At 33.4% G+C, this 72,089-nt stretch overlaps 2 protein-coding genes and 2 long non-coding RNA genes across 4 annotated transcripts in view; 1 reads left to right on the top strand and 3 right to left on the bottom strand.

Moving 5' to 3' along the window:
* LOC127859917 (uncharacterized) overlaps positions 1 to 746 on the bottom strand; it is a 1,764-nt gene extending 1,018 nt beyond the window's left edge. The window contains exons 1-2 of the long non-coding RNA XR_008039527.1: positions 571 to 746; positions 250 to 377 (exon numbers count right to left, since the gene is read on the bottom strand). This is a non-coding gene — a long non-coding RNA (uncharacterized LOC127859917). The remainder of the gene's footprint in view (positions 1 to 249; positions 378 to 570) is intronic.
* Positions 747 to 35,251: 34,505 nt separating this feature from the next.
* LOC127860687 (uncharacterized) lies at positions 35,252 to 36,561 on the top strand. Its single transcript, XR_008039892.1, has 2 exons — positions 35,252 to 35,774; positions 36,171 to 36,561. It is a non-coding gene; the product is annotated as an uncharacterized LOC127860687 (long non-coding RNA).
* A 9,552-nt stretch (positions 36,562 to 46,113) lies between these two features.
* LOC127860685 (uncharacterized) lies at positions 46,114 to 54,759 on the bottom strand. The gene is made up of 9 exons (XM_052398927.1): positions 54,595 to 54,759; positions 54,195 to 54,296; positions 53,883 to 53,939; positions 52,007 to 52,120; positions 51,756 to 51,783; positions 51,570 to 51,604; positions 51,222 to 51,307; positions 50,477 to 50,750; positions 46,114 to 49,725 (listed from the first exon to the last, which is right to left on the bottom strand). The coding sequence occupies exons 1-8, from the start codon at positions 54,719 to 54,721 to the stop codon at positions 50,478 to 50,480; spliced, it is 822 nt and encodes a 273-aa protein (XP_052254887.1). The 5' UTR covers positions 54,722 to 54,759; the 3' UTR covers positions 46,114 to 49,725; position 50,477.
* Positions 54,760 to 55,492: 733 nt separating this feature from the next.
* Positions 55,493 to 57,585, bottom strand: LOC127859658 (uncharacterized). The gene is made up of 4 exons (XM_052397164.1): positions 57,452 to 57,585; positions 56,937 to 57,119; positions 56,587 to 56,714; positions 55,493 to 55,660 (listed from the first exon to the last, which is right to left on the bottom strand). The coding sequence occupies exons 1-4, from the start codon at positions 57,546 to 57,548 to the stop codon at positions 55,493 to 55,495; spliced, it is 576 nt and encodes a 191-aa protein (XP_052253124.1). The 5' UTR covers positions 57,549 to 57,585.
* Positions 57,586 to 72,089: the final 14,504 nt, after the last annotated feature.

Below are 72,089 nucleotides of genomic sequence, written 5' to 3'. Positions count from 1 at the left end.
GCCCGTTGTTTTTCTTTAGACCCTTAACTGTCAAATAATGTATATTGAAATTATATTACTCATACGAGCATCACACAATTCTGTCACTTATTACTACAATGTATTAATGCATTCTTTAAACGTGTTTATCATATAAAAAATGTTCATACGCATCATAACTTTTACATTGAATATTACAATGAGACACACAGACTCAAGAACTATAGGTATATATATACATATTTATATATTATACGTGTAAACACTTACCTCCGGATTAAATATATCATGGCCTTGAGTTGTCTGTATTCCAAATAGTGTTGTATTGACACAAATACTTTTGCAGTACCCGATACGTGTAACTGGGTACGTTTGCTCATTTTGAACCACCGCGCAACCTGTAACGTCTCCATATTATTCAAAACCGTCTCACTCAGGTAACGTAACTGGACAAACCATTTACCTCGTTTGCCATTCAAAGTTTTGTATAATCAATATCATAAATTTAGAGATTTAATTCATATGCATATTCCTGTGCATATACAAATATGACCTTAAAACTAAATATGACAAATAAAAAACAACAATTACCATGGAAGTAAAATGGTACTTTTGCTTTGAAATAGCCTATCCAAACGTCTGAAGTCGCTAGTTTGCCAATGGTTTCGTTTACTGCAAAGACGAAGTTATTGTAAGAAAGTATTGGCTCTGCCTTAGTACAATTTGCATTACGCCATTCGGTTGAGTATCCACTTATGTTGTATATCTCAGCTGAAATGAAAAACAAACCCTTTACAAATCAAACATTTTGCAAGCATTGATGTTTCAAACAATCAACACTAGTATTATATGTGTAAATTAATCATTTCTTATTATTACCTGATGTCTTATATAAATAATAATTAATTATTGTTTGCTATTTCCTCGTCGAAAAAGAAATTTGCAATGTTTAAAACTGTTACCGGTGAATATCGAACTGTTGACCAGTCAACAGTTTGAACTGTTGCCCGCAGGTATAATGACGTCATTTCGTCGAAAGAATGACGTCATTTTACAGTCAAACAGTCAAAATTATTTATTTTATCGATAACTGTAGTGTGTCAATAAAATTAAGTTTGCTGTTATTTCTATGTTGGAATATGTCGGTATCAGGGCAACAGTACCAAAGTCATCCCTGATACCTTGGGAAACAGTTTTGACTGTTCACCGCGCATCCATGAAATAAGTGTTTCCCAATGTATCAGGGATGACTTTGGTACTGTTGTTAACTCACACAAAAACATTGATGTAAATGTATACAGTCCAATTAATTTATATACTATGCACTATGATTAAAACGTACGGATCCTTTTTTATTTAACAAATAAATTAAACTACACTGTATAGCAAATGTATATAAAAACTTAAAATAAATTCTTGTCTGTGTTTCTGAGACTGTAAATATTTTTTCACATAGGAGCTATTTGTAACCGCTTGAGGTTTTATAAATATTGTGTAATGCGACAAATTTAACGATTGATCTATCCGTACTTACCATGTGTTGACTTATACAACACTATAAACATTCCTAATATTCCTAACCAGCACATATTGTCACCGTCACATTGATCTGAAATGAAGTAAAGTTGCATTTGATAATGTACCACTTCATTTGTGTTGTCCAAGTGTTTCCGTTATTGACACTACTCGCCCACTTAAGATAATCATACCAGTACACCATCGTTTGAATATCAATCTCCGACTCAAGTAGAAGTTATAACATGTTTTATATTACTTGAAACACAACATTACATGTTTAAGATATCGCCAAGAGTTTGTATGACATCAGTGAAATGTGTGTGGTCATTTACAAATTACTGATATAGTTAACAATTGCAAATATGAGTGTGAGAAAAAATTGGTTTGGAACTAATTATCAAATGTACTAGTATCAAAATCCTAAACAAATCTACATTTAACTAAGAAGTCAAATCCCTAACACCCACTAGAAACAATAAGTCAAAGCAATTGAGTGTAGATGTATAAATTATAACAATAAGGAGATATTTCTGTGAACACCCTGTGAAACATACACGTTGAACAGTCTGTACAATATAAACGTTTAATAGTTTGTGAAACATATACTTTTAACAGTCTGTGAAAAACATGAAACTAAACGTTTCACACTCTGTATAACCTTTAAGTCTAACATTCTGCCATCATATACGCAAAACCGTCTGTTCAACATATACGCTTAGCAGATTGTGAAATATATATGGAAACACTCGATTAACTGAACTGTTATCATTTTATATATTAAAATTCTGTGAAATACATAATCTTAATAATCTATGCAAAGTATACGCTCATCACTCTGTGCGACAGGCGATCAACGGAACTAGAACATACACAATGAAAATACCATCTAAACATATTGCAACAATTGTAGATACAGTGAAAACCTTCTAAACTGGATCCTCTCGATACCGGAATCCTCTTTAAACCGACAAATAGTCCGGTCCCTGTATGTCCCTATACAACCATGCACAAATAAGTCCTCAACACCGGAATCCCCTCAGTTCACAATACTTGTCATTCTTTGGATCAAAATTGGGACATTCCTTACGTAATTGTACCTCTCTAAACCGGTAAGGACCGGTTTATTTCACCTCCCATTAAAGACGCGTGAATTTAGTCAAGGTAGTTAAAAAATGTGCAAACTGTAAAAATCGCAAACAACTTAAAGAGACTTGGCCTGCGATGTACCTATCGAACATTAGAAGTGATAATATTGATTATATTATTGAAAACAATCATAAGGTTCTAAAGTGTGTTTTGTTTTGATTGGAGGAAGCCGTCCTAAATTTTAATAAGCAAAATACTATTTAATTTTGAATTGTTTATTATAATTGCTAATTTAGTGTCATATAAAATGGCGATTTGCGGAGTTCTTTAAGCAGTTGCATTTAGCTAGTTTGTGTTTAACCACATTAGGCTCTGCAATTGACCTGAAAGTGAACATGTCAATTTTCCCTCTAAACCGGAATCCTCTCTTAACCGGAATTCCCCCTCGGTCCCGGGGATGTCCAGTTTATAGGGGTTCCACTGAAGTACATATTTAAATATGTGTATTTATATTTACCGGATATTATAAATTATAAGTTAATTGTGTTTCCGCCTGATAATCGGACTATTCCGGGCTCGATCCCTACTTAGCGAGCTTTCTTTAAAACTTCGAAACATTCTCGATTTACATTTTGTTTTATTTCCCCTCTTGAGAGTGTAAGCTGTTTGAACCTTTTGATTTATAACAAGTAGGTCTGGGCCGCGATGAGTTTTTGCTGTGTTTTGTTTCTTACACATTTTACAACTCTGTAGATAGGTACTGAATACATTGAAACGGCTTTCGACTTGTATTGGCTATCCCGCGTCTAGGTATAACTTGCTTACTGATTCATTCCGAGTTCATTTCTTAGAGCATATATATGTAGCAGAACAGAACAAGCTTCAAGAAGTTCCATACATGTAAGTTGTCTCATGATATGTGTTAAGACGTGAAGATCCACTCAAAGCCTTTCGGGAAGCAAATTCATTCGGTTGTTGTCACGTCGAAAGATGTGTGCATAGATATTACATCATATGAGATCATATGCATACCAACAAGTAGAACGAATCCTATTCCCAAGTTTGTTTACTTTGTCATATGATGATTGTTGTGCCGTAGGCGTTAAAATATCTTTATCACGCTTCGTTAAACAGGATTATTGGATGAAAACAAGCTATGTCGTAAGAATTTAGAAGATCTTAATGATTTAATTTTTAACATAAACAAAACAAAATGTTGGGCATAAATGCAAATGCATGTGTTTATAGTCTGATTACTATACTAGACTCATATTCAATCGACTTTGACATTTGCCTCCCGGTCACTGGGATATAAGTCACCCGTTAACATGCGGTGCATTTGGCAGCGACGGCACATTGTTTTGTTTCCTTCACATGTACCCATTTATACTCCTGAATGGGCGTATAAACAAAAACATGTGTGCCTTACATTTCTATCAAGTTCATCGCAATTGGCTTGGTAACAAGGACGAATGTTCCGTTTTAGTAGCTACATTGGGTATTTTTGCCACGTCTGAAACGTCTGATGCGAAGACGAGATATAAGAAAATGGCAACGTAAAAGCTACGAAAGAGAAAGTACGATGTAATTAATACATGCATTTAAACAAGTACAACTATACCACAGATTTTAAGATAAACGTGAACGTGCTTGGTTTTTAAATGCCCTTAACATCTAAAATATATTCTAATGATTCAATATATGTGACCAAAGCTGGGAAAATCAGTCTTGTGTTCAAAAAATCACATTTTGACATTTTGGCAATTTTGGATTCTCTAAACATTGTAGTTCGCAATAAATTATATAGATTTTTTATTTATCACATTCAAAACTAATTTTATGACCTTCCAAAGTGACCAACCCTACATTTTACCGTCACTAAAAGTTATCATTTAATACAAAAAAAAACCAACGAAAACATACAAACAACAAGCACATTGTTTTATTTAAACAATAATCTTTCCTTTAGTCAAATACATAATTATAGTGCAATAAACTGACAACAGCATTATGGACATTTAAAATGTACCATTTGTGTTGCTATGGTAACCGATCTACATGTTAATAATCACCAGAGCACACAATCACGCCTTTTATAAATCTATGAATTGTATTTTCAATTAAGTGTTTGTTTAAAGGCAAACACAACATTAATTTCACTGTTTTGTAACTAGTTAAACAATAACAATCAATAATTTGTGTGTTCCATGAACAATTTCCTTTTTTATTCAGTTACATGTGTATTTAAGGATAATGTAACCTCAAACACAACAGAATGGAAAAAAACGGCATTGAAAAGTGTTGGTTGAAAGTACACTTGGATACTTAATGTTTCAGTAAATGAAATAATCATCATTTTTTATTTTATCATTATTTCTGATAGAGTAAAATAGACAAAATAAACAATAACTTAAGCATAACAATTGTTTGTTTTTGTTACTATGGAAACAATGTAGTAAACAAACAAAAATATAGGATTTTCATTGTAAAACATAAATAAATACAATATTCACACTGATTTTTTCCAGTTTTTCGGAAAGGCTGTCTGTGTCCATAAGGTGAAAACAATTGCATGGTTACATGGAAAAAATGATTTTTGTATTGTAAATATGAGATATAAAAAAACTTAAAAAACAAGCTTGTGAATTTTGAACAAAAAAAGTTTGCATAGAACATTTCAAAACCTGTATCAACTGACACATTTAGCACTCGTATACACGTTTTAAGCTTTCCTAGGAATAGAGGATTTTTTGCATTGTTTGGGGGAAAATATATCACCAAATACCTTGGCCAAAATAAACTCTGATACGTGATGTATTTAATTGTTGTGGCATCATCAGAGAAGATCAGATGCGCATCTTAATGCATCTTCTTTTTTGGGGGGCACAGTCTGTTTTTTGTTGCTCTCCAGTAGCGCGTTTCGGACATGTCAAGTTTTTGGTTCATCTATGCTACAGAATTCACGAATGTTTTCAAATAAATACCACTGATGGTCCAGATCAAGCCCTTTCGCAAACATTTCTTATGGCAGGTTGTAACAGCTCACATTAACATTCACTTTCGAGACCTTCCTGAGAGTGATTCTGACTACTGGTGAGTCACTAAATTCCATGCACTCCACAAAACCGTGATGATCCGCTGACACATGGAAATTGATGAAATTTGGTGACATTCTTTATGTGGTGAAACAATGTCGAAAGGTAATCCTTCTGTCATAGATAACAACAGGATTGGAAGAGTCCCCCACAAGCTGGGGGTTGTTGTGGCCCGTCATTGACGATAACCCCACAGACGCAGCGACATCAGACAACATTTCTGCATTGAAGTTTTTGTATCAAGATTACCATTTAATTAAGAAACAATTGCAAAATATAGTTTTCCTATTATCAAATCATTATTTTGTTGTTGTTGGTGTAAAAAAACTACAAAGTTTGAAGGATGATTTTGCATGGGATTTATTTTGCCATATCAAGAATTTCATACTAATAAAACAGCTGTAACTACTAAAATAAATATTTATTTTCCTGTTACAAGACATAAAATACCTACACACTATTTTTAATTGATTTATGTTTTATTATTTGTATATTTTATTACATGGCAGAACTATACAACTGGATAGACCTATGGTAATGCAAACAAGGTTTATCAAGAAAGATCATGCAGGTCATATACACCATACTGTGATAAGGAATTTACCTCCATATTTGACTTCCAGATGCCAAAGTGCCAATCTGGTGTAAACTTTGTATGTCTTATCAACATAAAGCTTAGTGTGATGAGTCTGTGTAAACCTGAAATGTTAAAACATAATTATAAAAAAATGTCAGGCTACAATTTAGAATATGTATTTTGTAGTAATTGACTGACTTAAAAATGGTGACTCATTTCAATATATTATTTTAAGAGATTTTTCCTTTTGTGATTGATACCAGAGTAATTTTTTTTTAACATTTTCACTACATCTCAACACGCTTTATTATTTTGCAATTGCATTAATGCAAACAAATATTTTTAACATGTTTAGCTAAATTACTTTCTCAACATTAAAAAAAGTTATCAGAAACACAATAACTAAGGGCTTGTTATTACCTACAAGAACTCTCCACAGAAGGTACCAGATGACTATGTTGTTTTTATTTTGGCCGCAACAGTTGTCACACTGAAAGTGAGCATGCTGTTCGTCAAGACCGTATGTGTTGAGGTAGTGGTTAACCTGGCTGACCACAGCATTTGCACCTTTAATATGTGACTGGCCTTCGTCTGCGAGGTAAAACACCTGCTTTCCTGTGAAACAGAAGACTAATAAATAAACTGTAATTACTTACTAGAGATACCCAAATAGTTTGTTTTTTTCCACTTCCTCAGGGTCTTGAAAAATAACTTCCCAACCTGTAGAATATCAAATTTTTGGTAATTTATCTACAAACACTTTTTTATAATAATAATTATAAATTAAATTTGTGCTTTAACATTTTTAAAAAAGTCTACCTTAAATTTGTTTTGTTTATCAGCTTCTGCCACATCAAGTTCAGACTTTTCAATAAACGCAGTATCTGATTTTTTTTTGACAGCTTCTACATCAATATCAATATCAGACTCACTATGGTTTGACTCAAGGTCACTTTCATAATCATCTACCACATCAAACAAATCTTGAGTAGCGGGGTGAGAAGTTTCAAAATTAAGTTCATTTACATTCGATAAATCATTTAAATGTAAACACGAAGAGTCCTGGTGTTGTGAAATTTCACATGGAATAGTGTTGGTGTTAATAAATTGAGACATGATATTTTAAAATCAAATTTAAATCTACCACCATTCATGTAAACAATTCAGTTGCTATCGTACAGTTTACTTCCGAGTCAAACTTGCGAGTCGCGAAAATTAATCACAAAGCCAAAATACACATATATCTTTCACTTACCTATTTTAAGCATGTGGAAATATCATTTCCGAACCTTCTTCTATTGTAGACATCCAACAGTACACGATGTCATTTTGATTTACAGCGTTTAATAGCCATTGAAAATGAACACTACGAGACAGGTTGCGATACCTGTGAACTGCTCAATCGAAACAGTGTCATTCAAGGGGAATAATTTGAATTAAATAAACGGATTACAAACCACCAATTGTGTCAGTGTTTAAAGGACATATGTATGCTATATTGTGGAAATTTTCAAAGCATGTCATAAATTATGAGCTGAGAAATTGTATGAAAAAGACGAAATATCCAGCGCATTTTCGAACAAGATTTTTATCTCGCGATTTCCCGACATAAACGTCAGCGTACACAAGACTGATTTTCGCTGACGACGTCACATATAATCCTTCAAATGCATCTCTTATGATAAGGAACTAATTCTACTGCAAAGTCATTCACACTGAAATAGCTATAGTGATATTTTATAAACAAGTATATTCCTTTGCGATTATTGTAATGTGTAGGTATATTCAATGCAGTCACTGTTTCGTGTACACATATCATTACTGCTGCGTACATGTACACATCTCTGCAAACACTACACTTTAATTACTGATGCTTTGAACAGGTTTTCAATTATTGAAAGCACTTTTTAACACGTTAATACAGCAGTCGTGTATTCTCAAAGTATATTTCAGAAAAGCTTGATTGAACATGGTTTGATAAAATAAATATCATTTGAGTACTTCTTATTTCATGAGCATTATTTTAAGAGCGGACCTTTTCTTTTTTAACCGAAGTGTAAAGGTAATTCTTTTGTTGGTGGTCAAATGTATTTGCAACACATTTCAGAAACAATGTGCTTGCTGTTGTAAAACTCGTAAATAAACGTTTCCATTGTAGTGTATAGGTTTTTTTTATAGATTTGTTTTCCTGATTCATGTCCATATGTCATCGCCCCATAACACATACACATATGTACATGGACATAACACGTTAATCAAATACAGCGCTTATACGCTTTATGCTTTCCAAAATGGTTTACACATCACACCACTATGCAACATGTGTTCAATTATTCATTGACGTAACTTCTGGGTCAATTTTGGCGTTACGTTGATCCGATGGGTTGCTTGTTGGAAATTAACTTGTAACCTTAATCTCATTTTCAAATTGACATGAAAGTAACCATATGCGAGGTCGCTGGTTCAAATTCCATGTCTAACGTTTGCTCCAACAGGGAGTGCAATATGATCATAGTCACTGACGTCATCTGTATTTTGTGATCGTGCAGCTGAGATATGTCGTAGTCTCTTCTAGCTTTTGGAAAAATATGCTCGCGATTCCCACGTTTTCATAGTCACCATGTCATTCTATCTTGAGTTTGTTGTAGAAATTGTCTGGTTTCCTAGTGCTGGGTCCTTTTGTCGAAGCTTGTGTTGTGTAGTCATATTCACCATAGGCATCTTTCACATGTTCGACGCCGTTAATTGTATTGTAATTACAGGTCCCAGCATTGACGTCATTTGGTTCGGCTGCTGTGTTATAATGACCGGTTTTGACTTCAATTTATTGAACGCATTTCTCTAATAAAGTTATCATGGTTAACCATGAGATGATTGGTAATCTCAGAGCCTGTCTGGAAACGAAAGTGTGTTGTTTTCGTTCACTTTCAAACTGCATTGCATCGTTCCTTAGTAAATATGTGCATCGGAATATATTATGATAAAATAGCTGACGAGTGTAAATATGAAGAAACAAACACAATTGTGTTGACACAATATGTATATTATTCTTGTTTAAAAGTATATGGACTAACGCATATCTTGTGGCATTGTGTTTGTAAGTAATATATGACGTATTCAACTATAACACTATATGAATTATATACACACAACAAATAAAGATGTAGTATATTATTAAACAAATTAAAATTTAAACTAAACAATATCCACCAACCTTTTTTGATAATGATCATCAAAACTGCTGTTGTTAAATGAATTTATTAAGCATATGCCTTTTGCTGATGAATGTATTAAGGTAGGTCTTTTAATAACTCCTGTCCAGCAGATCTGTTTATCAGTTTCAGTAAATTTTGCATTAAGTATACTGGTAACACACGATGGAAACATTTTTTTCTCCAAGTACTGTGTATAGCCATCCAACCATTCGTTTGAAGATGCACCAACGGCATTTAACAAATGTTAAAGTCACACATTTCACACGTTTTTCTTTTTAAGACAACGTTATTGTTGCGCAAGAAATAATAAACACATTTCAATGACATTATTTAGGCAGGTTTGCTTTTGTGTCTTCCGCATATCTTCTGGTTGTTCTGGTAGGTTATTCCTTCATAATGAAATTAATGCACAGTTTAATTGCCATGTTTTTCAAATTGCTAATGCATTATAAAAACGTATTATCGGGAAGAACCGATTATTTTAATTGATATTTTTGTCACAAATTCAGTAAATAAACAATGACGTCTTAAAATGTGCTTATTTTGCTTTCATAACAACGTTACATGTTGTTTGTTTTTTTACCTGAACTATGCGTTTTGCTGCACATCATTTGTTATTTGAGCAGATGTTTGATTGCATGAACTCCATTGAAATGTTGGATAGCAATTCGTCAGGCAGTCTCCGGTTTCTGAACTCGAGTTGATGAATGGACTGTTAACTGCGTGTAGTAAATATGCTTACTGTGTTATCGCAATGTTCGTACCATGTAACTAGTTGCTTCGCAACTAAATTTCAGAACGCAGAGAATAATTTTCGGAAAAGAAACTGGATAAATTTAGATCAAGGTCAAGATGAATAAAAATGCGTTATGTAAACTTGTTAATTATTCGACTCATTTTTGTCATAGACTCTTGAATTTATTTAAGAACATTCATAGTTTGGAATTGCATTAACGAAAATCTATGGAAGGGCAAAAACATAATACAGGCCTGTATATAACTTAAAATTGCATTTGCCACACAAATAGTATTATAAACATTAAACAAACAGATTAATATGTGATAGGTAGTAATCGGATCGTGATACGAATCGAAATAGTAAACCTCCAATTAATTACCCGAGGTTAAACGTAAACAAACGATATGGATCTTTTGCATAAGTCAACACGTTGCTTCCTAGTATGGAAGACATTATAGCAGATATGCATGTATTTAACTTTTGAGTATCTTCAAATTTGGTGAGACATAACACTGTTGTTAGTTACATTCGTTGTATCAACTCAACAGTTTAAGTTATAAGACGGCGTTTCGCCATAAAACAATTCAGATATATGAACATGCACATTTAAAAATAAGTATTGACCCCGTTTTCTAACCGTAGCCATTATAAAACACTTTCAATGTCACGATCCTGAAGATTCGCGCATACTTAATGAGGAAGTAAACGAAATCACAAGTATCGTAGTACTTGTATATGACGCATGTATCCTAGTTAAGATTCAGATACATATTAACCAACAAGTTAACATAATTTTATGCAAAATATTTCGGTAGTTTATTGTTAGCTTTGTGTAATAGCCGTGTTTTAGCAAGCGAGACCGGTTATTTATTTTGTAATAATTTAATATCAAACTATACACATTAAAGTACGGGAATCCTATACGTTTCAAACAAATGTTCACAATTCGCCAAATTCGTTTACATAAAATTATTGTAATAATCTTGCTAAATAATAATGAATTGCAAATTAATGTTTTTAATATACTATTTCATGACAATTTAATGACTTCAGTACGTTTTTTCGCGCATTTGTACTGAAAACTTTATTTTTCAAGCTGGTGCGTATTGCGCCGGATAGTCAGTCATGGTCGTCAGTTTGGCAAGCAAACCAAACTTAACACAATCCTGTCTAGCTGCATGACCATAGCCGCAGTGATGGTATGTCTTAAAGGGACCTTTTCATGTTTCGGTAAAGTGACAAAATTAAAAATTAAAAGTTTCAGATTCGCAATTTTTTGTTGTAGTTATGATATTTGTGAGGAAACAGTAATACTAAACATTTACAATGCTTTAAAATATCCATTATAGGCATTCAAACACCTGAAAATTATATAGCGTTGCAACGCGAAACGATTGAATAATTTGGAGAGTTCTGTTGTTGTCGTTATATTTGGTGACACTACGAGGATTGCTTATATGAAGTATAGAATAAATCGCTCATTGTATGAGCACGGATGGCCGAGTGGTCTAAGCGTTGGACTTTTACTTCAGGGCTCTGTGGTTTGAGCCCAGATTATGGTTGTTTGTTAAATTTCTTTCACTTTATTCTTGTTTTGTACAAGTCATACAAACCGCGTTTAACTATACGTAGTCTATAATAAACATGTTCATATGTGTCAGCATTTTGAAGAACTGCAAAATAACTGCATTCGGAATCGTAATTATCTGGGGGGGTCCAGAAGTTCCCTTTGCACCATTGTTGTTAAATTATGTGAACCATCAAATGGAATTGTGTTGGTGATTGACACAGTTTGTGGTTGTTTCCAAAAATGTAGTGGAACTGTATGTGGGGTCAACAAATCTAATTAAGGAAAGATTCGTTACAATTTTGCTAAGTGATGCATCGGCAAAGATACCATTGTTTGTTCTTTTGTAATGATTATTTATTTATGAAAATGTTAAAATTAAGAATATATTTTATTTGTTTATATGTCTCTGCATATTTTGTTTAGGTATTGCTTGCAATAATATTTTGAAAAAATTGTAGAAATATACATTGTATTCGAAAATTTAAGCTTCAAACTAATGTGTGTGTGCAAAAGTAAACATTTTTTAACAGAAACATCATATGGTGACGATATTTCTTGTCAAATTTAGAGAAAGAAACGTCTTTTGTGTGCATAACATAACATGCGGTTTATGAATGATATACTTTTTCTTAAAGAATTGGTATATTTGATAGAATATAGAATAGTGTTATTGTTCTTTTCAAATCAATTAGCCATCATTTGCTGACGATTACAAATCAAAAGCAAAAAACATGTATACAGTAATTTCCTAATGGTCATGCACTAATATTATTGCTTTAAATGAAATGAGATGTTAACAACAGCCTACTTAGTGTATTCATTTCGTTCATGTATTGTTCTATAGCATATATTCTTATTTTTTTAAACTGATTGGGTGCGGTTTCTTGACAAAAAAACGACACTTAAAAAGCACCTATTTAGTATGTGTATACAATAGTTTCACGAATCACACCAAATTTTGACATCAAATAACTTACTCGTAATTGTAAGAAAACATGCGACAACTACCAAAATATTCAGCAACTCAATCACCAATAACACATATGAAAAGTATTTATCATCATCAGAATGAAGAGTGTCGAATTGTATTAACGGGTTCGATCGTCTAAACGGAACTAAGATAGTTTATCTATTACATATAATTCAAATATCTTAATGTCCATTGAGCTAAAATAAGTTGTTTGTTTCCAACGACATCTAAACGAAGCAGATGGAAGTAGGTCATAAAAACTTTCTATGATTCACTTCGTAAGTATAATTGTATTCCCTCTTTAATAAATTTGAAAATACTTAAATAAATATTTTCAATACTTATTTAACATGATATTTTAAATTAATTTTATTTAATTTATCATTAATTAAGCGAATGATCAAATGCAGATAAAACGGCTCTTAACTTGAGAGTTAACAGGGCAAATATAATCGAATGTATCAAAATAGATTGATCAGACAATCTGGGATGGAAAATAATGTTTAGGATCGGCGCACACACTTGAGTCGATAGGGTTAGCGGAAACAGACAATTGTTTTAACAACAACACTACATTTATATATGGTGTTGGTACTTAATCGATTAACAACACCATATATGTATGGAGTGTGGTGTTAAAAAGTAATTTGTTTCCGCTAACCCTATCGTTGTTCAAATCCAATATATATATATATTTCACGTGCGCACTTTCGGGCATGATCTCTTCTATAATTATGTAGTTTTACTGTTATGGATGTTCTTATGGTTTCGTGTTAAGACACATGTTGATGGTAGGTAAACTAGATAAATATAAACTGGATTGGTTTCATGTAAACTATAATCACGTTTCCGTTTATATAATGGACCCCCTCATCAATATTAATAATTTCAGATTGAATTTTGTCAATATGTTGGTCCATTTCGACCCTTGATTTTTTACATTTTGTTTTAAGGTGTGAAACGAAGTCGGACGTGCTATCCTTGGAGAGCGTTTTGCGTATTGTCCCTTATTTCAGAGCGTAACATATTGTATATATTAATATCAATGCTTCAAAACAATAGCGTGGTTGCTTATACAAATATTCACAAAACAGTGGGAAATAAAATGCATTACTAATAGTTATGTATTACAAAGAGAAAACAAACACGTTTCCATGCTCTAGATTTATTTAAGAAAACTATTATCAGTTTCTAATATCTAAATCTATGAATTTTATGTCGTATGGTTTCAAGGCATGTAATGTGGTTTTGATTGTTTTTGTCAGTAAATGTGTATAGTGAAAAATATACATAAAAATAACAAAATTACACCTCAAATGAAACAGAAGGAAAGACACCTTATTTATAATGCAGGCCTTAATTTATGACAGAGAACCAATAGCCGAAAAGGGAGACACAAACCATCACACTTGAGAAGACGCCTAAGTACACACACACACACATGACCACTCCTGGATCAACTCCATGTAAATAATTTGATATATTGTCTGGGTAAGTGAGACATTAGTGGTTTTATGGAGCTCAGAAACTCATACATAGCCCAAAGTTATTGATTTAAATGAAAACTTAACACAATAGACAACACGGAAAACATGAATGGCGTGAAATCGAGAAATATTGATAAGACTAAAACATGGTATGATTAATTATAATCACAAAGAATATAAAGTTAACTACACATGATTGTCTTTTTAGTTTGGTTATACAATCTTACGCGCTACCTCTAAACATTTTAGGTGATAGAAATAAACAGCTCATTGTAAACGTAATGTTAGAACGTTCCTTCCTTTGAAGCATGGGTCTAGTCAAACTTTTTCCTGTGTTGTTTTGGGACCCATAAATGGTTTTGATTAAATTACACATTTTAAGACAATTGACTTTTTTTACAAACGGTGAACAAGTCTCATTTATTCCGTTGTTTATACAAAAAAACTATCGTCCTTTTAAAATGCTAGTAAATCGAATATGAACCAAACCACTTGAGGTATGGATTTGTTCTCATTAAAATATGAATCAACATTAGTAAATATAAACAAAAATATTGATTGATGTGCAATGCGTGTCAGTTGAGATTGCAAACCTTAAGTTGACGATGAACCAATGTATACGTGAAATGTCCAATTGCAGTCAGATCGCAAATTGTTATGTGCATGAACAATGACAAGCAACAATTACTGTTCGAATACAGACAACATAAACCAACCCAGATATAATTGACCTTGCGTACAAACTATTCCATTTACCGTTTAACCCTATAATACTGGAAAATGTACAACAATAGTGTGCTTGTCTAAATTGAGATTCAATATAATATAGTGTATGCACAATGTTGTATTACCTTCGTCAAAAATATTATTAACAACCACATAAGGGAATAAACAATTTGCCCATAGAAAGTTGGTGTACTGAGTTGCCTTAGACATGTTTGAACGTCTGCTAAATTCGTCTGAGGGTTTGCATGGTTTTACATCCTGGGAACAGAATTGACTCATTTTTCAATCTTTCACTAATTACAAGCATGCTTAAATATAATGTTTATGATACACATCAAATAAATTGTAAGAGTAATAGGGTACTATCTTACATCACAAATCCGTTAAAATATACGTGGTAATAACTCCTGCAGTAACAGGAAGAACCCGTGTGCATTTATTAATTTGTACGAGGCCAACATATCTCTGTTGTCGTTGACTACTACTTAAACTGTGACGAACGGATTTTGCCCATGACTGTCATCACGCTTGTCCAATTATGCGGCTGAGACTCGTGCATGCGCCGCGCACTTCACTGCTGAGCTATTATCCTCATCGATTGACGAGAGGGCATGAGCATGCCCCATGTCACCCACATGGTCATAGTCGTCGTTTCCATGAGGACTTATCACCTTAAGAGTTGCAGTCGTATCGTAATCGTTGTGTGTCGTGATATTATTAATCGGACATGATCCCTTAACATGTTCATAGTTACCCTGGCGGTCAAGCTTCAGTTTATTGTATACATCGTTATGGGGTATACCACGAGATGTTGCGACTCCGTCAGTGGTGCAATCATAATCACTACAGTCGACTTTGACGTTACCACGCAGTTGCGCCGCCGAATCCTCAATAGAATGGTAAATGTTCTCATCAATAATGTCATTCTCAAGATCCTCTGTTCTGTTGTAATGATCGATTTGTTCGATCACTGTTTCGGTTTGTTTTTCAAGTACAAAGTAGTTAGGGTTAACCACAGTTTTATGGACCCTTGCTACATTTGACGCTGCATTTGGCAACATGTCGTCATGCTTATCATCCGTCCTATTGGGGGCTCTATTCTTCAAACAAGCAGGAATTATTCCTCTGTAAATAGTTTATGATTAGATTAAGTGCACACACGGCTGAACGTACAAGTAATCTGCAAACAAATAGTTTACGTTGGAAATAATTATTATATTAGTTTCAAAGGAGTTTCTTAACTAAAGTAGTAGTATGCATTATGTAGACCTGTAATGTAATAAACAGTAAATACACATCATTTCGAAATTTCAATTGTTTTTAATCGTATTAACTCATACACATACTCTGTTAGACCTTTAACATAAATATAATGTTCTTACATAATGGACTTAATTATTAATAAATTATGTTAGAGTTTATGCCCAACAAAACATATACAGGCAATCATACGTATTCTAGTCTTGCCTAATTTGCAAAAAATATAGTTGTCAAATGTCATTTATGTTTCAAATAAACATTGTATACCGTCTTCGAAGCATGCCTACGGCAAAACCTATCCCTACTACAACCAGTACGACAACCAACACGCCGATGCCTGCCCCTAAAGCTGGTGACTCTTCTGAAGAGAACAAATATAAGAAATATAATAATACGTGTAGGAATTCATTCAACGTAAACGTTATTTAGCAACAAAAAACTTTTTGTTTAAAGATGGGATCGTTTCAACACACCCTTTACAATGTAAATATAGCCTACACTGTATTCATTTTGATGCATTGTTTGGAATGTACTGATTATTGTAAAGTCTTAATCAAGAAGAGCACAATATCCACTTCTAGCTTTTATTTCGTTTTTAGACACAATGTTCTACGAATCTTTAGAAAACATTGTAATATATGGACTTCCACTATACACACGATCCAGTGATGAACATATACCTAATATGTAGTAGATCTAAAAATTGCTAATACAAGTCATTATACAGTTTCTGCTCAAAACGCGTTCTACCAAAAAGTTGTCTGTCATATGTCCACGGTTTGTGCTTATGTGCGCACCCTGTTTACGTTGGCAATATTAAGATAATCTGGAATATGTTACCTTATTATCGTGGTCTAAATTAATTTAAAATAAATTTACCAATAATCATTATAATCAACAAGTAAGAGTACATGTAAAAGAACTATGCATAGCAAACCTTTGGATTTGGTTGTAGTCGCTTCTCCTTCGGTACAACGGGTTTGATTAGGTATTTCGGTTGAAGTAGACATGATAATTAAACATAATTAAACACATACAGTACACATTAAACACAACGAATACAGGCATTTATGGTTGAATGGCTGTTATTTATAAAAATCATTGAGGGTTTCAACAGGAGCTATTTAAAATTCGTGTGTGGTTCATATGTATCATCAGTTATTAAATACATGGGGACATTTGTATTTGGTTTTTTTCAATCGCTTAAATCTTATTGAAAAAGAAAAGTAACCTGCGTTACATAGGGCCTGCTTCTCGCCCGTTTTTACGAATTTGAGCCTCTTTTCACTTCCTTTTACGAAAGCGTATTCCGCATCCGAATATTGTGTCTGTCCTGTAGTGGGATGAGTTCGATTGGAATCTCAATCGTATCGAATACTCGTATTGGAAGTATGAATCATTATCAGTAGTTTTTGTTCTATGTTAAAATGCATACATGTATATTTTGCGATTATATAAAGGTATACGTTTAGGCTTAAGGTCATAGTTATAAGATCATTCTACTGTGAATTCAAACTTGGTAACATTTTGTTTTATATAAAGTTGAATTAATTAACAATGTTATACTATGAGGTCCCTCATTTGAAGTTCATTTGAATTAAAAGACATAAATAAGGTAATGGTATAGGTAACAACATACCCAACAAGCGTATGCCTGCCTTATTAATTAAGGTGGCTTCTCTAATTATCCCTGTCCAGTATTCTTGCTGTTGACCTGCATTTAACCTAGATGCGACAATACTTGAGATGGAAGCTGGAAACGCGTTTTCCTTTAAACATATTACATTTCCCTGGACCCAAGTCTTGCTTTGTTTTGCTCTATCTGACGGATCTGATAAATAAGAATGTACAAGTACATTTAAGTACGCATAAGTGAAACACGCCGTTGATTATTGAGAAGAATTAGCACACATGTGTATAATGATTATCCGTCAAAGAACGTTTTTATTATTATGCAGCGCGTATGTGATCGCTTCATGAAATATTTTGAAAGCTTATTGTTGAATTTAATTAAATATAATTATGTAAAACAATACTTCTTGTGCCACGTCATCGCTATAACATAACATGTGTTAATGTTATAGCGCAAATCAAACATACACAGTAAATAATAATATGTGAGTGTATGCAAACGAGTCAAATATGAATACCTGCTGTTGGCTTGTTGCTACATATTACGTTTAGGTTGTTTGTGCTGACACATGATTTCCATTGGAATCCCGAGTACCTATATGTGAGGCAATCGCCAGTGTTTCCCGTACCACTATTGATGACCCATGAATCGTTTACTGTGTATACAAAGCAGATAAATATGCATGGGTATTAGAGACCTATGGAGCGAAATATACGGACGTCAATCAATTTGTTTCTTTTTATGTTTAACTAGTCATACATATATACTTATGCAAGACATTAGGCGATGAAAACCATTAAAATTGTGTTTTTCTCCAGCATACTTTCCAAGCATAGTATTAAAGTGTACCATATTCGCAAGTTTATTAATTAATGTACCACACATTTAAAATCCTAAAGAACTTTGGCCAGTTTGGGATATATTAGTATGTGTGATATCTGAATACTTACCCATAATTTGAGAAAAGATGGCGAACCAATCTATTTTACAAAGACTATGTTGGTTGTTGTCCCAATGTCCAAGTTTGATCTCATGTACAGATGTATTGAAGCAAAGACACTCCATTACTGACTGAATATATTAATATATTCATTTTTATTCTTTTAAAACATAGAACGAAATATAAATGCACACATAAGATACCTAAATAGGACATATATTTAAAACAGTTTACATTTTTAAGGAATTGCTAAATATATTATTGTATTTGAATGATTAAGGCCAAAAGGAAAAAAAGATTAAAAGCTTTTTACGATTTCGACATTTTATGACAGCATAGCCGATTATATATATTTTCAATCTGGTAAATAACTTCCACGGAACATAACAACGGACATGTGTAGTGTAAGAAAGTACTAGACATTTTAGACATTCTCTTTAAGGTAAGCATTGGCAAAAACGTATATATTCATATGTCGTACACACACAAAATCATTGCACAATACTGAACTAAATATTCAATATGCATGCTACATTGTAAGACAAGCTACTTTATTATTAAACAGTAGTTTGAAAGCTTTCAACCAATAGTGCATGATTCATATTTGAACGGATTGTTTTGCTAAAAATATACCCTTTGCAAAATAAAACGTCGTTTTTTGCTGAGTATACAATTACATAAATTCTTTAACTTGTGAAATGATTAGTGGACTTATACATATACGTGTGCATACGTAAGCGTTTACAAAGATACTAGTACGTGTACATAGATGAGTATACGTGTTTACTTATAAAGATACGTGTACAGAGATGTGTGAACGTGCACGCAAATAAATATACGAATACATCGATAGGTATACGTTTAAATATATAAATATACGTGTAGATAAATGAGTAAAGGTCAAAATAGATGAACAAAATAAGAATCGAACCGATTGTTCAACATTATCACTTAAACAACTCGTTATTATGATCCCTTGCAAAGATCACATGGACTTTTGCTGAGCTTATTGATGTCATATCATCGATATAGAATTATATCTTCCATGATCACGTGTCAATTTATTATCTAAAACCCATAAACTTTTTTTAAACTTAATTTTCAATAATTGCTCGTTGAAGATGGTCAATTATTATAATTATCAAGTGTATTGTGTGCTGATGACCCTTGATTAATATACCAATATGTAACAATGTTTCAATTTAGCAGTGCTCGCTCATTAAGTCTGATGCAAGTAAACACTTACTGTAGGGATTGATATATCTACGCCATTTAACCCCTTTATTCCAAATGGTCTATGATGCCCACACAGGCTCTGGCAATAGCCAATACTTGTCACATTGTACGTGTTTTGCACAGTCTTTTGCTCGTGTGCACAACCTGCGATGGATAATGACGCTGCACATGTTATACTTATATTAGCGTATTTAAAAAATAAAAAACCTCACGGAGGGCACTATGGCAATATAATGACAAGCCAGGTAGCCCCAAATAGTATATGAACCGAAGTCAAAGGCTGAGGTTCATATACTATTTGTGGCTGCCTGGCTAGGCACTATTCTGCCATTGGGCCTGAAGTGAGGTTTTCTATTTCTTATATTATACCGAACATTTTTGTGCAGATAAAGGTCAATAGAAATAAAAATAAATAAAACAATATAAATTCCATCAATATTTATCAGTTACTATTACTAATATGTACCGGTGTAAAACAAGATTACACAATGTGCATTTTTGTAAGCAAAGGAAACAATACTTGAAAAATCTTTGCGTTGTAAAACGTGCACAAATGTTACAAATAAACAAACATTCTAGAGGGCACTATTAGAGGCGCGCGCATCTTTACCGGGCACTTTTCAAAAAACGTAACTGTGTAATTTAAATTCGCAAAGAAAAAAACAAATTTATGTAAGGTATAATATAACATATTATGTATGTTGTTTGTCGGAAACGTGCATGTAACGTTAATTAAATAGCATATATGGAATTTAACAACGTTACTTGATATGACAGTATGCGTTTAGACCCATTATTTACTAATTTTACAGATGAATAAACAAACAATGCAACTTTAATGAATTGTTTTATATTGTATTCATGTTATATACAAATTAAAACAATTACCGTGAAATAAAAATGGAACTTTCACTGAGACGTATCCTATCCAAGCTTCCGATAAAACACCAATTTCTTCAGCAACCTCAAAATGAGTATTCTTGTAAACTAGCCTTGGTTCCGCAAGATCGCAAGATGATAGAAGCCATGGGGTTGAGTCTTTGCTTACAATGTATTGTTCAGCTGAAATCCAAATGAAATCATTCTAATAAGTTAAAGTCATAGTGTTTAACACGTATCCCTTACAATTACCGTAATGAACATGGTTTTAAAACAAGTTATGAGTGAATATGCATGCTTATGTTAAGACTTTCTTTGTTTCGCTTGGTAAAGATTTCGATGTTTCTAGGATTATGCAAGAACTTGGAAACAAACGTTGTATTTGGTTTCTAACAAATCAGTTTAGTTAATATCAAAACATTATAACAGCTGTTGTAACTTCCTTTGTCCGGATATGTACGGATATTGTTTGAACCCCCCATTTGAATATTAAAATATTGTGGTAATACTTATTCATAACGACTGTATGCATTACAACATATAATTTAATAAAATATTACTTATTTACCTTTAGTCGACTGTTTAAACAGTAGGAACAATCCAAGTAGTCCATGCCACCTCATTTTATTTCTCCTTGTTGTGGTGCAGAACCCTAACACGTACATTAATGAAACAAGGGAGAAAATATGCAATGTTTGAAGTGTAAGCGTTTCCGATTTTCTAAGTAGCGTGTTCGTCCACGAAACTATAAACTATTAACTTAACTTTGTTGACGCACTTGACAACCAAAGCCCCCGACAAATTAATGCTTTGGACTGCGCATCAATTATAAATCGTATATAAAACAATTATCATAATACACGCTATAGTCACTAAATTTAATTTCTAGCCTTGCGATTTCAATCAGGGAAACACAAAATCGATAATGGGTCAAACTTGAATATTTATTGACTCTTATTGTGTGATCGAACTTAACGACACGGAAAAGTCTATTTAACTGTTGTGGGCTGAGTGCGGTATATTATGATACTTGAATTTGTACTTGAAATATAATTCATCTACATAATACAGATAACTACCTTTGCGTTATGAAATCAGATATGCATGTTAATAAACGATTATAATAACTCTTCGTGAATTTAACATGTGAAACATCAAGTATAATTCATTAATAAATATGTACCACATATCTATAAATAAAGTATACCATTGACATGTGAATCATAGCTCTTACAATAAGATATTACGTTTTGAAGATATATGTTTAAATGGTTTCGGATATAAAACATGACATTTGTATAAACATGTAATGTAAAAACAATTATCTGATACTTGGAAAGATAATCATACTTAACAGGCACTTTTCCAGTATTTTATAAACTTGTAAACTTCGCCCGTGCATTCACAAATATCATTCCTTTCTCGTGTCTATATCCAAAACAAATACATTAATTGTAAAATGTACACTATAAATGAAACTTGTAATTTCGTTATCACAATGATCACGCAACATATATATTTAACACTATGATATGTAGGTCGACATAAAGCTCTCGAAAAGAAATCAGCACGAAGCCATTACAATCGTTCAATGGATTCAATATATGTGCACATCAAATGCACATTTTGTTTACACTTTACTATTGAAACCATTAACATAACTTTTATTCTGCAGTATGATGCAATATAAAAGAGGTGAAATCTTGGAATAAAAGTGTAACTATATGATTTGATTCAGCAGTTTTATTTTATTGTATTGTTCGAAGTTTCTATACATGATCTACATTCCAATGTATATTTTGTCTTGAAGGTACATGTATATATCTCCCTATTTAACTCTCATTCTAAATAGTCGTAGACATCATCAGTAGCAGCTGAAGCACAACCACCACCATCATCATCACGGTCATAATATTTGGAAGCTTTTTATCATTTTTTCTTTGGCGGCAGAGCAGATTACATGAACACTTACTATTTCAAAGCGGTTCGTCTCCAAATGGTTTCAAGTGCATTACATCCGTTCAGACTGTAATGCGTTAAGTATTTATGTGTTCCGAAATAAAGCAATACAAAGTAAATAAGTCGAGGAAATATATCAAAAGGAAGTGAATACATGTGCTCTTTAAATGTAGATTGACGTTCACTTTTACATTAATGTCGGATTTAGACAATTGAGCATGTTCTCAAAGTCCGTGAAACAAAAACATAGGCCCAGAAGAAATAAGGACACTGTTAACATCAACCATTTCCATGGTTCAGTTTCATGCAAATCCATTAACAGTTTTAGGTTATTCTTTAATCAACACATTAATGATAATGCTGTCCCATGCTGGTTCGAAGACATAGAGACAAATGACTATTGATGTAAGAAAACGCTGCAGCTTATTACCTTATTCCTGATTAAATTTGTTTATACAATTGCACCAGTCTCATTTTATTCTCGTGTTTATGCGCAACACCAAACTTGCACAGACATAACAGACGTACGGACGGGCTGATACTTGTTCGTTTCATAGTTGAACAACTTAATAAAACCATTAACATGTACTCTTAAGTCTAATTAGGTTAATTTTGTTATTACACCTTGGCAATTTAAAATGATCTTTGCTCTAATCCAGTCAAAACTTTGCAAGGATGAACATGCATTAAGTCCGACTATAAAAATGTTATTTACCTACTATGCTATACATATCACAAAATACGTTAAATATATGGGACTTTTGTTAAGTTTTCATACAGGTTTGACAATATTGGTAAACATTTCCTTTTAAGCACTCTTATTGACATGATCGCTTTTGGTAAGGAATACCAAACTAATAACGTCTTTGAAATGTTGTAATTACCTTGTCTTCGTGAGTCAAACTTTATAATAGGGTATGGCAACGATACAAAACAAATGTTTATTCCCTTCTGGTTTTCCACCACAACTAATACTTAAAATAAAAGTATTCAACATCATCATAATCAGCATCATTATCTTTAGCATTACCGTAGTCGTCACCATCATCGTCAACATCATCATTTTTGCACGTTCATAAGCAAAGAACGGACGCTCTTGACTTAACTAAAATTGCAGAGGATTTCATTGCTCGACGAGCAAGGCGCAGCTGTGTATTTGGAAAATAATAAAGGTGTTACAGCACATAAGCAAATTAACAAACTATTCTCAAAATATTTTCCCTAGTTTATTGCATGTGCAAATAATATGGAGCCTGGTGCGGCGCCGTGTAACTTAGTAATATCGTGCACTTGTGCACAAAACCTGAGGCGGCAACCGCAGCAGCGCCACCTGCAAAACGTAAACGCTCTGACGATAACGCCGCAAATGGTGAGGTTGTTGATTTCTGTGATATTTTTCGCACAGCCGAGTTATGCAAACGAAATTTATCTAAGTCAAGTCTGTCTGGAATGGATAATATCCAAAGAATTTATATATTGCCTAGAAAAACTAATAATGATGTATCAATTTACGTGTCTGCGTCGCTTACACAGCGACACGTATTTGTTGTGGCGAATGTGTTAATCTTGCATTGTTGCTTAAAACCGCGCGAGATGATATTTATCACAACAATTCAGTTATCTAAAATTACCAGAATTGATCAGTATTCGTCAGACACATTCTAAAGCTTAACTCTTCCATTAAAACCGGTCCTATTTACTACCGATTATACTGTATTTCTTACTCGGGATCTTTTGGATATATTAGGATATCTTGATGTTTATTTCGTGTGTTGAAGTTATTCGTGAAATGCTATTTCCATTTCCGCGTTAAACATTAATTATTACACACACACACACACACACACACACACACACACACACACACACACACACACACACACACACACACACACACACACACACACACACACACACACACACACACACACACACACACACACACACACACACACACACACACACACACACACACACATATATATATATATATATATATATATATATATATATATATATATATATATATATATATATTCCTTGCCTGATCGTTTGATTATAATAATTCAAAACCAATGATCTTGCCAAGGCAGTTCAATTTTATTTCTGTAAAGCGAGATAGAAAATACGGTTTGCGTGAAGCTTAAATACTGATAATAGGGGTGTGGTTTCGATCGTGATAGGTCGGCTGTCTCCGGACTTACCGTAAGACTGTTTTCCACAGAAGTGCTAACTGGTATTATCGGTTTCTCCTTTTTTTGTAAATTCATAGGTATATTTTTCTTGTGAATCAGTGACAAATTAACTGGTAATAATAGATTTGTATAATTCCTCGGTGCTGAATAAGTGACCTGCGATCAGTTTGCGTACTGTTTTTCCACCCTGATTTATATTCTTGGAACTGGGGATATGTGTTTTTAATTTTAGGTCTTTAACCTCAACCGAAATATATGTTTTGTTTCGTTTTTGTTAATACGAATTTGCTTGCGAAGTATGTTCTTGCTGTAGGTAAAAAAGGTATTAAAACATATCTAATATAAAATAAAATGAAAATTATATTTAATAAAAAAATATTAACAATTAATGTAAATATGTTAATCCATGAAGTCAGTGTTTTGTTTTTAAAGGGATTACACCATACCGATTTTCGCAAAAATTGTGCCCAAAATGCCAAAAGCATTAAAAAAATATGAAACCTTATCATGTACATAACGGAATCCTCCAGACTATTATTAACCTGTGACGTATGCACGCTTTAGGTAACGTGAGCGCCGGTTTCACATGATGTCCGCTTCCGCGCATTTCAAAACCAAGAAGAACTACTAAATAGCACAATCAGTGTGTTTGTGTTTGGGTCTGGATCCATTAATGTTTAAACTTTGTACGTTTAAAAACATATTTTAAGTTTTTCCTTGTACGCTAGCAAGTTATCTACATTTATAATATATACGATATGGGTACGAAACAAACGTGGCTGCGTGTGTGAAAAATGCATTACAACTGGAAATACACGACACACTATACACGTGCAAGTCAATGACATGTACAAATAAAGATGGCTGCGCCCATGAATTAAATGTTAACGGGCATTTTATATTGACAGGGTAAATTAAATCATAGCAGACGATATTTAAAGCTGAAATTTAAACTACGTGAAAACAAGCGGTCGATAGTCAAGTTAACATGGGGCGGGTTATACGAGTATTGAAAATGTGGTCATAAAGCAGACGGAGTGTATTAACGAATTAAATCGGCACTAGGTTTGTTCTTGACATTGATTCTATAGTTCATATTGACCAATCTCACATTAAGTCCCTCAACTGGTTACCAGTTCACATGAGAGTAAATCAAATAATGTTATGTCATGTCTTCAAAATAGGAAATGGCCTTTTCCCAGATTACTTGAGTGAACACTTTGTTTCCCAAGATTCTATGCATAATTACAGCACTAGGCTTAGTAAAAAGGGTGGGTATTGTTTACCCAAGGTCAAATGTCATGGTTCCAAATCCTTTTTTTTTAACAGCATTAAACTCTGGAACTCTTTACCTGAGTCACTCACAGAGGTCAACAGGTTAGAAGGCTTTAAGGTTGCCATTAAAAGTCATTTAATGAATAATATTTAATTTTTTATATATGTGTATCTTTTCACTTTTAATAAGCAGATATTAACTTCGGCTTAGGTTTTTATTTTTAATAATTACTAGTTCATACTTCATAACATACATTTTAGCAATATATTTAATTTAGGTAATTCATGATACCTCATATCATCAAATTACAACTGTCAAAATATCTATGTGTTGCAATAATTGATAATATTATCAATTGATCTTAGTTTCCAGCTCCTGTAATAGTTTCTGAGCACTACTGTGATAATTAGTTTGATCTCTTTTGAACGGTGATACATTTTTTTTTTCATTAAATAATTATTTTACTATGAACATAGTTATGTTTAAGGTCAACATAGTTATGTTTAAGGTCTGCCTCTTTTTGTCATGCCACCAATAATAAAGACCACAATGGAAATAAGGGCTTGCTCTTTTTTGTGTTATCCTTGGTTTGGTGAGCATGTCATAGTTTATTGTACATGATATAGTTTTTAATAATTGCTTATTATTTTATTCTATGTTATGTTGTGAACTGTGTATATGCTTCCTATGCCGAAATAAATCTATCTATCTACCTATGGGACAACATAATGTGAACATGATTTAAACGAAATGCGCATGTGTAAGACAGCGTGTGTTTAGGCTGGTAATGACATTATTATTCATCATTCATGCAAATGGCGTTGTAAGCAATGATGCAATGGTCACGTGGTTAGAGCGTTTTAGGAGACTGGGCCCGTTTGCGAACAGGGCAGCAACTCCAATGCCGGCTTATCTATGGAATGTATGGAATGTATTCAATATAGAGTTAAATAATTGATTATCGCAGGTATTTCTAAAAACACGCAATTAGCATCTATAACTGCGATATGTTCATTTAATAAATTCATGAAGTTGTATACGTTAGCTGTAGTATGGCCAGCTCTCGGGGTTGTCATTTTATCATAGGATTTACGTATAGCACTGCATTTCGGACATATTTTAAGCGAAATACTTCAGGGCGGACACAGGCAAAGGCATGTCGTGGATAAAAGAGTCCCATATATCGATTTATATGTTATGTTCGATGCTGCCTATGGTCGCTCATGATAAACTTGAATCTGTATTGGTCAAGAATATATCTACGTTGGAATTTATTTTCGTTTATTCAGAATCAGCGAATTAGAATATATACAATATATTAAAAGGGCATATCCGGCGAGCATAATAGTATGGAAATATACCAGGTTTTTTTCAGAAATGATGGCGTTCCCTTATCTGACGTTGGACTCGAAATATATATTCAGATTCGTTGCGCGAGAGTTTATTAAAATTAGTTTTAACCATGTCGTAGAATTTGGGGAAAAATAAATAAAATTTATTTTTGTGGCGGAAATTCTATGTCTTGGAGGTGATCGGAACCATTAAAAGTATACATAGGTAACTATATAATGATGTACATACGTCCGGGGGAGGTAAACATAGCATAGCATTTTGTTGTCACCTATCACGTAGTGCTCGTATGTGTGAGGATGGCAGGAATGCTTTCCAAATTATTTTCAGGATAGTATCGGGTGTTCTAGTACTCGCTCGATGACACGGCGTGCTTAGGCGTACCTGGAATAGCTCTTTTTGGCTTGAAAACCTACGGTACGGCGTACCGAGGATTTATTTGGCCGGTTGCGGTGGCCTTAGCGATTGCGCATGTATGTTATGTTGCACGGTACGACGTTCCGAAAATTTAGTGGCCGGTTGCGGTGGCCTTAGCGATTGCGCATGTATAAAATGTTGCACGGTACGGCGTTCCGATAATTTATTTGGCCGGTTGCGGTGGCCTTAGCGATTGCGCTTGTATAATATTTATTTCCGAACCAGCAAGGTGTTCTTTGAGATAAGAATCGCATACATTTGCGAAATAGCATAGAATGATGTGCATTGTCTGTTGGCGATTATTGCATAAACGAGAAGCTAAATCAATAGTGCAACTGGGGTTGGGGCTATCTTTAGGGCAGTACTTCCTGTCGCCTCCTCGACATGGCTCAGTTATAGTGCTAGTTTATAGCTGAAGTTTATTTACTCTAGTGCTAGTCTGGTGTAAATTATATTACGCCATTTGGCCATTTAATTCCATTTATATTATGTATTGTTCCTCTCATATGTTTTCTATTGTTCAAATATAGAATATATAATGTGTTTACGTAAGGTATCATAGTAGAACATTATAATAAATATGTAACTGACAAAGCTGGCTTTTCTTATAATTATTCATCAGCCCTTGCTCATGTTAATAAATTCGCGTAGATCAAGTGGATGTCGCCAAAGAATCAGGGATCAATTTGATAAGTAGGCTACTGTAACTGAACGTTCATGACATAGCCAAAAGGTAAAGGACGGTTACACGTTGTAATCCGAATAACTCTAACCGAATGAATGAATCGAATCTTGTTTAACGAATGGGGGTACTGAGCTGCTTTCTGAAATAATGTAATAAGATGCACTTTATTTGCTCTTAACGCGTTACGTTCAGAGTGGCCCTATTTTAAGTCCCAGTTGATTTGTGTTAAAATTTAAGCGTACATTCCTGTTAAGCTTGCAGACATTTATAATAAATATAGCCGCCTTAAGTGTTTAGGCGAGTTATGGATGATATCTGATTGATGATTGATCATATTAATGGCATTGCTTTTGTATAAAAGCCCGGGGGGTAACATTCTCTGGTCAAACTTGAAACTTAAAAACAAACATCAGCATTATTATTATCTAAATTATTAAGGAATCGTCATTCCCAATATAATCGAAATCTCAAAGGATGCATGTAACGCACTTACACGTCAGTAAAGCTTTCAAACTAATGACTTTTAGAAATACATGTATACACAATTATTGAATAACAAAGCGCTTAGGTTAGGATGTGCCAAATGTACGCTCTCCGTTGCACATAAAGCCCGTAAATGTAAACAAACATGTCAGACATGTCCAATTTATACTATTTTAAGAGTAAGCCAGGCGCGATTCCACCTGCCATCTGCATCGCTTGAAAGGCGTCTCAAATCCAATATTAAACCACTGTGGCAGCCGTACATGCGACATATTCGAGCAATACTTACAATAGGTGGCAGAATAAGACTCTCACCAGGTCTGATAAAAATTGCTGGGTATCCGTGCTTCCTGACAACTCGTTCAAATAAATGGCTAACCTTTTGCAACGTGTTCCTCATAAGAGGGTATTTCGATATGGTAATCTGTATTATGTTTCCGATTTCAAGATCAGGTAAGGTACGATTATCGGATTACGATGTTTCGTGTTTCGTGTTACTTTCCGTGTCTTCTTGTACATTCGCATTGTCACTGCGACTCCGCTCCGTCCCTGATATTTCCTTCTCACTTGTGTTTGAACCATCTTCCATACTAATGTCATCATCACGTTCTCCATACTAATGTCAGCATCGAATCCCATTTCAGTTATTGTGATAGGAACCTCATCGAATTCATTAATTTCAATTTACACCTCTGCGTTTTTATCATGCTCTTTTTCAAAACCATTCTCATGTTCGGACATCAGCTCCTTCAATGCTTTCTTGTTCACTGTCAATGGATGTTTCATTCAGAACGTTGACGTCATTTTCATCTTTATTTTATGTTATGTGTTTGTGACATAATCTGAATACATGTCCATCGTTGGTTGATTTACTATCATCTGATATGGGATGTTCAAAGTTAGTTTCAGCGTCATCGCAGACATCTTCGGCATTGCTTTCTGTCAATTGACTTTGAACATCACCCGAATATTTTGAATATGGATGTTCATGCATGAACCAGGCCCCGATATTGCGTCATCGTATCCTCTGTTTTTTGTCAGTGAGCCATCTTATACGATCTCTCTGTCACCGTTCTTTCTTGTTTCATCAGCACTTTTTACGATATCGCAACTTCTTATTTCTTCCAGAAGCGAATTACTGGTGTGCTGAGAATCTGTTTTAACTAATGCATCAATAGCATTGCAATCAACTGACACTTAGTGTATTTCTGGATAGAATCCAAGTGTCAACATATGCTGATTTTTGTCAAACAATCCAGTATTCGAAACAAGGACATTGTGGTCTGGTTCCTCAGAACTGATGACAATTCAACTCACGTGCTATTGCAATCAGAGTCAGGTTATCCCAACAAGTTGTTTCTTTCTTCATTCGCCTAATGTATGCTCCTATTGGCATTTCAACAATACTTATGTGTAATACTTGATGCGATTTGTCCATATCTAGTTGTATGTTACAGGGCGAACTTTTAACTTCTCCCAACTTGAGCGCCACAACAAAGCAAGTACTAGATGCATGAAAAGTAAATGTATTCCATTAAACATGCTTCTATAGATGAAAGAGGAATACAGCGTTCAAAAGATATTGAGCACATAAAAAACTTATAATTTCTTATCTGAGAGTACCTTATACGAACTATATTCCAAGGGCATTCACTACTTTTAATTGCGTAATTATTTGTGTTATTTATCTTTAAATAGTGTGTGTGTAATTCATTTTGTAAAATTCACGGTATGTCATACACAAGTGTATTGTTTGGTTTAGCTTAACATGTATCTTAACTGGTTTTGCTTAACATGTATCTTGCACGGTTGGGCTGCAAATGTATCTTGCACGGTTTGTCTGAACAAATATCTTAAACAGTTTGGCTGACATGTGTCTTACACGGTTTGTCTTAACATGCATCTTGCACAGTTTGGTTGAACATGTGTCTTACACGGTTTGTCGGAAAATGTATATTGCACAATTTGGCTGAACATTTGTCTGGCACGGTTTGTCGGAACATGTATTTTGCACGGTTTGGCTCAACATGTGTCTTACACGGTTTGGATGTCATGTGTTTTACATGATTTGTCTTAACATGTATCGAGCACAATTTGGCTCAAAACGTGTTTTGCACGTTTTGGCTGAACATTTACCTTGATCGGTTTGGCTAAGCATGTGTCTTGCACGGAAATTATTAAATGGTATGATACAATGCAATTAGCACTGTGCTATACTGTATTGTTTAATATATGTACAACTTGTTGTACATTTTCTTTTCGTTAATGTTCATAAACGTTTTTTTGTGTAGAGATTTCCTTCAACAAACATCTTTCTATATCCTATATACATTATTGTTTTCATATGCATACAAAAGGAATTAAAACTGTACATATTTAATTTGATTCAATTCCGTTACTTACCAGACTAAAGCGGACTTACCAGACGATTACTGGAACACACCAGATATTGTCGAAGACAGAAAATCTGATATGTATGAATATTTTGGAAATTCCTCTGGTATCTACTATTGAGAGGAAGAGCAATTTGTCATTATATCTCCACAGCCATCTGATAACAACTTATCATGGATTTATTTTCGGATTTTGTTTTATTTCCCGTTGCTTGTTTTATAGGCCAATTTACTACAGACGAATCTTCACAAAAAGGGGAAACCGTCAATTGTTTCGAATCGTTTCTTAGCATTAATACTATTATTAATGCGATCATTTGCGTTTAAGTGTTGCTATCGGCAAATAAAGTTATACTATCAATGTAATGCCAACATTTATAATCGCAATAAAAAAACATATGAATAAGATCGAGGACGATTAATCAAGTTTAACTAACACATATTTATATTGCAACATTAACCAAATTATGTTTTTTAAACTTAATTAACAACGAACAAGTTTACGCCGATACCGATACGTTTTTTATTTGTTTCACTGCCATCAATTGTGTCGTATGAACGAATCTGCAGATATTTATATGGTTTTCTCAACAGTGTACATCGCCTGTGTTGATGAACTAGTTACTGCTGTCCAGCAAAACAGTATTCGCAATTCAAAAAAAATCTACTTTCGTTTGTTTTCGGGTACAATGTCTTCAGAACATTAATTCTAGGTTTTATTCATCCGCGTTTTACATGTTTTGTAAAAAAAGTTATAAAAAGTATATGCTCACTTGAACTTGTATGATGTGTACATCTGCACCAAGATGAATGTACCGGGTATCCTAAACCGCTTAAACAGTCACTTGTTTTACATGATTTGTTTTAACAGTGTAACTCAGTTTGGGTTTTTCTTATTTAACATGTGTTTCATACGTGTGTATCGTTTTCGATTTGTTTATTGTGTTGCTTTAAAAGTTGATGTTTGTCTCAGCTGTAAATAGTAATGTGCCCTCGTCTTTGTTTTGTTTGCAAATTAAACTTGAGTTTGATGATATTCATCGTATTATATACTGTCTTCATAAAAATATTAACTTAAATTTTGCATTCAATGTTTGATATCCAGATGTTTTTTTATGTCTTAACTATCACATTCTGATAATTGTTTCTTTGAAGATTATACGATTTTAAGATAATATAATAAATGTATGGTATATCTGAATTTGCAGTGTTGACAATCATGTATTAACAAAACAATACGCGGTTCATATTCATAACCTGTTATATTACCGCACGAAATACGAAACTAAATCACTGTACAACAGTATTTTTCTTTAAACAGTAAATGATGTTACTCGCCGTGGCGAAGTGTAAAATAGTGTTCGCCTAGCGACCGAGAGGTCACGGGTTGAATACCCACTGTGGGAGCGTTCTTTATATCTCCACCAAGTACTGGTTCTAGTCCTAGGAAACGGGCTCGGGAGCGTTTTAAAGCATTAGGCATTTTACACAATCGAGCTAAAATACATAGGTTTAAAGGAAATGATGTTACTGTAATGAGGTTATGGCATTTGTTTGGTGCTAAAAATAAAATAGCATCAACCAGAATAAATATGAACATTGCATTCCTTATCACTTTCTATCAGAGGTAACGGTTATTTTTATACGTGCGTTTTATGTAAGAAATAGTACAAACCAGCAAGAACCTCGTCGGATTAAAGAGACCCAAACAAACGTTGATCACACCGAAGCCTAGGGCTGTTGTCCGTTAACGTTTGCGGTCTAACTCGGAGGTCACTATTATGCGAAGGGGGTGTTATATTCCTCATACTTTTCTGCGCGGATTCGCGCATGTTTTTTAAAATAAAGGATATTATCACAGAAAAATATTAAGCTTGTATAAAGTAAGAAACATAATGACTATTTCTTATTTGAAAACTAAATTTTATTTAAATTGAATAAACATTAGATAACCATACCAGCGAAATATTCCATAGTATATCCAACAGTATAAGTTACATACGAAAACAAACATATAGTAATAATTAAGATTAGATAATAATAGCTTTAATTACTAAAATCAGTTTATATTTAGTTTGGTCCCTAAAACTAAGCTGGCGGAATCACAAAGAAAACATAAATGTACACATATCATATTCTCTTAAGCTTGTTATATTTCCTTGGAAAATTGTTCAGGACCTTGTTTGGATCATGTACATGCATGTCAGTGCAGCTCTATTCATGATAGAATTTCAAAAACCATATGGATATCTGGATACAATCAACAGTATGCTCAGAACTAATACTAATAGGTTGTGAGGAGGGGGGTAGGCGATATTGTTCGATATTGTTCGTAACACATTTGTAAAAAATCACAAAAAGGTAATTAGCTCAATTAATGTGTCGACCAAAATGAAATAATATGTAAATCCTACATCTTGTGAAGAACATGCTAATAAAGCAGACAACGAAGCTCAAACAAATATATCATGGGCAAATTCGTTCGTTATAAATAATTGTACAAAGTCATTTCGAATGAAGGGTTAAACAAATATTTTACACACAAATGCCTGTTGTGAAAAGTTAGTGACAAACGAAATTGTTTTACAATTACATGTCTTTGACTTGTAAAACGCGTTGCTTATGAAATATAAGCAGTGTGCGTGATTATAAAATGAAATTCAAATATGTTATTAATAGTGTATCTTTCAGTTATCCTCTATATACACTAAGTTTTTTTATGTTACTCCAATTTAGATAGATATCGTTTCAAAAGACCTGTTGTTTTTATCTGAATCAGATTATGATTAATATTAAATACAAATATCTAATATAATTAGGATTCTTATTTCGTGACTGCCTTCAGTAAGTTGATAAAGCCAGGATAAAAATAAATGCAAAGAGACATAAGATGTGATCAATCGGATATATGACAGAAACAACTGCAGCAGTCTTTAAGTATTAGCACTCTAATGAACATCGTGCAATATCGCCTTTGTACATATCCGTGTGAAAAAATACGAATATTCGATTAATATCGCTATGAAATACTAAATGTAGGACCTGCCAGCTAAATAAAATGACAACAAAAATGGCCGACACTGTATGTATGTATGTTCGGTCGTTTAAAGAACAAGCAATTTGCTATCTCTAAAGAGAAATATTCAAAGACGTGTTTTTAATGTTCATATAAATATGACTGGATTCCGATGATAAAAGTCAACTACTGGATGGCAGTGTTGATAATTATAAAGAAAACGATTCGTGGAAATACGCTCGCCCGGTGGTCGAGTTCCAAATCTGTCAAGCGGTTGTTCTTCTTTGTGAACGCTTTCGGGCTCATAGTTTCATTAAACAGCAAAACTCGTAAGTAGAACATATGGTAAGTCGCATACGGTTTGTTATATGAAATATTTTTCTTTTTTATAATAATATAACATTAATTTAATTTACCAAACACATTGCAACAAAGAGCCCATGCATCATTACGTAATATTGCGTCATATTTGTCATGTTTTGACGCGTGATTGTGTCAAAAGTGTGTACTTAGAACGTTCGTGTTTCGCAACGGAACGACTACAATAAACTCCTTATCGCACTTTGGTGACCTAGTCCGCCATTGTCAATGTGAATGACAAATGTCTGTAATGTGTTACTCGATGTGTTAGGCTTTATCAACACTTCACGATTATGACTAAATATGGAAAGTCCATTGGCGAATTCATTTGCGATAATGTTCCAGATAGAAATGTATGGTTTAAATGAAAGTACAGTTACTTTTTAAAACAAGAGCGAGTGTTTATTTTATATAGACACACAATTTTGAAGATTTCTGGAATACAATACTTGTTAATAATATAACAAAACAACTACCTTAACGAATTTTGCGCTCAAATTCCGGATATCTACAGCACTTTACATATTTTAACAACACCTATAACTGGATTTACGCAGACGTATTGTGCATTAAACAAGGCGAATAATGTCATTATTAAGTCAGACATTTTGTCTGTACCTTACATTGGTACTAACGGTGCCCAGTGGTGGGTTTCTGTTAAATTGTATGGATCTCTGTGGACATGACCTAGAATCCGCTGCTTTCCACGCTGAAGGATGCGACTGTGCGCGTATGTATTCCTCCCAATAGTATTGCCAATAGTCTTCTCTATCTTATAACTAACGAATAGTTTAAGAGATAGAGCGACTGACTTTTTGGAATTGACAAACACAATATGCATGTGTTTGTCAAAATATGCCAACGTTTACTATTCCAAAGACGTGAAATTGTTCATAGTCCATTCTTATTAACAAATACAAACCGTTTAAGTTACGGTTGTGTTTCTGGTTTAATTACAATACTTTTCTAATTAGACCGTCCTCATCTAACTCTAAATGCTTATTTATATTTATATATTTTTGTCTTATGAACTATTGCAGAATAAGTAACTAACCACGACTTATACTGAACACTATATTATTTGTGAATTGACATGATAGATTACGATATTCATACATTCGTTTAGTAATGCCACATCAGCCCCTTAGGACAACAACCACTAAATCCACGCCCCAAACCACAACTTCTACTACGACAACGCGTCTAGCGGTGACGACACTGTCAATGTGCGACTACTTGTGTTCCATTCAGATGGGCGGCGCGGCGTGCTCCTGCTCAAAGCCAATCATACCAGGCCGTCGAAACTCTGGACAAATCATACCCGACCGTCAAAACTCTTGAGCAATCATACCAAGCCGTCGAAACGCTTGCCCAATCATATCCGGCCGTCGAACGACAGACTGAATCTAGTTGTATTATCAAGATTATACGTGTTTATTTATTATCAAGATTGAATTGTGCATAATATATTAATATATCTAATAAAATGGTTGTTTGGGGAAATACTTATCCTTAAAGCGATATTTGTGCGTGCCACGTATCAAACCTGCTTCACTGATGTGCATTTTGTGTTGCAAAACATATTTAAAACGTTAATACGTATTATATATTTTATGAATATATTTTAATGTTATGTCAACTAGGCAGAAGGTTTCTTCTCAAAAACAACACTAACAAAAACAACAACATTTATGTTATGCTTTCCGACAGTTTAAATAGCAATATCAGTGAATTTAAACTGATATTTCACTGTTTCAAACAGTGAAAAATAATAGTTAAAATTATCGATAATTGTCATTGTTGGACCGGAACTATGTGGATATACCTTTGGTTTCCCAATTGTGACCCCGAATAATACCAAGGGCGATTACTCTGTTTTTAATGTTATTGAATACATTCGGATATGCCTGCCTTGAACATAAATTTCATAACATTTTGGGGCGCCTAACGAGAAATGATATAGTCCGAAATGGCAAACAATAGAACAATACTCATTTGTAAGCAATAAACAAAAATAAAATGTGTTGGATTTGATGGAAAAGTGATTTTTATTCACTCGTGAAAATATCATTTTCTGTGAACACTCTCGAATTACAATCGACATTCGACCAATTCCAACACACTTCTCCTCTGTATTCGTAATGCATTTATCCTTGCAATCTGCTTATGATTCCTTGAAATAGTTACATTTATGAGTCAGACTAAAGAATGTGTTTACTCTCTGTTCTATACAATATCTGGAAATATTTGAAAACATATTGGTTTACTAGGAATACGTGTAAAAACTGTATGCAGGTATTGTATACCAATGTAAATAACGGTAAACTCTACATCACTAAATGGTCCTTAATTTAAGGAAAAACCTCATTTGACTGAACATTATACACAAGAAAAAAAGTAAGTAAAACACAAAAATCAATAGTTAAATACAACAGGAAATTACACATAATTTAATGTGTATCTTCATATTTGACCATTATTTAAAATTCGTTGCTTTCCTAAGATAACAATAACATGCAAACGAAATTATGTGGCATATTGTTTTCACCAAATGTTTTGTACATTAAATAATATGCAGGTACAAAAACAATGTATTTCATACCGACGATTGGTATGTTAAGCGATCATGATATACTGACAAAATATTGATAACTATATTGTCAGTATATGCACCTTTAGTTAAAAGCAATATGCGGACACACACGTAAATATCGCATAATCTTTTCATAGCCATGAACATCCATAGCATCGTAAGTATCGATAAGCACTAGATGATGACGTCATCGACGAATAATCAGCGGTCAAGGACGAGCGATAAAACGGAACATTTGAAGTGCTGCCTAAGTAGGTTATTGTGTCGTGAGCTTTGGCTGTAAAAGAACAAAAAAGTAAAACAATCGGCAGCGTTACATTAAACTAACCGATTTCAAACGCTCCACGAACTTAACATAAACACATCCGCGAATGACCGACGCACATGTCCTCTTTTTTTCTCCAAATTAAGAAATACGCGACTTTATGTGTTCATTTGTTTGAAAGGATAATACAACAACAACAGCAACAACAACACTGTTTGCGTTTTAATGACATTTATCATAAATGATTACCAGTATGTCTTATTTCAAAGTGGAAACAAAGCTTGAAGAAATTCATATTTAGGCTACGTTAACCAAATATTCTTACTCGTAACACACAGAGATAAAAACCTGAACACTGGGAACACTGGGTTTAATGCATAGTAGTACAGTGTCGTCCCAGATTTGTATGTGAAGTCCGCATATGGTAATCAGGGACGACACTTTCCGCTTCAGTGGATTTATAAAAGGGACCTCATCGGCAAGGAAAATTTAATAATAGCGGAAATGCCGCCACTTATTAGTCTCTGCGTACTTCAATGCTTACCTGAGTGACACTTTATGAAAGTACATTAAGCCCAGCTTTCCCAAAACGAGTCTCAAGTGTTTGAGTAAATACCCTTAATTTTACACAAACATTATTTTATCATATTTTCATATTTTTCATATTGTTACCATACCTATAACCATATCACAAGGATTCGGCTCAACATATTGTTATTGTGTGTTATACTAGTCTAAAACAAATAACCAATCAAATACTAACAAGAAAGAAAATGTTTTTTATAAAAAATACAACCACTTTGTGTATGATATAGTGGATATTTATTGGATTGGATGGAATATCGTTTTGAATTCATGAGTGATCATATAAAATAATATTGTAACGATTGGCGCTGCCATGAGTGAAAATATAAGTGTTCAATGATCATGAGTGAATTAATCGATATTCCACCAAATCAAACCAATTATCTTTTTTATTTTATGCTTACAAAATATTATGTTTGTATTTTTGCCATTCCGGTCAAAGCACAAAAATATAGAGTAAACAATTGACTGCAATTGATTGGAACAGATTCAACAGTGTTCATGGACATTTTATTCCAAAATATTTAAACGCTATCAACTGTCTGGAATCATACTGATACTCTTGTAGCGTGGTCGACCAGGAAAATCAGGCGAAGCATCCGGTGTTCGTGTTGGGGATTTCACCTGGTGATTGAACACATTTATAAACGTGTTACATTTAAATTAATTTTGCCCTGTACATTTAGTAAGCCACTTATATAAATGACCATTGAATTAAATACTTGATTTAAAAGGCAGTACATGGTTTGATGTTTATTGATAGTTTATTTTCCAAGACATAAAATTTCACCTTTTATTTATTGGATTTTCCCATGTTTTGGTAATGGTCTGGCGCTTGGTATCTAGTGTTATGTACTCTTCGCCAGACTCAAAATCCACCCCAAATGTGATGTCCTCCGAAGCAGAGTGTATGTTTTACCTTTTCAGTTTTCATGCCGAAATTAGTTGTGCATATCATCGACAACGAATGAAATAAGGCTCTGTGACTAGAATCTCCAAGTGTCTGGATTGAATGCAGCCTTGATGTGCTCTTCTTGTAAGTGGCACAGCCTCTCTGGGTTTATTTGTATAGCCTTTTTTAAGCATGTTGTCAGAACTCCCCGGACATTCGCAAATTCTTTGTAATTAGCCAGTGATAATTACCTGTTATTATGTTTTAAATGGCGATCAAAGGAGCTGATGAGGCTTCGCAGTGTTGTGGGTTTGTACTCACTTCCGCCCTTTTTGTTACCCTCATAAAAAAATCACAAATCAGATTGTTCAACCCATTCGCAGGAATATTTTCAATATTTCTTGAGTCTTGTTTGTAAAGAAGAAATTGGTTGAAGAGTCTCATGTCACTTTCTGTTTTCATTTTAGTGTTCATATTTTAATTTTCATTCAGGATATTGTCAATAATGACAGTTCAGAAGTGCCGTGTCGTGGTTTGTAATGTGACAGTTACTGCTGCAGTGGCTGGTGACGACTGTATTCCAGAATAAACTGTTTCTTAAGCCCGAGGATATGTTTGGTTTGTTTCATTTGTGGTTAACAGTGCTGCTGCTACTGTTGCTGTTGTTTCTGCTGCTAAACTTGATGTTTCATTAAGATATTTGTATTTTTATTAAAATACTCGTCAAAGTCAAATATATCCGAGAACATTAGATTTATTTCATCGTTTTCGATGTCATGCATTGTTAAGGTTTAGAGTAAAGGCTTCTTAAAGCAGACGAGATTACGGAAATATCCATGTTTGTTCAAGGGAAGTTACTCCGTATGTTAATATCAATATTTATTTCAGAGTATTCGTCCTTGGGTGAGCACAATAGGGATAAAATAGTTCCGTTAAAACAATGAAAATTATCGATTATTTTCACTGTCATTGTTCACTGTTTTAAGTAGTGAAATATCAATTTTAATTCACTGACATTGCTCTATAGACCCCCGGAAATCTTCAATTTAATACGATTATTTGACTTCTCTTCCACTTTAAAGCTGTTTTAAATGCGTGGTGTTTCTTTTTCTTTTCTCAAATGATTGCTTGTATATTTCTATACTAACTATATCATCTGTAAGTGTGTTCCTTTTTTTCTCGTTTTTTGTTTTCAACCATTTGTTATAATTTATAACATGTACACATAAAGAGCCCGTGTGAAAACAGTAATACATATATTTCTTATATGCGACAATTTATGTTTCAAACATTTTTTTCGAGACATTTTGACTGTCGTCATGACGAACATTTAAGAAGGATTTTTTTTATCTATATCAGGACAAAGCTAGATAACGCAAGTAAAATGTTTTCAAAAATTCAATCAATGTTAAGCAGTAATTTGTGAAACTCTATTGTGATTTAACAATAGATATACGGACTTTATATGGTGGCATAACTTGAGACATTTCACGAAATTCCGAGCGCTTATTTCCGATGGAGCATTTAGATAAAATGGTCCTGAACCGATCTAAGACTGTGTATAGAATAAATGTCGTAAGATACACTTCAAATACTAGTACCATTCTATTTTTACGAATAAAAACACTTTAAAGGGACTTTTTAACGTTTTGGTAAATTGAGAACAAATGACAAAAAAGTTTCAGATTTGGAAATTTTCGTTGCAGTTATGGTATTTTAAAGAACACAGTAATACTAAATATTTACTATTCTCTACAATATCCATTATATACATCTTTTGACGATTTAAAACATGAAAATTATTAAGCGTTATAAACGCGAAATAATTGAATCGTTTGGAGAGCTCTGCTGGTATCGTTATATTTTGTGACATTCCGATGATTGCTTATACAAAGTATTAAATATACCACTCACTGTATGGGCACGGATGACCGAGTGGTTTAAATATAAGACTTAAATTCCAATGGTCTATTTAGTTGCAATCTTTACATTTATCAATTTAAAGCTTAAAATGACCATGACACAATCTGTGAAAATGTCTATTTAAGCTATATTGTTTCTATTGTTCCTTTGTTTGTTAGCGAAAGACCTCAACGTGCATTGTTTTGTGCTACTGCTCAACCAACATGGCGAGTTAAGAAAAGACAACTGTACCAAAAGCTATTCGTCCGTCTTTGAAGTCGGTACGAAGACATAACCAATGATGTTCAATTAAACGTTGGTTACCGAATGAACCACAACGATTTTGAGTTTAGATAAGAAGGAATGACAGTTTTATCACGTTGGTGAACGGAGAGTTTTTAATGACTGGAAGCATAAAGAAGGTTATGTCTTCTGTAATAATGATTTCAAAGATGCGCATGCGTGTCATTGATTATGATTATGATGATAGTGACGCTAATGCTGCTGCTGATGATGCTGCTGTTGTTGTTTATACCTTCGATCCTTATGTTGTTGCTCACAATGAATATGAAAAATGGGAATAAGATGATTAGAGGATAAGGGTGATACTTATGTTGTTGTTGTTTTTGTTGATGAAGATTTAACTTGTGGTGGTGTTGACGTTGACGAAGATTATGTCAACATTAAATTTCGAATTATTGTATTTTAAGTCACTCAACAACAATTTGCAGTTTTTAAGCGTATTGAAAAAAGTAATAACCAAACATAAAAAATACAATGTGCTGTTCGTAAGTTAAAACCAATTACTAAAAAAATATTTCGACTATTACAATATTAATAGATTTGTAAGCATTTCATGTTTCAACTATTCTAATTCCGTTTTCAGGATCGCTGTTTACGTTTCTTTCTTCAATGCGTAATGTAACAAAGACATATGTTTTAGTTATTCAGTTGAACGATAATCGAGAATGATGTTCAATGTGTTTGTTCACCCTTAAAGCAACTGTTCACGACACTAAACAATACAGTGGAAAAGAGTCGTAGGTGCCAAACTACGTATCGGCGTCACCGGGCACACCCATGACATCATCAGCGGGTACCTCAGAGTTTGTGACGTCACTAGTAACGTTGGAAACTAACGTTGGCGTTGATTAAACCACTACCGCAGCAAACAAATCGTCCGGTTTGCACAATTCCACTCGCAACCATAAAAGTCGTGCCAAGTGTAGTTAGATCGCTGTGATAGTTTTTTAAAATATATTTGTATCCCCCCTAAACCCGACCCCATCTCCCAAAATAACAGTTCAAAATGTGTGTTAGTGCATAATAATAAATGCGTGTTTAATATGGTGCAAAACTTAAAAACATAATGCAATTTATTTTGTTTTGCATATTGTTTAGTTTTGTTCAATGCTTTATGTGTATGATAACTTTAATGCTGAATATGGTTAATCATACCTTATTGTATTTATGCTTATCATGTATTTGTGTGCCATGAAATACGATCAACACTGAAATGATGCGCACTCATTGTTTTGTTTTCCAGATAAACCTGTGATCAAATAGAAAATCCTGATAGCGCTTATCTGCGTGGGAGTTGCCGTGGTAACGGCGTTAGTGGTCGCCATCATTTAATAATAAATAAGAATAATCACGTGTTTGCCATATATCAAGCCGAACAAAAACCGCAGGCCAACCCTCTACGAGTGTAACCATGAAACGGCGGACTCCGTCAATTGTAAAGATGCTCAACACTACGGAGTAAGTGACATCAGTGGACATGCTACGCCCTCGGACGCAGTAACGGGTGGTTCTAGAAGGGCACGACCTCGTTCATCCATTATAGAAGGCGAATACGATACGATTCTCAGCCAATCAGAGACGCGAGAGCGATTTAAATATGGAAAACGTATACGATGTGACCACGTTGAATAAGCAATCGTAAATCGCCGTGACAATTTCACAACATTACGGCACTGGAAATGTTAACGGTCATCTGGGGTTAACATAACTGGACATAGGGAACATATTTGATATGTTTAATGATGGTTTTTTCATCGTTCCATACAAGTAGAATTGTTATCGAGTCGATATAAATTAATGAAACCTTTACAATACGTATTATTAAACTCAAATGCATTGCGCAAACATACACGTCCATACACGCTGATATGTTGTATATATTGTAATCTATATTTAACATATGCTTTATGTTTCCATAGAAGTTCTTCCTGTCGTTTCCTGAACTTTAATTGTGTTACTTTAACGTATGATTCCACTTTCGATTTAAACAGAAATATATGGAAATTTGTAAATGTGGCAAAGGTAAAAAAAAAAAATGTTGTCCAAGGCATTTAAAATGTATACTTTTCATTTACATGTTGGAATATGATTTTTCAGTTAATAGCATTTGCAATTTTATATGGATGCCAAATATTGTCTGTGTATTCTTAACATGTTGTATGATGGATTTTACCAAAATCGGAACATTATGTTAAAAAGATAAGAGTCCGGTTATAGATGTGTTTGTGAAAGAAACAAACACGTCCGATTGAAGGTGAGTTGTTCACATTTTGATTCAAGTGCTCATATTATATTTGTTTATATATAGGCCAGGCTTTGTGAAAAGGGGGATTAATGCATGTGCGGAAAGTGTCATCCCAGATTAGCCTGTGCAGTCGTCATTTAACACCTTTTCCAAAGAGCACAGTCCATACTTGATACTTTGTCGAAATTTAATTGTGTATGATTTTTTTTGTAATTTATTTCAGATGCTTGTGTACAATTAATTTATCGATACTCTGATACAACTACTCTAGATCGTGTTTGAGTCAAACGTCATTTCCATATAAACTCAATAATGTCTTCAACGGTCTTGAGGTATAACATGTTTATTTAAAACAAATAGTGCACATTTCGCAAGATGGCATACGTCAACACTGCATTTGTATCGTTATGGGAAATGCCAGGAACTATAATTTGCCGCAATAATAATAAAAAAAATGAGATTAATTGAAGAACGATTGATAAGCATATGATAAACTATTTTTACAATTCATTTAGGTGAGATATGAAACATGCTTAAGAGTAATCAAGCTTTATAAACAACTTAATTGTGACTCATTTCAGCTACATTAAAAAAAAATAAACGAGTAAAAATATATAAAAAAGGGACCTGTATTAAAAAGTCGTTTTGTACCGGTAAAATTAGTTTAGTAAATCCATTGATACTGCATATTCCGGTGTTTGGATTACACTATCGGATTTGTCCTAAATTCTTCCAAATTACAAGAGCAAACACAATTGTCTATTTCCACTTACATCTCAAAAATGTATGGCGATAGGTGGACAAAACATTTGTTCTCGTTACATTTTAGTTTTACACTTTTATAACGTTATTCAATGTCATCAATCTTCCTTATATTTTTTTTCTAAAATATCTTCCCTTTTGAAAATTTGGCAAATAAGACCGAAAGTCAATAACAGATTGAAAACTCGAACTTTAATACAAAAATATTAAGAGTTTAGAGTTTTTAGTATTACGTGTTTTGATATGTTAGGAATTGCTTGAAACAATTATACGGTGGTACTATTATATGATATTTTTACGATAGTAAATTATGTAATTTGTTTATTAAAAAGCTATTATCAATAAGCGGAAATTGTTAACTGTTGTATATGACAACGTTTTCACGCCTTATGTCTATTATTTTCTTGAAAATACAACTTACATTTTCTGTTATATATGTAAAATAACTTTCTCATATGTAGGGCAATGCCGACTCGTCAAGTGCTTTGACACCTTGGTCAATGTATTATATAAGTTCTACTATTGTAATTGTATAACATTTATCAGTCCTTGTTAATTACATGTTTATTTCTTATTCAAAACCGAACAATGAGAACCAATTCCGAAATGCAATTTAAATAATATTAGTTACCCTGTAAGTAACTGATGCTGTATGGGATATACAACCTCCGTATTTCATACCATAAATCACCAGTTACTAACTGTTAACGAGTATATCTTAACCGACTACTCGATTACTCGGGTGTATGGAAATTACTCGGGGATGTATAAAAATTACACCATGGGCACGTGACCGCGATTAGCCAATCGGATTAGTTCATTTATGTAGGAGGACAATACTATTATTCGTACAATAATTTTAAGATGTAATGTCCATACACATGACATACACATTTCCAGTATTTACAATTCTTATTGCGTAGGTCATGTTAAACATAAATGCTTTTTCTTTCCTTTGCATACTGAATTGTAGCTCTTTAAACGACTAGAGCCTCCTCTGCACTTGATCGTTCCCCAATCAAACGGTTCAAATGTTTTACGTAGTCTGTTTTACAGAATAGCAATCATGCCATTTTAAATTGATATCAAACAAACAAACCAGACCATTGATCTTTCAATAAGTGTTCTGTGTCTAAACGTTTTTATGAATGCATAGGTTCTTCAAAGATGTAAATTCACCTGCTGTTTTTGGATATCGCAGGTAAGAGTATTATTGATTTTACTGCTGTAATTCTTAATACAGTTTTTAAATAACATACACAAATCTATGAATAGAAATAACACTCTCAGGACATCTCTTTTCCAGATTGCCTATATGCTATTTACAAAGTGCCGCCTGACATACACACGCCAGAATCGAATCAAGAAGAATCTCACCGAGTTAACGTCTTTATTCTGTTAATGGACATAAACGTAACTTAAAATCATTGTATGCAGGATGTCTAGCGGATGCAATTTACAATGAAAAGTTTTGCCATGTATCGTATATTTTGGGGGTCATATTGTAAATATAACACAGAAATAGCAGAAAAAAAAGTTTATTAGAATCGTTCAATTCGATTTCAGTCTTCCATGTCTGAACGCAAATACATATAATCAGAGAAGGTAAAATGTTCTCTGTTCTCTATACGTATTCGGAGGTTCAAGTAAAAACTTCATAAAAAAGCAAGTATATGCATTTAAGTGTACGTTCATGTATGCACACACCGTTTTAGTGTTAAAACATGACATTTAAAAAAATACAATTCTTTGTTGAATATACCTTACATAAAGACACGAAATTACGCATCAGTATACTGAAGACCAAAGTATAAGAAATCAAGCATGTTGTTATTTATAAATCAAATCAAATAGAGTTATTGTTCTTCAACAATCAAACCAAGTAGAGTTGTTGTTTTTTTGGAATCAAGCCAGAAATAGTTGTTGTTCTTAAGGAATCACACACAATAGAGTTGTCGGTAGTAGGGAATGAAACCAAACAAAGTAATTGATTTGATCGTGTGAGATTATACATATTGCGTAATAGTCTACAATGGTAATCTATATTAAAACTCCGGTATAGGGACAGAAACAAGAACATGGTACTCACATATTTGTCAGAAGAATTAACAGAATATTCATTAATAAAGGACCATTTAAAAGGTGCTTTTTGAACAAAATAGTTTGGAAACTCTTTTTGTAAGCGCAAACTAATTAACAAATAAAGTGAGATAAGCATATATATATTTACAGCTTTCAAAGATCTAAACACCAACTATCAACATTTATCACAGGTCAAAAACACAATTAAAGACAGGTTATACGAATGCCTGTAAACTCATTTAATACAGTCTGTTATTTACATATCTTGCTAAACAGTACTTGTTGATATATAACTAAGATATAAGACTTGTTCTTCCAAATGAACAATGGGAAATGGATAAACATAACACGTGTCCTGTTTACTACGTCCCTTTTTTTACAACTAAATGTGTTATTCATAGTTTTGTGTACTAACAAGTATTTTGTTATTTTCATATATATATCAAAGATCGAAAAAAATGAACTATGACAAATAATAGTTTTACATTAATTATAAAACATAAAGCGCTAAAAAGTATTTTGAAATGAACAACAAGAGTTAACACTTAAAAACTAAAGTATCTAAATAAATAAAGTTATGTGTAGTGTTATCCCTCGAATTAAATAGTCATATTCGTAGAACTACGTTCATTAAATTATAAAACAACACAAAACTGGGTAATTCTTTAAGTATGTTGGACGTTAACATGCGTATGTGGTAGATTACTTAATAAAAGGTCAGTGTTTATTTTAATTTTTTAATTTTAATCTTTTTCTCATTGTGTTCGAAAAAATACTTTAGGGCGTTACTGTGATACTTGTAAGGGTTTCTGCGACTACGGGGTTGCATTCAAGGGAATTAGGGAGTAACTTGCTCTTAATATGAGTAATTGTTATTCAAAAACTTTCGTTTTGGCAGCACAACAACTTCAAAAATAAGTTAGTAAAGCGTCCAAAACTTTCAAAACGCAATACAGATCAAACAACCAGTATTCGAAATGAAATAAAAGCACATGTTTGTCAAACTTCTTATATTATACCTGTATTACACAAATATTAACATTTGTTGATGAAACTACTGGCTTTCAGCCAGTGCAGTTAGTCAGAAATTAGATAAATTAAGTATTACAGGAACTAAAATAGAACTGTGTTCATATAACAATTTTCTATAGAATGATATTTAAACTACACAAAACGCGTGACATTATAAATGAGACTATAAATAAAATGGTTCTTGTTAACTAATCAGTGGATACAAAAACAAAACCTGTATAATGTTAAAAAGATGTAGGAATAATACAAATTAAACAAATAATACAACAATTATAAAAGCAATCCACTTATTGTCTATATAATGTGCTATTGCAATGTCTTTTCGCTCGTTATTATAAATAACAATCTTTCATTGATGGAATCTGTGAACAACTAATACGAAAAGTATTCAAATCGTCTTTTAAGGTCTTTAAGGTTTAATATTAATACATTAAAATTTATATTAATCAATCTTATTTAGCAATTGCAAGTGAAAAAAAGTATGTACTCAACAAATTAACACTTACAAAATAAACGAAATCTTGGATTAAAATGTACCAAACTAGAAAATACAATTAAGATTGCCTTCTAATCTAATGGAACTTTAATTAAAGAAGAAGTAATACAATAGCGTTCACTAATTTCTAAATTATATTAATTAATTCTATGTTAATAGTTTCAAAATCCTAACCTATTCGTTTGCTGTCAAAAAGCTTTTTGATCAAAGCCGACCAAGCAATTTTAGAAAAAAACAAACTTGGTAAAATAGTTTTAAGTTTTTAAGTTTTTAACTTTGTTGTAGTTTTACTGCATTTTACGCTGTAATCTTCAAATGATCTTAATCATAGTATGAAGTAAGTCTGAACGTTTTTTTTGTTATGGGCAACATGACAGATAGATAGATAAATCTCATGTGAGAAAAAAAGGCAATATTTACTCATGCTTTTAATATATACATAACACACACATTAGTTGACCGGCTAAAAAAAATAATACATGTTACATATTATTACATATATTGGTGAAGTAAATATTTTAGATATCATGGTAAAGTGAAAAAATCACATAACATTTAACTATAACGCCTGTTTCAGAATTTGTATCTTTATTTACTTTATTATCATGTTTAAGGAAAAACGTGGAAATTACAATACAATACAAAAATAAGTATGAGGAAATAAAAACATAGATATATTTGAATATTTACACATACATTATATGACCGAAAATAATGGTTTACACATGTTATTTATCACATATATTGATGAAGTAAATATTTTGGGTAAAACAATAATAAGGGTTTACATGGCTAAGGGAATAATGACATTTACGTATAATGCCTGTTTACGAATTTTTATTTATTATTTACTTTATTATCATGTTTAAGGAGACACATGGCAATGGCAATACAATACAAGCAAATCTGTATGATATAATAAAAACATAGAGATATTTGAAATATTTACACAAAACACATCCTAAAGGTTTGTATATGTACAAATTATCTATTTAGGAAAATTTAATGAGGGAAAAAAAAGAAGAACACATAAAAGAAAAAAGAACACAACAACACCACTGAGAAAATTACAATTTGTAAGATTTGAATAGCTCTACACGTTGTTATATCTTAATGTATTATTACATAGTTCTTGTGTTTCTTTATTAGTTAAATTATTCACATATAAACATAGTAATTACGCACAATTCGTTTTAACATTTTTTTATAATTTGTTGATGTTTTTTGCGAAATTAAGTTCTAAGTACACTATATTCATGTCCAAATTTGTTTCAAAGTTTACATTTTACGTAGGAGCACGTAGTGTGTAGCCTTAATCCCTCGACTATACTAACCTGCGTTAGCATTTTGCCAATGCGTGTGTGTGTGTGTCGTATTTCCGTTACGTGATTAATTTCCTATTCAATTTGTTTTTGGGGTTGAAGGGGGTCGAATCTTAAGAGCATGAGTCTCCGTCATGGGGAATGAGCTGCGCTGGATTCCATCCTGGTATGTTTGATCTTTCTAAGCGTAGTTCCATCTGACCTATCCCAAAAACAAAACGGTATGTTGATACAGGGCCAGCAATTTAAACATGTCATGTTAATATTATTCCGATACATGAGCATATATTAGTAGTTCATCTTATTTGAAAACCAAATATTAGATCGTTACATGCGATGAAACAACTAAATGGACCTACCTCAATATATATTACACACGTTTTTCTGTTCTACATGAACGTTTGGAAAGAATAAAGATACACATACATGTATACCTGAACAAAAAATAGTTTGTATGTACCTTTTAATTATGTAAATAGGATTGAGTAAATAGTATTGAATACAATTTACATTTTTACTGGTAGAAAGAAGCCGCATAGAATAAAAATGTAAACACCAAGTCTAAAATAAAATATATATGCAGTGTCAACGCGTTCACAATATGCAGTCATTTAATTATTATTGCACGAAATATAGCAATTGACTATATAGAAGCGGTTTCTATCTTCTTAACGCCGGGACCCAACAGTGACGATTAAACAACAGAGCTTTCTGAGCTGTTGGTTACACGAACACTACATTAAACACGTCCGGGGAAATTAAACTGTAGTTGCAAACTTTCTGAACGAGTCTAAAACAATTGTTTAGAATTAAATTTGCTTTATCATATGTTTCGATATTTTTTAACATAAGCTTTATTTGGGGTTGAACAATTTAATATCTTACTCCGTCATTGTTAAAGATAAAAGCAAAACAAAGCAAGGCATGTTTGGAGGCACTGATTAAATGTGCACCTTATTTAACAAAACAATACGACGTGTTTGCCTCGGATTCGGTATTTCTCCTCCCTAGATTCCGCCTTTTTTCCGACACTTCGACATCATCGTAATTTAAGTCCCCTGGACCGTCACTTTCAGGTTCTTCGTTATTTGTCTCTTGTCGTTCGTTCATTTGAAACTGTGCGTCAACTGGAACGGCACTATCAGCTATTCGACCAATAACATAAGACCTTTCTGTTGACATGAAACTAGGTCCTGCCAAGGCAGTGTACAGATGCTTTTCTGTCATCTGTGGATAAATTCAATGGAATTATGGTTAAAATAAAAATCCATAGGCGCCACTAACATAACCATTATGTTCACCTACTAGGCGTTTAATCATGGCGAATTAGCATTTGTCTGTACAATACAGAGCAGTAGCAAAAACAAACACAAGACGTAAATTGATTACAACCTGGTACGATGCCTTTGATAGGGCAATTAAATTAGTTGAGGCGTGAAAACCGGTTTCAAGTCATGCAGATCTCAAACTAAGCGGGTGGGATATGTTTAATCTTTTTAGTTTTAAAAATATTTTGTTAGATACATACATATCAGATCACATTGCGGTGGTAAGTTTCTTAGTCAAATATCATCTTCAGTTATGCGTAACATTTGCAGTTCAAATATTGAACAAGACAAGTACCAAACTAAACTGTGATTGTACCATAGGTTCGTCCTTACATATCAAAGCCAGCAAATTAGAAGCATCTCGACAAACCTGAAGTGAGGTGTATGGTGTTGCCTCACGCTCTGTTATATCGTCGGGAATGACATCATAATTAGCGATGTTGTCGCCATGACCTTCTGCAAATAGGTTAAAATATAGCACAATAATTTGGTATGCCTTACAATTGTTACAACACTTAATAAGAGTTAATACGCGTTGTTTATTTAAAAACAGTCTGAACACAGTTGGATTTATTACGTTTGTGTACGCGAATAAACTGCATATTACTGAACAATACAGAGAAAAAAAAATGGTCTTGTAGTATTTATTAAAAACATGGCGTATTTGTCACCGTTTACAACATACACATTATATATGGCATTATATAATATAACTCACCCTGCATAACATTCGATGACTGTGCAAGTACGATCCTGAAACGAAACAGTATATTATGATCTGCACATTGATTTTAAGAACGTTGATTTCAATCCAATTAAACCATTTTATTGTCAGACATATTTAATCAAAACAAATATTACAAACTGGAAATATTAATTACACGTATAATATGCATATTCTTACTGTTGAAAGGTAGTTCGATGGCTGTGTCCTGTATTTTGAGTAAAAACATGTGCCGTTAAAAAAAACAAAAAAAACATACATGTTGCTTCAAAAACATTAAATAAATTAATTATAAGGACTTATTTATATGAACAAGTCTCCTTGAAAATTACAACACTTTGGTTAATATAGTGTTATGTTTGACAACATGTTTACATTATCAATTTTGAAGTAAAAGATCTGCATATGAACATGTATGAAATGTTGCTAACCTTTTTTCCTCTTTACACACAAACACACCATGATGACTAACAGTACAGGCATAGATATGCCAAGCGCTGCTGCAAGCCATATAAAAATGGATGATGTCTTCGCATCTTCTTTGGCTATACAATAAATTATTCAACGTAATGGATATCACAATATCAAATACTTTACATATGTGTTTATTTTTTTGCAAAACGAATAGTATTATGAAAGATAAATCAGTTATTCCTCTTGTACTAAGAATAATTCATTTCTATGCCACATATTATGTAAAATATAATGTAACAATTTACTATAGTGTTAATACCACACTAACGTAATACATGTACATTAATAATGTACGTCCCAATTGAAAATTCTGGTTGACAGGTACGTATATTCGATAGAAAAGAATAAAGGATTGTGATGTGTGCGCGGTGAAACCTGGCCACGCTCGATAAGTCACATGGTTCATTTGCAAAGTAATTTCAACACAAAAATATTCAAATAATCGAAAAATCAGGGGGTAAAATATTGTAATGTAGACTTTTGAAGCAACAAACCTTTTTAAATCCTCATCTCTAAAACATCAAGGCCTAAATTTAAATATCTATCTCGGCTTGGTGTTTAATATGAGATTTTTGAAGTTTTCACTGTATCTATAATGTTGGGTAAACTTAAACACAAGACGTATTGTTTGAAAATAAATTGGTAGAGAACTATTAAATGAATCTACATCTTCTTTTGGCCCTTATCGTTCAAGATTAATAATGTTTAATGTTATATTCTATATAATTATTTATATTAATGATGTGACTCCTGAGGCTTGACCATTGTAGGAACAATCTTAGTAGTTAAAAAACAATATCGTAAAACACGGCCTATTTTCAGTCCATGTTATATGTGGTAGTAGCGAGAGAGTAACAAAATGATCACTTATGTTAAGGTTTGTTAAAATAATTTAGCGGTTCAAGAGGTGGAAGCCTTGGAATACACTTTCATGGACGAACGCAAGCATTCACACACGAACTGACGGACGACGATATCACGGTCCCATATATGCTTCCCAAGAGCACTTTGTGCTGAAATGAGCCAAACACTTAGTAGAGGAACACTGTATGATATTAAACGCCAAATATTACACCTCTTGGCCTTTTCTCAAGACGATTTTCATTTACAATATAAATAACTCTCTGTCAGTTTTGACCCAAGGGGCACGATTCGAAAATTCTGTGTAAGGTACGATTTCAGGTAATCTGTGTTTACCGTCTTCGACACATCACTACGTCAAAACCTATTCCTACTACAACTAGTACCCCAACCAACACGCCGATGCCTGTCATTAAAGCCGGTGATTTTTCTGAATGGAACAATATAAGAAATATAATAATACTTGTACGATTTCACTTAACGTAAACGTTATTTATCAACAAACAAATATTTTGAGAGAATTTGATCGTTTCAACAAACCCTTCTTCATGTAAATGTAGCCTACATTTTGATCATTTTGATGAAATGCTTGAAATGTACCGATTAGGTCTAAGCTTAATCAAGAAGGGGACACTATGTTCTTCGAATCGTTAAAAAACAGTACCATATATTGACATCCACTACACATACGATCCAGTGATGTACATTTACCTTATATATAATAGATCTAAACAATTCCAATAAAAGGCATTATACGGTTCTCGCTCAAAACACTTTCAACAAACAAGTTGTCGGTCATATGTCCAAGCAACTGAATGTTTTGTGCGTATATGTGCACCATGTTTTCTTTGTTGGCAGTTTGCAAATAACCTTGAAAAAGTTACAATGTGCTCGTATTATAAGTTAATTTTTAAGAAATATATCATTTTTTATGATTAAAAAATAAGAGTATATTAACAACAAATATCAAACCATTGGATTTGGTTGTAATCTCTTCTCTTTCCGTAGGTATGAACGATGTTCGGTTTACTAATTAAAATAATTAAACAAAAATGAATACGTCATACAATACAAATAAACATTAAACACAACAGAGACAGGCGCTTATGGTTGGAAATCTGTTATTTATTAATTTCATTGAGGGTTTTTCTCGAACGTATTCAATTGTGCGTTTATTATGTTTGGTAACATATATATATCAGCAGTTATAAATTTCTTTGGAAGTATGTAATGATATTAATTCAATTAAGTAAGTCTTAAGTCTTATTGAAGAAGAAGTGTAACCTGTGAAACACAGTGCCTGTTTTACTCCATAGGCTTCGAATTTAAGCCTCTTTTCACTTCCTTGTAAGAAAGCATATTCGGCCCCCAAATATTGCATGGTTCCTGAAATGGAATTACTTGGAATGGTATTTCAATCGTATAAAATGTGGAAAGGAAATAATCATCAGTTAAAGGGAATGGTTTTTAATATTTGCAAGTTCAAATACGTGTAATTATGAATGTTTATAAAGGAGTGTGTTTGGGGGTAATGCTATAGCTATTGGATCTCTAAATAATACCACATAAACATTTTGATATTTAAAAAGGACTGCTTTCACAGTTTGTACTTTTAAGTCCTCTTATTTCATATCAATTTTATCCCTAATAAAGGACTTATGTTATTGTATATGTAACAACATACCGAACGATCTCATGTCTGCCTTATTAATCAAGGTGGAGGCTCGAACTACCCCTGTCCAGGGTCCATGCTGTTGTTGACCTTCATTTAACCCAGATGCGACAATACTTGAGACGTTAGCTGGATACATGTTTTTCTTTAAACAATATACATTTCCTTCTATCCAAGTTTTGCTCCAATATGGAAGAACATATGCTCTTGCTAAAGGATCGGTTATATAATATAAGGAAATGATACTATTATTTGAATGACAAATAACTCAAACTGACTAATGGCAAAAGCACAACAAATATGTCTTCTTTAAGTGCATGAAGACTTTAGTATTATGCAGCAGTTAAATTAGCGCTTCGTTATACAATATATAGAAAGTTAATATTGTTGTTATTCAATTCGTTTGTAATACAGGAATTATGAGATTACTTACTTGATATCACCGTGCACGTGTTTATGTTATAGTGTGTTTTGTACATTAAAAATTAGAATATCTGATTATATAAAAACAGGTAAACTATGATTACCTGCTGTAGTGTTGCTACATATTACTGTTCGATCGTTTAGGCTGGTACATGGTTTCCACTGGAAGGCTGGGTACTTATATATAAGGCAATCGCTGTTGATTTCTTCACCCCTATTGAAAACCGTCGAATTGTTTACTGTGTATACAACGGAGATAAATATGCATTGGCATTAATAACATATTGGGCGAAATATAAGGCAATCAATCAGTGTATTTCTTTTTATGTTTGTTTTGTTTCGTAGGTTACATTAATTTATACATAAATTAGTAATTTGTAGATCAGAACAGTTAACATATATTTATCCAGCAATCTGTAAAACCCATGCATGCAATAAGCCCGTATCCGCAAATTTTACTTTAAAATATTATAACGTATTCAACGCTTTACGTATTTATGGATGTATTATTTTGTGAAGTGTCTGTGTACTTACGACTGATTTGAGTAAAGATGGCATAACCGTCTTTTTCAAAACGATTCTTTTTGTCGTTGTCGAAATGTCCAAACAGGATTTCAGGTACAGAGGTATAGAAACAAATGCAGTCTATTAGCGACTGAAGATAAAAACATCTTAATATATATGCATTGCACATAGAATACAGCCAATGTGAACATGTAACGTGTTAATGCGTCTAGAGAAATCTTAACATGACATACATTTTAATATGTTTGTACTCGCAAAGTATATTATTGTATTTGACAGGTATATATATATATATATCTTTATTTCAACAAATAACATACTTAAAGCTTTACATGATTTTAAAACAGATTATTAAATCATTACCAAATCGCACATTTTAATAATTTAATCATGGAAATACCTTCCACAGTGCATAACAGAAGATATGAGTAGACATGAAAGTGTTATATATTTCAGACATCTTTGAAGTAAGACAATGTTAAAACCTATATAAGCATTTATGTTAATTCACAAAATGACTGCATTATACTGAAATAAATATCTTACATGAATGTTACAATATAAGACCAGATACCTTATTTAAAGATTATTCTGTAATGCCTTCAGACTATATTTTAATGGTACATTTTCGACAGGATGAATATACCCTTCTTGAAAAACCACACGTCGCTTGTAGATGAGTATTCATGTACACAAATGAGTATATTGTGCATATAAAAGTTTGCTTATACATACATAAATATACGTGTACATGCACATGCGTATACAATGATGAGTATACGTATACATAGATTAGTATTCGTGTTTACTGATACATGTACGTAAATGAGTATTTGTTAGTATGGATGCGTATGCTTATAAGCAAAATAAAAACGAATTGCTAAAAACTATCATATACAAATATTTTATTTTTGCTTTCTATCGAGGATCTTTACAGATTATTATAAATGTCCGGTTGATTGTGTGCGTATGGCCTTAATTTATATACCAATGTATGTAAAAATGCACCAATCCATTACTGCCCGCCAAGAAAGTCAGATGCAGGTAAAGACTTACTGTAGGGTTTAAGATATCTTCGCCATTTTGCGCTTTTATTCCAAATGGTCTGTTATGCCCGCACTGGTTCTGGCAGTAGCCAATCCTTGCTACACTGTACGTTTCAGTAGTTTGCACTTGTGCACAACCTGCGATTGATTACGACTTCGAAAATGCAATAATTATAGTAATATATATCATATATATTCAATGTTTGTCGGAAACGTACATTTGAGTTTAACAACATTTCTAGATATGACAGTATTCGTTTTAATCAATTATTCGCTAATTTTGAAATGAATACACAGCCAATGCAACTTTAAAAAAATATTGCACTATTTTATTCATTTTATTCGAAGCAAAACTATTACCGTGAAAAAAATATGGAACTTTCACTGAAACGTATCCTATCCAAGCTTCCGTATTGTTTGATAAAACACCAATTTCTTCAGCAACCTCAAAATGAGTATTCTTGTAAACTAGCCTTGGTTCCGCAAGATCGCAAGATGATAGAAGCCATGGGTTTGAGTCATTGCTAACAATGTATTGTTCAGCTGAAATCCAAATGAAATCATTCTAATAAGTTGTTATAGTCATAGTGTTTAACAACTATCCTTTACAATTACAGTAATGTACATAGTTTTAAAACAAGTTATGAGTGAATATGCATGCTTATGTTTAAACTTTCGCTTGGTTCAGATTTCGATGTTTCTATGATTATGCAAGAACTTGGAAACAAACGTTGTATTTAGTTTCTAACAAATCAGTTTAGTTAATATCAAAACAATATAACAGCTGTTGTAACTTCCTAAATAGTGTGGTAATACTTATTAATAACGACTGTATGCATTACAGCATATAGTTTAATAAAATATTACTTATTTACCTTTAGTCGACTGTTTAAACAGTAGGAACAATCCAAGTAGTCCATGCCACCTCATTTTATTTCCCCTTGTTGTGGTGCAGAACACTAACACGTACATAAATGAAACAAGGAAGAAAATATGAAATGTTTGAAGTGTAAGCGTTTCCGATTTTCTAAGTAGCGTGTTCGTCCACGAAACTATAAACGCATAACTTAACTTTGTTGACGAACTTAACAACCAAAGCCCCGACAAATTAATGCTTTGGAATGCGCATCAATTATAAACCTTATATGAAACAATTATCATAATACACGCTATAGTCACTAAATTTAATTTCTAGCCTTGCGATGTCAAACAAGGAAACACACAATCGCTAATGGGTCAAACTTGAATATTTATTGACTCTTTTATTGAGTGATCGAACGTAACGACACGGAAAAGTCTATTAAATTGTTGTGGGCTAAGTGCGGAATATTATGATACTTAAATTTGTACTTGAACTATAATTCAACTAAATAATACAGATAAATACACTTGCTTAATGAAATCAGATATGCATGTTAATAAACGATGATAATAACTCTTCGTGAATTTAACATGTGAGACATCAAATATCATTCATTAATGAATATGTACCACATATTTATAAATGAAGTATACCATTGACATGTAAATCATAGCTCTTACAACAATATATCACGTTTTGAAGATAGATGTTTAAATGGTTTCGGATATAAAACAGGAAATAAGTATAAACATGTAATGTAAAAACAATTATCTGATAATTGGAAAGATAATCATACTTACAGGCACTTTTCCAGTATTTTATAAAATTGAAACTTCGCCCGTGCATTCAAAAATATCATCCCTTTCTCTTGTCTATATCCAAAACAAATACATTAATTGTAAAATGTAAGCAATAAATGAAACTTGTAATTTCGTTATCAAAATGATCACGCAACATATATATTTTACACTATGATATGCAGGTCGACATAAAGCTCTCAAAAAGAAATCAGCACAAAGCCATTACAATCATTCAATGGATTCATTATATGTGCACATCAAATGCATATTTTGTTTACACTATTGAAACTATTAACATAACTGTTAGTCTGCATTTTGATGCAATATAAACGAGGGTGAAATATTAGAATAAAAGTGTAACTATATGATTTGATTCAGGAGTTTTATTTTATTGTATTTTTCGAAGTGTCCATGCATGATCTTCATTCCAATGTGTATTTTGTCTTGAAGGTATATATCTCCCTATTTAACTCTCATTCTAAATAGTCGTAGACATCATCAGTAGCAGCTGAAGCACAACCACCACCATCATCATCGCGGTCATAATATTCGAAAGTTTTTTATCATGTTTTCTAGGGCGGCAGAGCAGATTAGATGAACACTTACTATTTCAAAGCGGTTCGTCTTCAAATGGTTTCAAGTGCATTACATCCGTTCAGACTGTAATGCGTTAAGTATTTCTGTGTTCCGAAATAAAGCAATACAAAGTAAATAAGTCGAGGACATATATCAAAAGGAAGTGAATACATGTGCTCTTTAAATGTAGATTGACGTTGACTTTTACATTAATGTCGGAATTAGACAATTGAGCATGTTCTCAAAGTCCGTGAAACAAAAACATAGGCCCAGAAGAAATAAGGACACTGTTAACATCAACCATTCCCATGCTTCAGTTTCATGCAAATCCATTAACAGTTTTAGGTTATTCTTTAATCAACACAATAATGATAATGCTGTCCCATGCTGGTTCGAAGACAGAGAGACAAATAACTATTGATGTAAGAAAACGCTGCAGCTAATTACCTTATTCCTGATGAAATTTGTTTATACAATTGCATCACTCTAATTTTATTATCGTGTTTATGCGCAACACCACACTTGCACAGCCAAAACAGACGTACGGGCGGACGGATACTTGTTCGTTTCATAGTTGAACAACTTAATAAAACCATTAACATGTACTCTTAAGTCTAATTAGGTTAATCTTGTTATTACGCCTAGGCAATTTAAAATGACCATTGCTCTGATCCAGTCAAAACTTTGCAAGGATGAACATGCATTAAGTCCGTCTATAAAAGTGTTATTTACCTACTATGCTATACATATCACAAAATACATTAAATATATGGGACTTTTGTTAAGTTTTCATACAAGTTTAACAATTTTGGTAAACATTTCCTTTTAAGCACTCTTATTGACATGATCACTTTTGGTAAGGAATACCAAACTAATAACGTCTTTGAAATGTTGTAATTACCTTGTCTTCGTGGGTCATACTTTATAATAGGGTATGGCAACGATACACATTTTTTTTTATTCCCTTCTGGTTTACACCACAACAACTACTTAAAATATAAGTAATCATCATCATCATAATCAGCATCATTATCTTTATCATTACCGTAGTCGTCACCATCCTCGTCAACATCATCATTTTTGCACGTTTATAAGCAAAGAACGGACGCTCTTGACTTAACTAAAATTGCAGAGGAGTTCGTTGCTCTACGAGAAAGGCGCAGCTGTGTATTTGGAAAATTGTAAAGGTGTTACAGCACATTAACAAATTGACACACTATTCTCAAAATATCTTCCCTAGTTTATCGCATGTGCAAAGAATATGGAACCTGGTGCGGCGCCGTGTAACTTAGTAATATCGTGCACTTTTGCACAAAACCTCCCAGATGTCACGATTTAGCCTTTATGTTTCAAAAAATTTCCCGGGGGGTGCATGTCCCCAGACCGCCCTAGTAGCTTCGCGCCTTCGGCGCTCGCAGGCCTCCGGCACTTAAAGCCCGACCACTTTGAAAAGTCCGACGACGGCCCTGCAAACAATTTATGTGGGAATACAACAAAACAGATATTTTTGTTAATATTCTTTATTTCGTTTTTTCTAATGTATTCCATGTATATTCCGTACAAGAAGACGTTATTATTTCGTTGTTTTCTAATTTATTCCATGTCAATTATGTTTGTATTAATAGTCCTTACACGTAGACGTTATTAAATGCATCTCATAAAGAACATAATTGTTTTGAGGTTGTTTTTATAATAATTATAAAAATTAATTTCTTTAAAAATTGATTTATTTTGTTTGAAGTAGCGAATACATGTCTCCTGTAGATTAAGGTTGAAATATCGTATAAATCATTCGATACAACAGACGACAATAAACCCTGCGTGAAATCGATTTCAGTAGTGACTGCCTGACGTCAATAATACGGTATATATGCTCGTGTTTCACGTATCTCGTTCTTTTTGCGAAATAGCTTTGACTGAGAAACTTGTGTTTTCACATCCATAAAACGTTAATCTACAATGTCGGGTAGAATTCGTAGCGTGCGAAGACGGCTGGGGCAAGCATTAGCGAAACAGATAGAGAGGGACGGGGGATGCGGGCGGCAGTTGATCAGGCCCCGGCGAAGGAACAAAGGGCCAGCTGGCGTAGAAATAATGCGGTGGAAACGGCGCCGGTACCAGAGCCGGCATCAGCTCATGTTCCTGGACCACAGCCAGAGACGGCAACCGCAGCAGTGCCACCTGCAAAACTTAAACGCTCAGACGATAACGCCGCAAATGGTGAGGTTGTTGATTTCTGTGATATTTTTTGCACAGCCGAGTAATGCAAACGAAATTTTATCTAAGTCAAGTCTGTCTAGAATGGATAATATCCAAAGAATTTATATCTTGCCTATACAAACTAATGATGATGTATCAATTTACGTGTCTGCGTCGCTTAAACAGCGACATGTATTTGTTGTGGCGAATATGTTAATCTTGCATTATTGCTTAAAACAGCCCGAGTTGATATTTCTCACAACAATTCAGTTATCCTGACCAGAATTGATTAGTATTCGTCAGACACATTCTAAAGCTAAACTCTTCCATTTTAACCGGTCCTATTTACTACCGATTATACTGTATTTCGTACTCGGGATCTTTTGGATATATTAGGATATCTTGATGTTTATTTCGTGTGTTGAAGTTATTCGTGAAATGCTATTTCCATTTCCGTGTCAAGCACTTATTATAACATATACACACATATATATATATATATATATATATATATATATATATATATTTCTTGCCTGATGGTTTGATTATAATAATTCAAAACCAATGATCTTGCCAAGGCAGTTCAATTCTATTTCTGTAATGCGAGACAGAAAATACGGTTTGCGTGAAGCTTAAATACTGATAATAGGGGTGTGATTTCGATCGTGATAGGTCGACTATTTCCGGACTTTCCGTAAGATAGTTTCCCACAGAAGTGCTAACTGGTATTTATCGGTTTCTACTTGTTTGGTAAGTTCATAGGTATATTTTTCTGGTGAATCAGTGACCAATTAACTGGTAATAATAGATTTGTATAATTCCTCGGTGCTGAATAAGTGACTTGCGATCAGTTTTCGTACTGTTTTTCCAACCTGATTTATATTCTTGGAACTGGGAATATGTGTTTTGTTGAAGCGAATTCTCTTTTAATTTTAGGTCTTTAACCTCAACCGAAATATATGTTTTGTTTCGTTTTTGTTAATAAGAATTTGCTTGCGAAGAATTTTCTTGATGTAGGTAAAGACAGGTATTAAAACATATACTTATTTATTTTGTTCTTGGTAACCATTTGCTATTCTAATATGATTATCATATATGATAATTATATCTAATATAAAATTAAATGAAAATTATAATTAATAAAACAATATTAACAATTAATGTAAATATATTAATCCATGAAGTCATACCGATTTTTGCAAAAAAATTGTGCCAAAAATGCCAAAAGCATTAAACAAATATGAAACCTAATCATGTACATAACGGAATCCTCCAGACTATTATTAACCTGTGACGTATGCACGCTTTGGGTAACGTGAGCGCCGGTTTCACATGATGTCCGCTTCCGCGCATTTCAAAACAAAGAAGAACTACTAAATAGCACAATCAGTGTGTTTGTGTTTGGATCTGTATCCATTAATGTTAATACTTTGTACGTTAAAAGACATATTTTAAGTTTTTCCCTGTACGCTAGCAAGTTATCTACATTTATAATATATACGATATCGGTACAAAACAAACGTGGCTGCGTGTGTGAAATGCATTACAACTGGAAATACACGACATACTATACACGTGCAAGTCAATGACATATACAAATAAAGATGGCTGCGCCCATGAATTAACTGTTAACGGGCATTTTATATTGACATTGTAAATTAATTCATAGCAGACGATATTTAAAGCTGACATTTAAACTACGTGAAAGCAAGCGGTCGATAGTCAAGTTAACATTGGGCGGTTTATATGAGTATTGAAAATGTGGTCATAAAGCAGACGGAGTGTATTTACGAATTAAATCGGCACTATGGGACAACATAATGTGAACATGATTTAAACGAAATGTGCATTTGTAAGACAGTGTTTGTTTAGGCTGGTAATGACATTATTATTCATCATTCATGCAAATGGCGTTGTAAGCAATGATGCAATGGTCACGTGGTTAGAGCGTTTTCGGAGACTGGGTCCGTTTGCGAACACGGCAGCAACTCCAATGCCGGCTCATCTATGGAATGTATGGAATATAGAGTTACATAATTGTTACTCGCAGGCATTTCTAAAAACACGCAATTAGCATATATAACTGCGATATGTTCATTTAATAAATTCAGGGAGTTGTATAGGTTAGCTGTAGTATGGCCAGCTCTCGGGGTTGTCATTTTATCATATAATTAACGTAAGGCACTGCATTTTGGACATATTTTTTGTAAGCGAAATACTTCAGGGCGGACACAGGCAAAGGCATGTCGTGGATAAAAGAGCCCCAAATATCGATGTTTATATTATGTTCGATTCTGCCTATGGTTGCTCATGATAAACTTGAATCTGTATTGGTCAAGACTATATCTACGTTGGAATTTATTATCGTTTATTCAGAATCAGCGAATTAGAATCTATTAAATATATTAAAAGGGCATTTCCGGCGAGCATAATAGTAGAATTTCGTAGAATAAATAGGTAACTATATAATGATGAACGTACGTCCGGGGGAGGTAAACATAGCATTTTGTTGTCACCTATCACGAAGTGCTCGTATGTGTGAGGATGGCAGGAATGCTTTCAAAATAATTTTCGGGGTAGTATCGGGTGTTCTAGTACTCGCTCGATGGCACGGCGTGCTTAGGCGTATCTGGAATAGCTCTTTTTGGCTTGAAAACCTACGGTACGGCGTACCGAGGATTTATTTGGCCGGTTGCGGTGGCCTTAGCGATTGCGCATGTATATTATGTTGCATGGTACGGCTTACCGAAAATTTAGTTGGCCGGTTGCGTGGCCTTACCGATTGCGCATGTACAAAATGTTGCACGGTACGGCGTACCGAGGATTTATTTGACCGGTTGCGGTGGCCTTAGCGATTGCGCTTGTATAATATTTATTTCCGAACCAGCAAGGTGTTCTTTGAGATGAGAATTGCATACATTTATGAAATAGCATAGAATGATGTGCATTGTCTGTTGGCGATTATTGCATAAACACGAGAAGCTAAAGCAATAGTGCAACTGGGATTGGGGCTATCTTTAGGGCAGTACTTCCTGTCGCCTCCTCGACATGGCTCATTTATAGTGCTCGTCTATATCTGAGGTTTATTTACTCTAGTTCTAGTCTGGTGTAAATTATATTCCGCCACTTGGCCATTTAATTCCATTTATATTTTGTATTGTTCCTCTCATATGATTCATATTGTTCAAATATAGAATATATAATGTGTTAACGTAAGGCATCATAGTAGAACATTATAATAAATATGTATCTGACAAAGCTGGCTTTACTTGTAATTATTTATCAGCCCTTGTTCTTGTTAATAAATTCGCGTAAATCAAGTGGATGTCGCCAAAGGATCAGGGATAAATTTGATAAGTAGACTACTATAACCGAACGTTCATGACATAGACAAAAGGTAATGCACGGTTACACTTTGTACTCCGAATAATTCCAACCGGATGAATGAATCGAATCTTGTTTAACGATTGGGGATACTGAGCTGCTTTCTGAAATAATGTAATAAGATGCACTTTATTTGCTCTTAGCGCGTTCCGTTCAGAGCGGCCCTATTTGAAGTCCCAGTTGATTTGTGTTAAAATTTAAGCGTACATTCCTGTTAAGCTTGCAGACATTTATAATAAATATAGTCGCCTTAAGTGTTATGGATGATATCTGATTGATAATTGATCATATTAATGACATTGCTTTTGTATAAATGCCCGGGAGGTAACATTCTCCGGTAAAACTTGAAACTTAAAAACAAACATCAGCATTAGTATTATCTAAATTATTAAGGAATCGTCATTCCCAATACAATCGAAATCTCAAAGGATGCATGTAACGCACTTACAAGTCAGTAAAGCTTTCAAACTAATGACTTTTACAAATACATGTATACACACTTATTGAATAACAAAGCGCTTAGGTTAGGATGTGCCAAACGTACGCTCTCCGTTGCACATAAAGCCCGTAAATGTAGACAAACATGTCAGACATGTCCAATGTATACCATTGTAAGAGTAAGCCAGACGCGATTCCAACTGCCACCTGCATCGCTTAAAAGGCGTCTCAAATCCAATAATAAACCACTGTGACTGCCGTACATGCGACATATTCGAGCAATACTTACAATAGGTGGCAGAATAAGACTCTCACTATGTCTGATTCAACTTGCTGGGTATCCGTGCTTCCTGACAACCCGTTCAAATGAATGGCTCACCTTTTGCAGTGTGTTCCTCATAAGAGGGTATTTTGATATGGTAATCTGCATTATGTTTCCGATTTCAAGATCAGGTAAGGTAGGATTATCGGATTCAGATGTTTCGTGTTTCGTGTTACTTTCCGTGTCTTCTTGCACATTCGCATTGTCACTGCGTTACCGCTCCGTCCCTTATCTTTCCTTCTCACTTGTGTTTGAACCATCTTCCATACTAATGACATCATGACGTTCTCCATACTAATGTCATCATCGAATCCGATTTCAGTTATTGTGATAGGAACCTCATCGAATTCATTAATTTCAATTTACACCTCTGCGTTTTTATCATGCCCTTTTTCAAAACCATTCTCATGTTTCTTTCCAGGCAAAATTATTCGGACATGAGCTCCTTCAATGCTTTCTTGTTAACTGTCAATGGATGTTTCATTCAGAACTTTGACGACATCTTCTTCTTTATTTTATGTTATGTTTGTTGTGAAATGATATGAATACATTTCCATCGTTGGTTGATTTACTATCATCTGATATGGGATGTTCAAAGCTAGTTTCAGCGTCATCGATGACATCTTCGTCATTGCTTTCTGTCAATTGACTTTGAACATCACCCGAATATTTTGAATATGGATGTTCATGCATGAACCAGGCCCCGATATTGCATCATCGTATCCTCTGCTTCTTGTCAGTGAGCCATCTTATACGATCTCTCTGTCACCGTTCTTTCTTGTTTCATCAGCACTTTCTACGATATCGCAACTTCTTATTTCTTTCAGAAGCGAATTACTGGAGTGCTGAGAATTTGTTTCAACTAATGCATCAATAGCATAGCAATCAACTGACACTTAGTGTATTTCTGGATAGAACCTGTCAACATATGCTGATTTTTGTCAAAAAATCCAGTATTCGAAACAAGGACATTGTGGTCTGGTCCCTTAGAACGGATGACAATTCAACTCACGTGCTATTGCAATCAGAGTCAGGTTATCCCAACAAGTTGTTTCTTTCTTCATTCGCCTAATGTATGCTCCTATTGGCATTTCAACAATACTTGTGGGTAATACTTGATGCGATTTGTCCATATCTAGTTGTACGTTACAGGGCGAACTTTTAACTTCTCCCAACTTGAGCGCCACAACAAAGCAAGTACGAGATGCACGAAAGGTAAATGTATTCCATTAAATATGCTTCTATAGATGAAAGAGAAATACAGCGGTCAAAAGATATTGAGCACATAAATAACTTATAATTTCTTATCTGAAAGTACCTTATACGAACTATATTCCAAGGGCATTCACTACTTTTAATTGCGTAATTATTTGTGTTATTTATTTTTAAATAGTGTGTGGGTAATTCATTTTTTTAAATTCACGGTATGTCATAAACAAGTGTATTGTCTGGTTTAGCTTAACACGTATCTTAACTGGTTTTGCTTAACATGTATCTTGCACGGTTGGGCTGAAAATGTATCTTGCACGGTTTGTCTGAACAAATATCTTAAACAGTTTGGCTGACATGTGCCTTACACGGTTTGTCTTATTATGCATCTTACACAGTTTGGCTGAACATGTGTCTTACACGGTTTGTCTGAAAATGTATATTGCACAGTTTGGCTGAACATTTGTCTGGCACGGTTTGTCGGAACATGTATTTTACACGGTTTGGCTCAACATGTGTCTTACACGGTTTGGATGTCATGTGTCTTACATGGTTTGTCTCAACATGTATCGTGCACGATTTGGCTGAAAACGTGTCTTGCACGTTTTGGCTGAACATTTACCTTGATCAGTTTGGCTAAGTATTTGTCTTGCACGGAAATTATTAAATGGTATGATACAATACAATTAGCACTGTGCTAAACTGTATTGTTTAATATATGTACACCTTTTTGTACATTATCTTTTCGTTAATGTTCATAATCGTTTTTTGTGTAGCGATTTTTTTCAACAAACATCCTATATATCCTATATACATTATTGTTTTTATATGCATACAAAAGGGATTAAAAATGTACATATTTAATTTGATTCAATTACTTTACTTTTAAAATTCGTTTAAATTAATGCATTGCTTTAATGTTTAGGTAAAAGTTCTCTTGAAAACGGATTATTTACACTTGAAGCAGCTAAAAATGTGTGCATGGCAAATAAAGCAAAGTTGTCTACCGTGATTCCAGTTAACATAGGAAAGTTTCGCTTTGCTCGAGACATTATTGACGTTCCATTCTGGATTCAACTAAGCGTCAGTAAATTCACCGGATCTTATTATACTGTTCTAGTTTTATGGAACACTGCGTGTTTATAACAAATTGTAATATCGATCTAACGAGCATTATACAAATACTCGAACAAGTATATCATACTGTTCTAATGGCATGTACGCATTACAATTGCACATGCAATGCATATATTATATATGGAGTGTTGAGTTATAATTATTTACAGTGTTTACTATAAATTTAAAATGATTGTCACTTATCTTGCTTAACATAGAGACAAACACTATTGTGAAAAAAAATGCCCAATATAACGTCAAAAGTCCTTAACATTCGCTAATCATAGTTTACTTTTATGTCAAAAAATAATTGCAACATCTAAATGTTTTTCGAAGTATAATTCTTTATCGACCAAACGAAATTATCGGTCATTTTTACTTGATCCTTTTGTTTTCATGTCGTTACTACAGAACGCCACGGTTTTGATATAAAACTAAAACGTTATTTTTTAAACTGCAAATATTATAAAATTTCGTTTAATTTGTATAGCCAACTGCTATTTGCTCGACCAAGATTGGAAAGTGAGGTGAAGCAACTGTTCTTACATGGTAAGAATTTCGTTTCTAGGAATATAAAGGACAATAATACATTGTCACATCTGTACGTGCTTTTCTATCTATTATGTGGTTGACGCATGCTGAGATTATACATTTGACAAGGTAAAAGTTATTATAGTGGTGCTTATTAGGTATCAAACTGATGATTATGCCTATCGTAAAGATGAAAATGATAATTATAATGAATTGGCCGATAAGTATTAAGTATTTAAACAAAAACCGATCATACAACTTAACAGTGATACCATCAATTTTAGTTCAGCACTCGCAAGACAAATCCTAATCCTAGTCGTATAATTATTGTCATAGTATATTCAAATTTCGTATTAACAAAAGAAGGGTCATTTTGATGTACAAATTATATTGCAGCAAATGTTCACATCATAATTGCTTTATTGTGTATGTCAATCTCTTAAGACAATTTAGCGACATTGTAGCCAAGCTTTAATGCTGCAGAATCAGTTCATGACATAATGACGTCCGTTGGGCACGAGTCACGCACCAAATTTTATAAAGCGTATGTGACCTTAACGCTTTCCTATCCGTCAGAAGAAAGCACACAAAGCAATCAGAAAACTTCAATTGACTTCAGTGTCGCACATATAGTTTCCAACAATACAATATTTTCTGTAGGAAACAACACAATACTTTCTACCGGAAACAAAACACCAAATGCTACCGGAAACAACACAATACTTTCTACCGGAAACAACACAATACTTTCTACCGATAACAACACAATACTTTCTATCGGAAACAGCACAATACTTTTCACCGGAAACAACACAATACTTTCTATCGGAAACAACACACTGCTTTCTACCGATAACAAATACCGGAAACAACACAATACTTTCTACCGGAAACAACACAATACTTTCTACCGGAAACAACACAATACTTTCTACCGATAACAACACAATACTTTCTATCGGAAACAACACAATACTTTCTACCCGAAACAACACAATACTGTCTGCTGGGAGTGACGGTCAGTATAAATGTAAGCTTTACTAAATGTTATGTGAAGTGTGTGGTTTTAATATTGTTCCTGTATCGTATATTGCAAGTAAATATTAACACAGTGAAATAATATGACGCCTTTATATGGTATCGCGTGCATTTTTTAATTGATTGACAATTGTAAATAAAAATATAACAGCGAAAGCTTACTCTTTTTTAAGACAATACGTTTAAAGACAATACTTTGATGTGAATAGAATCTTATCAGAAGTTACTAGTTAGTTGATGCGTTTAAGAACATTCGCGAACGGAATATATTATCATCATTAAGCTCAGGTCTGTGGTTGTGATCAATGGCATAGCTTTCGTCTTGACCATAACAATTTACTGCATGCTAAAAGGGTAGTGGTCCAGTATTATTATGAAATTCACACGTTCTTATATAAAATTCATTTTCATTCTTGTAAAAAATGCATGTCCAAACATCTTTGTCTTAAAACTTCGATACAAAACAAGAAAACCAAAACTATATAGGGAAATGCAATGAAATATATTGTGTTAATACTGATGTATTTTTATTTTCGAACTGTATTTAACGAGTGGGACTGATGCAATATCTTATAGTGAAGTATGTCGAAACCCAATAGAAAAGCGGACTTACCTGACGATTACTGGAACACACCAGATATTGTCGAAGACAGAAAATCAGATATGTATGAATATTTTGGAAATTCCTCTGGTATCTACTATTGAGAGGAAGAGCAATTTGTCATTATATCTCCACAGCCATCTGAGAACAACTTATCATGGATTTATTTTCGGATTTTGTTTTATTTCCCGTTGCTTGTTTTATAGGCCAATTTACTACAGACTAGACTTCACAAAAAGGGGAAACCATCATTTGTTTCGAATCGTTTCTTAGTATTAATACTATTATTAATGCGATCATTTTCTTTTTATTGTGTATATCGGCAAATAAAGTTATAATATCAATTTGATGCCAACATTAATTATCGCAATTTAAAAAAACCCAATATGAATAAGATCGAGGACGGTTAATCAAGCTTAACTAACACATATTTATATTGCAACATTAACCAAATTGTGTTTATTTAAATTAAATTTACAGCAAACAAGTTTACGCCAATACCGATACGTTTTTTATTCGTTTCACTGCCATCATTTGTGTCGTATGAACGAATCTGCATATATTTATATAGTTTCCTCAACAGTGTACATGGTCTGTGTTGATGAACTAGTTTCTGCTGTCCAGAAAAACAGTATTTGCAATTCAAAAAAAAAATCTACTTTCGTTTGTTTTCGGGTACAATGTCATCAGAGCATTCATTCTAGGTTTTATTCATCAGCGTTTTACATGTTTTGAAAAAAAAGTTATAAAAAGTATATGCTCATATGAACTTGTATGACGTGTACATCTGCACCAAGATGAATGTACCGGGTATCCTAAACCGCTTAAACAGCCAGTTGTTTTACATGGTTTGTTTTAACAGTGTAACTCAGTGTGGGGTTTTCTTATTTTACATGTGTTTCATACGTGTGTATCGGTTTCGATTTGTTTACTGTGTTGCTTTTAAAGTTGATTTTTGTCTCAGCTGTAAATAGTAATGTGCCCTTTTCCTTGTTTTGTTTGCAAATTAAACTTGAGTTTGATGATATTCATCGTATTATATACTGTCTGCATACAAATATTAACTTATAGTTTGCATTGAATGTCTGATATTCAGAGGTATTTTATGTTTATACGATTTTAAGATAATATAATACATGTATGGTATATCTGAATTTGCAGTGTTGACAATCATGTTTTAACAAATCAATACGCGGTTCATATACATAACCTGTTATATTACCGCATGAAATACGAAACTAAATCACTCTACAGCAGTATTTTTCTATATAAAGTAAATGATGTTACTCGCCGTGGCAAAGTGAAAATAGTGTCTGCTTAGCGACCGAGTAATCACGGGTTGAATACCCACTGTGGGAGCGTTCTTTATATCTCCACCAAGTACTGGTTCTAGTCCTAGGAAACGGGCTCGGAGCGTTTAAAACATCTTCCTAATCACTTTCCATCAGAGGTTACGGTTATTATTATACTTGCGTTTAATGTAAGAAATAGTAGAAACCAGCAAGAACCTCGTCGGATAAAAGATACCCAAACAAACTCGGAGTTCACTATTATGCGAAGGGGGTGTTATATTCGTCATATTTTTCTGCGCGGATTCGCCTATGTTTTTTAAAATAAAGGATAGTATCACAGAAAAATATTAAGCTTGTATAAAGTAAGAAACATAATGACTATTTCTATTTTGAAAACTAAATTTTATTTAAATTGAATAAACATTAGATCACCATACCAGCGAAATAGTCCATAATATATCCAACAGTATAAGCTATATAAGAAATTAAACATATAGTAATAATTAATTTTAGATAATAATAGCTTTAATTACTAAAACCAGTTTATATTTAGTTTGGTCCCTCAAACTAAGCTGGCGGAATCACAAAGAAAACATAAATGTACACATATCATATTCTCTAAAGCTTGCGATATTTCCTTGGAAAATTGCTCAGGACCTTGTTTTGACCATGTACATGCATGTCAGTGCAGCTCTATTCATGATAGAATTTTAAAAACCATATGGATATCTGGATACAATCAACAGTATGCTCAGAACTAATACTAATTGGTTGCGAGGAAGGGGGTAGGCGATATAGTTCGATGTTGTTCGTAACACATTTGTAAAAAAATCACAAAAAGGTAACTAGCTCAATGTGTCGACCAGAATGAAATAATATGTTAATCCTACATCTTGTGAAGAACATGCTAATATAGCAGACAACGAAGCTCAAAAATATATATCAGGGGCAAATTCGTTCGTTATAAATAATTTTATTCCACTTTTATAGCGAATTCGGTTGATTAAAGCCCCGTTGATAAAATATCATCTATAATCAACGGCAAGAAATGAAGTCAATATTTCGACGAAATGACGTCATAAATCCAGCGAAATTATCCAGTCAAACTAATTTTGTTTAAATAAAAAGCGTTTACAAAATAAAAA

Source organism: Dreissena polymorpha, chromosome 15 (genome assembly GCF_020536995.1).
Source record: "Dreissena polymorpha isolate Duluth1 chromosome 15, UMN_Dpol_1.0, whole genome shotgun sequence".
Taxonomy (NCBI): Eukaryota; Metazoa; Mollusca; class Bivalvia; order Myida; family Dreissenidae; genus Dreissena; species Dreissena polymorpha.
Note: the sequence above shows the minus strand (reverse complement) of the source record. Positions and strands in the feature narration are given on the sequence as shown.

Excerpts from the sequence above, each read along its gene's own strand:
- LOC127860685 (XM_052398927.1), bottom strand. The coding sequence starts at position 54,721 with ATGTATCCAGCTAACGTCTCAAGTATTGTCGCATCTGGGTTAAATGAA. Across the intron at positions 51,308-51,569 it reads GTCATCGAATGTTATGCAGG|AAGGTCATGGCGACAACATC; the intron begins GTGAGTTATATT and ends ACCTATTTGCAG. Across the intron at positions 50,751-51,221 it reads CACCATACACCTCACTTCAG|ATGACAGAAAAGCATCTGTA; the intron begins GTTTGTCGAGAT and ends ATTTATCCACAG.
- LOC127859658 (XM_052397164.1), bottom strand. The coding sequence starts at position 57,548 with ATGTACGTGTTAGTGTTCTGCACCACAACAAGGGGAAATAAAATGAGG. Across the intron at positions 57,120-57,451 it reads GTTTAAACAGTCGACTAAAG|CTGAACAATACATTGTTAGC; the intron begins GTAAATAAGTAA and ends TTTGGATTTCAG. Across the intron at positions 55,661-56,586 it reads AAGATATCTTAAACCCTACA|TCGCTAATAGACTGCATTTG; the intron begins GTAAGTCTTTAC and ends TTTTATCTTCAG.